The following is a 72,089-nucleotide window of genomic DNA, read 5'->3' as shown; positions in this document are numbered from 1 at the left end:
GATATTTAAGGAATACCGAGCGGGCAGCGATTTCTGAAGAATGTCAAGCAAGCGACGATTTATGAGTGTCAAGCGAGTGACTGTTTATGAGTGTTGAGCGGGCGACGTGTATGGGTGCCGAGCAGGCAACGATTTATAAGGAATGCTAAGCGATCGACGATATGCAAGGGATGTTGGAAATATAAGTTATGGGAGAAGAAAAAAGAATTATAGAAGGAAAAATGTGGAAGAGGAGAAATAACTCTATGTGGAAGAGGAGTAGAAAAAAATAGAAAACTCAACTTGTTCATTCATGAAAAAGAAGTACATATTTATAGGCTTATTGGATAAGCACTAATATGAGATAATCATGATATTTTTTTAAAAAAAATTCTATCTCCACGAACTCTTATCAATTCATCAAGTTCTATCTCTATCATATCTCTAGTCAAGACTTGCCACCTCACAATTCTATCTCCATAAAATTTTATCAACAACTTTTATCTAAAAATCAAGTTTAATTTCCAACACCCCCTCTTAAACTTGATTTTGTGACTCCAAGCAAATATCGCATTTTGATGAAGTCTTCAAATTTGAGTGGCTTGGTAAAAATATCAACAACTTGATTTTGAGACTTTATGTATTCCACTTGCACCTCTTTTCTTGTAATACATTCTCTGATATAGTGAAAGCGCGTATCGATGTGCTTGCTTCTATCATGGAAGACTGGATTTTTTTGCTAGTGCTATTGTAGACTTGTTATCAACTCGTATCTTGGTTGCCTCTTCTTGTGGTAAACTTAACTCATTCAATAAATTTCTGAGCCAAACAGCATGACAAACACATGAAGTCGCAGCCACATACTCTGCTTCACAAGTAGAAAGTGTGACAATAGGCTGTTTTTTTGACATCCAAGTGAAAGTTGTATCTCCCATAAAGAACACAAATCCTGTAGTGCTCTTTCTATCATCTATATCTCCACCCCAATCACTGTCACTATATCCTTCATATTTGAAGTGGTTAGATGTTGAATAAAGTAATCCAAAATCTATCGTACCTTTGATATAGCGCAAAATTCTCTTAGCGATCTTAAGGTGGGTAGTAGTTGGATCTTCCATGTAGCGACTAACAAGTCCAACAGCATAAAGAATATCAGGTCTTGTGCATGTCAAGTGTCGTAAACTTCCAACCAAACTCTTAAAAAATGTTGGATTAACTTTTTCTTCATCATCATGCTTTGATAACTTGACTCCACATTCTACTGGGGGTATTTATAGACTTACTGTTATCCAGCCTGAACTTCTTTAATATCTCTCTTGCATAACCTGTTTGTGAGATGAAGCTTCCATCTTCCCTTTGGTTCACTTCAATGCCCAGATAGTATGCCATGAGCCCAATATCAGTCATTTCAAACTCTTTAGTCATCGCTTCTTTAAATTCTCCAAACATACTTGGATTGCTTCCTGTGAAGATCAAGTCATCGACATATATGCATACAATCAAAACATCTTTATCCTTACTCTGAATGTATAATGCATGATCATAAGGACATTTGATGAAGCCTTTCTCTTGCAGGTGCTTGTCTATTCGGCTATTCCATGCCCTTGGTGCTTGCTTTAGCCCGTAGAGAGCCTTCTTCAATTTTAGAACTCTGTCTACTTGTCCTTTAACTTCATAACCTGATGGTTGCTGAATATAGACTTCTTCTTCAAGAACTCCATTTAAAAAAGCAGATTTTACATCCATTTGATATATTTTCCACTTATTTTGAGCTGCTAAAGCAATGATTAGTCTAATAGTTTCTAATCGAGCAACATGAGCGAATACCTCATCATAATCAATGTCAGATATTTGACTGTAGCCTTTTGCCACCAATCTTGCTTTATATCTTTCAACTTCTCCTTTGGCATTCTTCTTTATTTTGTACACCCACTTCACACCAATCGCCTTATGTCCTTTAGGAAGTGCAGTTAACTCCCATGTGTCATTCTTTTCTATCGCCTTGATTTCTTCATCCATCGCATCTTTCCACCTTTTGCTCTTTATAGCTTCTTGGAAATCTATAGGCTCGCAATCCGCAAAAAGACAAAATAGAGTAATATTATCTTGATTTTCAGTTACCTCATAAATGTCTCGTAAGCTTCTAAAGCGTGGTACTCTCTCACTTGAAGTTGATGCAAATGAATTTCCTCGAATATTTGATGTTGGTGTTACTAGTGGAGTAGTAGGTTCCTCTCTTGTTTGCTCCACCACCCTTGGTTGCTCCACCCTTAGTTGCTCCACATCTTCTTCTTCAAAGCACGGGAAGAAGTTGTAATCTTCATTTCGAGATTCCCAATTCCATTCTTCTTCTTCATTAAATATGACATCTTGGCTGATGATTGTCTTCCCAGTATCTGGATTGTATAGCTTATACCCTTTTGAGTTAGTATCATAACCAATAAAAATAAACTTCTTACTTTTATCATCCAATTTGCTTCTTGATTGATCAGGCACATGAACATGGGCTATACTTCCAAAAACTTTTAGATGAGAAATCCCAGGCTTCCTTCCGCTCCACACTTCTTGTGGTGTCTTGCCCCACACACTCCTTGTTGGTGATCGGTTGGATAAGTATACTGCACATGCAACCGCTTCTGCCCAAAGTTCCTTTGGTAGCCTCTTGCTTTTGAGAATGCTCCTTGTCATGTCAAAGATGGTTCGATTCTTTCTTTCTGCCACTCCATTTTGTTGAGGGGATCTTGGAACTGTCAAGGGTCTTCGTATTCCGTTGGCTTCACAAAATTCTTGAAACTCCTTTGAAGTAAATTCTCCTCCTCGATCAGAACGCATAGCTTTGACCTCGAGACCGCTCTCCTTTTCTATAGTAGCTTTAAATTTCTTGAATATGTCGAAGACCTCCGATTTTTGCTTCAAGAAGTATACCCAAGTTTTTCGAGAAAAATTATCTATGAAAAGAATGAAATAATTGCTCTTACCAAGTGAACTTGGCTTTATCGGACCGCAAACATCTGTATGTATAAGTTCAAGAGGCTTTTGAGCTCTTGAACTTGACTCCTTTGGAAAACCTCTTTTAAATTGCTTTCCACGTAGACATGCTTCACAAACTTGATCAGGATGTTTGATGCAAGGTAGTCCTCTCACCATCTCTTTCTTTGAAAGCAGTTCTAGTCCTCCGAAATTGAGATGTCCAAATCGAAGATGTCATAGCTAAGTGATGTCTTTGTAACAAGCTTTGAGACAGTTGACAACATCATTTTGAATATTAAGTAAGAACATTCTATTTTTTGACATAGGCACCTTAGCAATTAAGCAACCAATATGATCTTTCAAGATGAGCATACCATCTTTTATATGAATATCATATCCTTTTGCCAAAAGTTGTCCTAAGCTTAGGATGTTGCTCTTCATATTTGGTACAAAGAAAACATTTGAGATAAATTCATGTTTTCCATTCTTTAAATGGATGAGAATGTTACCTTTGCCTTTTACCTCAATCTTTGATTCATCTCTGAAGGATACATTACCACCAACTGATTCATCAAACTCTACGAACATGTTTCTTTTGCCGCACATATGATTGCTTGCACCAGTGTCGAGATACCAAATTGTATCTTCTTCTCTTTCATTATCTTTATACGCTAGCAGTAGGATGTCATCTTCTTCTTTTCTTTTTTCCATATAATTTGTTCTTTCATATACTTTATTCTTGGGCAATCTACATTCTTTTGCATAATGCCCAAATTTGTCACAATTATAGCACTTAACTTGAGATTTATCGTACCTCGAGTTTGTGTACCCTCTTCCACGTCCTCTTGTTGAATGTTCTCCTCTTTCATTGTTGTTGTTGGAAACCCATCCTTGCTCATTAGAACGGCCTCGTCCATATCCACGACCTCTTCCACGTTGACTTCTATTGTTACTGGAGCTTTCATCTTTCTTTGTCGGTTGAAGAGTCGTCTTTAGGAGTTGTTGAGTAGTTTCTTCATTTATTTTCTTCTTTTCTTCATGGGCTTGTAATGAACCCAGGAGTTGCTCAATCGTCATGACTTGTAGATCTTTGGTCTCTTCGATGATGGTTGTAATGCTATCAAATTTTGAATCCAATGATCGAAGAATTTTCTCAATAATAGTTACTTCTTCTAGTTTCTCACCATTTCTCTTTAGTTGATTGGAAATGGTAGAGACTCTAGAAAAATAATCTGATACTAACTCACCTTCTTTCATACGAAGAGCATCAAATTGACTTCTTAATGTCTGAAGTCATACCTTTTTTACCTTTTCTTCTCTTTGATATGAGACTTGGAGCTTTTCCCATGCTTGCTTGGTTGAAGTAGCACTTGAAATCTTCTCAAAACCATCCTCATCTAAAGCTTGATAAATGAGGAAGAGAGTCTTCTTGTCTCTCTTTCTTAAATCTCTCAGACTGTCTTTTTCAGTTGGAGATAACGTCGAGTCATCACGAGGCTCAACGTAGCCTTTTTCTATAACTTCCCAAACATCATGAGCTCCAAGAAGCGCCTTCATCTTGATACTCCAATTGTCATAATTACTCGCTTTGAATACTAGAACTTGGAAGGGAACCATACCTCAATTAGCCATGGCTCTGATACCACTTTGTTGGAAACAGAAATTATGGGAAAAGAAAAAAGAATTATAGAAGGAAAAATGTGGAAGAGGAGAAATAACTCTATGTGGAAGAGGAGTAGAAGAAAATAGAAAACTCAACTTGTTCATTCATGAAAAAGAAGTACATATTTATAGGCTTATTGGATAAGCACTAATTTGAGATAATCATGATATATTTTTTTTTTAAATTCTATCTCCATGAACTCTTATCAATTCATCAAGTTCTATCTCTATCCTATCTCTAGTCAGGACTTGCCACCTCACCATTCTATCTCTATAAAATTTTATCAACAACTTTTATCTAAAAATCAAGTTTAATTTCTAACAAGGGATACTGAGTGAGTGGTGATTTGTAAGGAATGTCGGTCGAGTGGGAGTCATGCCCAAGTGAATTGGTGCTGAAAGCCATGCCCAAGTGAATTGGTGTTGGGAATCATGCCCAATTATAATCTACAGTTGTGGCGAGGATCGAGGAAAGCCGACTGGATGGTCCTTGGATGCGTGAGCCATACACACTTATAACTCATAGCTGTGGTGAGAGTCTAGGACAGCCGATCGGATGGTAGTTGGGCACGTGAGCCATACATGCTTATAGCTCGCAGTTCTGATGAGAGCCTGGGATAGCTGACCGAATGGTTATTCGGCGCACGAGTCATGCACGCTTATAACTCACAGTTATAGTGAGAGTCTGGGACAGTCGACGGGATGGTCGTTGGGTGCATGAGTCATGCATGCTTATAACTCACAGTTGTGGCGAGAGTTTGGGTTAGCCTACAGGATGGTCGTTGGGCGTGTGACCCATGCACACTTATAACTCGCAGCTATGGCGAGAGTCTAGGACAACCAACCAGATGGTCATTGGGTGCGTGAGCCATGCGCATTTATAACTCGCAGATATGGTAAGAGTCTGAGACAGCCGACCGATAGTCATTGGGCACGTGAGTCATACATGCTTATAACTCGCAACTGTGGCGAGAATCTGGGATAGTCGTCCGGATGGTCGTTGGGCATGTGAGCCATACATGCTTATAACCCGTAGCTATTGTAAGAGTCTGGGATAGTCGAACGGATGATCGTTGGGCGTGTGAGACATGTACGCTTATAACTCGCAGTTGTGGTGAGAGTCTGGGATAACCTATCTGATGGTCGTTAGGCGCGTGAGTCATGTACTCTTATGACTCGTAGCTATGGCCAGAGTCTGGGATGTCTGACTAGATGGTCGTTGGGTGTATTTGTCATGCACACTTATAACTCGTAGTTGTGGCAAGAGTCTGAGATAACCGATTGGATAGTCATTGAGCACGTGAGCCATGCACACTTATAACTCACAATTGTGGTAAGAGTCTGGGACAACCGACCGGATGGTTGTTGAACACATAAGCCATGTATGCTTATAACTCGCAATTGTGGTGAGAGTCTGAGACATTTTTGTTAGATAGAAGTTGGCACAAGTACAAAATGCTTTCAAGTGTGGTAAGGTTGAAGGTAATTCGCGCTCCATAGGCGATCTAACTCCTTACCATTGGTATTTTGAAGATAGTAGGCACTAGATACAAATTTCTTGATGACTTTGTAAGGTCCATTCCATTGGGGTGCCAGCTTAGTCATGTCTTCAACCAGCTTTGTCCTCTTCCAGACTAAATTACCTTCTTGGAAGAAATGAGGAATTATCCGTCAATTGTAGTTCTGTCGCATTCGTTGTCTATAAGCTGTTAGCCGAGTGGCAATTGTCTCCCTGGTCTTCCTGATAAGGTCCAATTTGAGAAGGCATTGATCGACATTATCTTGGCCATACAGTAATCACCGAGTGGATTCTTCGGCGACTTCAACGGGGACAACTGCTTCACTGCTATAGATTAAGTGGAAAGAAGTCAATCTTGTGTTCTCTCGGGGAGTCATGCAGTAAGTCCATAAGATGCTTGGGAGCTCCTTGGCCTAGATATCTCCCACATGATCAAGTTTAATTTTGAGCCCCTTGATAATCTCTCTGTTTGTAACTTTGGTATGGCCATTACTTTGAGGATATGCTACAAAAGTAAAGGCTTGGTTAATATAAAACCCTTGGCACCATTTTTGAATTTGGCACCCCAAGAATTACTGACCGTTGTCTGAGACTAGCTTATGAGGGATTCTGAATCGACACAAGATATTAGTCCTCAAGAATTTGATCATGATCCGCTCAGTGATTTTAGCCAGGGCCTTAGCCTCCACAACTTGGAGAAATAGTCTTCTACAACAAGTAAGTGTTAGTACAATTAGCTTTCAATGTTTTGATGTTTGATAATATATCTATGTCTGGTCAGTTTGATTAAGGGTTGATCCAAATAAGACTTGATATTTGGAAGAGAGAGGTCTAGTTAGAACTAGATGACTAGCAAGAAAAAATCCTAATTGGAGGTTAGGCAAGGGTAAGTCCTAACTGGAGGTTAGGCAGGTGAGAAGTCTACTGAGTGACTAGTCCGAGATGGAGGTTAGATAAAGGAAAGTTCTGATTGTTGGAGTGTATACTGAAAGCCTAAGCTTTGTAAACATTCATTATGAATAAAGAATCACATTTGGTCAAATTGTCTACATTTAGTTGTAGTTGTTCAATTAATTTATACTGTAGATAACATAGTATGTGGTGCCACATGCAGAAGATGATGTTATCAGTACCTTATAAATTATAAACAGTAGCTCACGACTAAAATGGAAAGGAACAAACCATTAGAAGGTCGTAGTGTAATTAGGTATCAGTTTATCTTGACTGTATAATTACACTAGTACACTTAGAGTGTATTGAGTAGGACCATTTGAGGTCGTTTCTTTTATACTGACTTTATAAAGAAACAAAGACCTCGGTTATTATGGAAGTGTGCGCTCTTAATCCTAATATAATAACAAGCACATATATTTGATATTTATTTCTTTAATTTATCGATGGGTGAGATTTAGTTCGATGAATCAATAAGCCCGATAAGTTGGGAAATGATATCACTTATAGTGTGTGTTGTTGATTATAGAAGGAAGCTGTGTCCTAGAGATATTAGGTTGATAATGTCCCCAAGAGGAGCTCATAAGGATTGTCATGTTAAACCTGCAGGTGGACTTAGTCCGACATGACGATAAGGTTGAGTGGTACTACTCTTGGACTTAGATATTAATTAAATGAGTTGTCAATAACTCACTTAATTAGTGGACATTTGATATCTTAAACACAGGGAGACTAACACACTCATAATAAGAATGAGCCCAAAAATGTAATTTGGGATTGGTGCGGTAGTTCAATAATAGTTCTCTAGTGGAATGAATTATTATTGATAAAATTAAGTTGTGTGTTCGGGGCGAACACGGGATGCTTAATTTTATCAGGAGACCAAAACCAATTCCTCCTCTCGGTCCCTATCGTAGCCTCTTATTTATAGAGTACTATACCCACCTATACCCACCTTCATACCCATGAGAAAGGGGCCGGCCAAGCTAGCTTGTGGTTCAAGCTAGGGCCGGCCAAGCCTTGGTTCATGGGCCTAGCTTGAATCCAAGCTTAGGTGGCCGACCCCATTAAATTAAAAAATTTTAATTTTAATTTTTATTATGTGGAAGATATAATTTATTACAGAGAATTAAAATTAAAATATCTCTCTTAAAAGATCTACAAAAGATTAAAAGAAAGAGATTAGATCTCTTTCCTTATTTGTAGATTGGAAAGATATTTTATTTTTTCTCTCTGAAAAATTATTCACATGTTGAAAATTAAAATTATAGAAATTTCTTTTTATCAACCATGAAGGGATTTTAAAAGGAAATTTTATTTTTTAAAATTTCCAAAGACAAAAAAAGGAAGTTTTAATTGTTGATTAAAATTATCCTATTTGCTCTACATGAGGTGGCCGGCCACATACAATTAATTAGGAAAATTTATTTAATTTTTTCTTAATTAATTGTTAAGGAAATTTTATTATAAATAAATTTCCTTATTTGCCAAAGCCAAGGAATATAAAAGAAGGGGTAGGGGTGCCTTCATGGTTGACAACCTCTATTATTTTTCCTCCCTCTTTTCCTTGGTGTGGTGACCGGCCCTTCTCTTTCTCTCTTCTCCTCTTGTTGGCCGAAACCTATCTTCTTGGTGGAGCTTTTGTTTGTGGCCGGATCAAGGAAGGAGAAGAAGGAGAGAAAGCAAGTCTCATCTCTAGCATCCCTTGGAGCATTGGTGGTTGCCGAAATTATTCATCCTTGAAGAAAATTATTATGGCCGGCCATCCTCTTCCTTTCTTCCTCTTTTGTGGTGGCCGAAACTTATCTCTTGCTTGGAGTTCTTGTGGTGGCCGGATACTACTTGGAGAAGAAGAAGAAGAAGGAGAGAAAGCTTGTATCCCTTGGAGCTTGGTTGGTGTTTTGTTCTTCGTCCTTGGTGAAGCTTCTTTGTGATTGGCCGAACCTAGCTAGGAGAAGAAGAAGGTGCTTGGTGGTTTCTCATCTCGGAAGATCGTTGCCCACACAACGTCCGAGGTTAGAAGAGAAATACGGTAGAAGATCAAGAGGTTTTTCTACAAGGTATAACTAGTAATTTTTCTTTCCGCATCATACTAGTTATTTATGGAAATAATACCAAATACAAGAGGCTTACGTTCTAGAATTTCGAATATGTTTTTTCGATGCTGTGTTCTTTTGTTTTTTCTTTTCCTTGTGATTTGATTGTTCTTTTTGGTTAACCTAAAGTTATTTTAGGAAATTAAATATTAGCTTTCTATAAAAGGTTTTGTCTAGTCGGTGGTGGTTGCTCCCAAATCCAAGAAGGCCATGTGCCTCGCCACGTCAGTACTGGAAACCAATTATGGAAATTAATATTTAATGGAATTAATAACTTAAGGAGACTTGGGTCGAACGTGTAAAGTTTCGCAGGAGATCCAAGTCAAAACCTAAAAGAACAAATAGATTAAGTTTTGGATCAAACGTGTTAAGTTCCGCAGGCGATCCAAAATTTAATTTAAAAGAACACATGGTAGCTAGGAAAAGGTTCAGACCTTTATACAAAATTTTTGTACAGTGGAACCTCTAGGTTTTCCGAGTAGCAACCATCACTGATGAGTTAAGCTAAGCAATAGAAGCCCTAGTGAGTGATAGACACTAGTGAGTGAAGTCCGGAGGGGAAAGTCCTAGTGAGTGAAGCCTGGAGGGGAAAGTCCTAGTGAGTGAAGCTAGGCTCTGGTGAGCGAAGCCAGAAGGTAAAAGTTCTAGTGAGTGAAGCTAGACCATAGTGAATGAAAATAGACGGTAAAGGTCTTAGTAAGTGAAGCTAGACAATGAGAGTCCTAGTGAGTGAAGATAGACAATGGATATCCTAAGGAGTAAGCCTTAGGTAGTAAGTCTTGGATGCAATCTAAGCATGAAGTCTAGAAGGTTAGGTAGACTTACAAGAGTGCGGCTTGATCTTAAGGGATTAACCCTTAGGTGGAAGACTTGGAGGAAGGACCTTCAAGCAAAATATAAGCCTAGTAGGTTAAATAAACGTACAAATATATGCTAGATTGCTTGTTTGTGTTTTGTATGGTTGTTTTACAGGAATTTGGAGTTGAAAGCAAAACAGAGAGCAGACAAACACAAATGGGTAAACCAAACTTGACTCGAATCAAATCGAACCCCAACCAATTTAGTAGACCGAACCAATGGTTTGGTAAATCAATTGGGTTCGATCCAGATTACTGAGTTGTTAGAAATGTTGACATAGAAGATGATGTGATAAAATATCTAGTTCATCTTTATAATTTGGATGAGGATAAGGATAAGCCAGATGATGTTGATAGAGGTAAGACTTGATCCAGATATGACTTCATCCAGATAAGAGTTGATACATATAAGAATATGATCTAATTCTATAAAAGGAGACCAAAGTTCTACATTCAAGATAGCCTCTTCTATCCTACTCTTCATCTCTGCACTCAGACGAACGTACTGCGAAGCTTTGCAACCAGGGAGGCTCTAGGAAAGGTGTACTGTGCTCAGGATTTCCAGATCGGTTGCAACAGTTTCTTTGTATTTTCTATTTACTAGTTGTACTTAATTCTATATCTTATTTATGCTTGTAGTATGAATTGTAAGACGAGTTTCTCCACCTTCGGAATACTCTATAAGGGAGACCACTATTGGATGGGTGTCTCTCGTAATTAAGCCTTAGATGTACTGATCCTGAGGGGGTAGAAAATCAAGTAAATCCCACGAGTGTTATTTCCTTTTTGTTTATTATTATTCCACTGTGTACAACACACTATAGAAAGAATGAACGACAAAAACATAACAAAAATTGATGGTCAATATTCACCTCCTCTATCGGTGCCACGCTCCTCTCCTCTCCTCTTCAATCTTCGGCACACACCTTCTCTCCTTTTCGATCTTCGACATGCATCCCGTCAGTACACTCCTCTCCCCTTACCTCTTCTCTCATCCTGTCACCCCCCGATTTGATCGCGTCTTGGTCGTGATCTCGGCTCGTGCCAAGGTTGTGTGGCAAAGCACGACATCGACTAGGGCGAGCTCGGCCGACCATGACCTCTGACGAAAGCTCGACCAGCTACAACTCGACCACAACCTCAACCCTGGCCACGAGATTTGCCGACCGCGAGCTCGACCATGGCCTCAAATCTAGTTGCGAGCTTGGCCGACCATGTGCCGATCGCGAGCTCGGCCGACCATAGTCATGGTCGTGAGCTTAGCCCGGGGTTTGAACAAAAGATTCAACAAGTCTGAACATATCATTTTCACAGTATAGGAGGGTTATGTTTTCTATATTGAATACTCGACAAAGAGAAGAATATCTAGTGTGTTGGGACCAAATATGTAGCTAGAGGGGGGGGGGGGGGGTGAATAGCTCTTCGTGCTCGTCGTTGCTTGTTTCTTCAAAGATATGCAGCGGAAAACAAACAAGAAACAAAATACAATGCTAACAAGAGGATTTACTTGGTATCCACCTCACAAGAGGTGACTAATCCAAGAATCCATACACTCACACACCCTCCACTAATAAAACACTCATTTACGGTAACTACCGAAGGCGGAGAAGCCCTACAAGTTCACACTACAAGAAGAAAGGGAAAGGAAACAAAATATAAACAAAAGCTTACAGGTTTGCATAAGAAAACCCTAACCCTAGCTTTCTTCTTCTTGCTGTAGATCCACCTCTTGACTTGGAAAAACCTCCAAGAACCTTCAAGATCTGACATGAGAACTATGGAGAAGTAGTTGGAGTCACTGTGAGGATCGGAGATGAAAGCCGTGGAAGATCTATCGAGAGAAGTGCTCGCCAACATCTATATCCTGCGCCAACGGTCAAATCCCAATCGATTGGATTGCTCCTAATCGATCAGGAAGGCTTTGGATCGATCAACCGATCGATTCAGAGCGCCTCTGTGCTCTCGGGATTTTCCTAGATCGATCAGCTGATCGATCCAGGGCTTATCACGCAGAATCGTGACTCCCAATCGATCGACCGATCGATTAGAGGCTCTGAATCGATCAGCCGATCGATCTAGAGTTGTTCTGTGCAATCGTCATTCTCCCAATCGATCAACCGATCTATTGGGCATGAGCCAATCGATCGATTAATCGATCCAGCCCATGTGGACTTGCTCAATCAAGTCCAAAAGTCCCTAAAACCAACATCCGGTCAACCATGACTTGTTGGTACATCATGCCTAGCATCTAGTCACCCTTGACCTGCTAGGACTCCCTCACCAAGTGTCCGGTCAATCCCTTTGATCCACTTGGACTTTTCTCCACCAGGTGTCCGATCAACCTTGATCCACCTGGATTTCCCGTGTCAAGTATCCAGTCAATCCCATTGACCTACTTGGACTTCCCAACACCAGATGTCTGATCAAACTTGATCCATCTGGATTTCCTGTGCCTGACTTCACTCACCAGAACTTCTCTTCTCCCTAGCTGCACTCACTAGGACTTCTCATTTGCCTGGCTTCACTTACTAGGACTTTCCATCTGCCTAGCTTCACTCACTAGGTCTTTCACCTGGCTTCACTCACCAAGATTTTCCATCTGCTCGGCTTCACTCACCGGGACTTTCACTTAGCTTCACTCACTAGGATTTCCCATCTGCCTGACTTCACTCACCAGGACTTTCCTTCTACCTAGCTTCACTCACTAGGATTTTCCAGTCTGCCTAACCTCCCAGTTAGGACTTTCACTTGGCTTCACTCACCAGGATTTCCCAGTCAAGCATCCAGTCAACCTTAATCTACTTGACTCTCCTTCACAATCTCACCACATGAACAATTACACCTGCAATCTCTATGTCTTGTCTCCATGTATTATCAAACATCGAAACCTAAGCATCAAGACTCGAGCTTGAACCAATTCAAGCTCAGTCAACTAGGTCAACCTTGACCTAGGGAATATTGCACCAATAATCTCCCCCTTTTTTATGTTTGACAATACCTCCTTTAAGTTAGACTAATCACATATCCTCAACTTCCTTCATGCCAATATGAGAATGATGGTTTCCTTCATTCTCCTCCTTTCCTAGAGGGCAAATTCCCTCTTTAGGTAATGAAAGTCTAACTTAACCACACATTCTCCCCCTATTGGCACACATCAAAAACTCTCCCCTTGAAGAGTTACCCAATATTGTTGACAACTTCACTCGTTGTTCACAACACAATAACGAAGGTCTCATACCCTTCATTATTCTAAACGCTCATTCTTGAGCATATACCCCATGAATAATGAAGATATCCACTCTCCATTACATTCAAATGTCCAACTTTGAGCATTTTCGCTAAAGAAGGTTAACCACCTTCCAAGGTGTATGAAAAATAGATTTTCATGTCCTTAAAGAGTAACTCCCCCTAATGACATGCACGTAACTTTTGTTATTGTACTAACAATGACTTGGAATCCCTAAACATATAGGAAACCCAAATTTAGAAGTTTTGAGGTTCAAAAATTCAATATTGAAACCAAACCTCAACCTAAACCTCGACTTAGTCTTCCTTAACCAATCCATCCTTGTTTTCATCATGAAAACTCCCCCTAAATATATATAAATGTGTTTTGAGGGGTTAGGAAAGGTTTTATAGACTAAAGGTGGTTCAAAATGCTGAAATCAGACTTTCCCAACCAAAATCAGCATCCCTAATCGATTGGAGTTGGGTCCCAATCGATTGAACCCTTCTGAATCGATCCACTGATCGATTCAGACTGTGTGGATTGATCAGTGGATCAATCCAGCGAGCTTCTACTCGTGAGAGATGCCTTCTCAATCGATCGTCCGATCGATTGAGGCACTTCAATCGATCGGGTGATCGATTGAAGTTATGAAATTGTTGAAATTCACTTTCAGTCAATTTCAGAAACTCCCCAAAAATTCTACAAAATTCAAAAAATTATGAAAATTCATGTAGACATTCCTTAGGTCATATATTATCATGGAAAAAAAATAGTTTTCTAAGAAAGTACTTCATATTTTCCAAGATTGACATAAACTAGAAAACTTGTAAAAACTTTAGTGTTTTCTTCTAGTTTGTGCCTAACTTTTCAATGATGAGTACTATCAAAAGATAGTCTTCATCAAGGTTTTCCAAAAGCATTTTTGAAATCATTTTCAATTGATTTCCAACCATGTTCTTTGGGCTCAATGTACATGACTTGTACATTAGCTTTCCCAATGATTGGAAAACACATAACTATGTGTTTTGATGAACTTAAAACTTAAAAAAATGCACTAAATCAACATCTTGAGTTTTGTTCATCATCCTAACATCTCACTTGTATTTAATGTGTACGAAACCACATACAAGGCACCTTATAGTTCTTTTTGTGAGATGTAAACTTTTGGTTTTGCCCTAATCTAGGGATCATGCATATCTATCTAGGCATTTTGAGGTTATGAACATCCACCAAGGATGTTACTTGTTAATAAATGTCATTTGTCCTTCAGTTGCAAGGAATTAAAATAATGCATGATATGTTATGACATACATCAAAAAGAAATAATTTTCAAAAGAAAATTTCCTATAACTACATGATGTATGTATGACATGACAAGGTATTTTTGTGTTTTTCATAATAAAACATGAATGCAAAAATAAATATGATGTCATGGCATATGATGGGCAAACAAAGCATGGTAAATTAACATAAATGAAATACCTAGATTATCTATCTAAGTATCCTTAATCCTTGGCTAAATTAAAATTTAAACCTAGATTGCCCAATATTTCCCAAGAAAATACCAAAACCCAATTTTGACATTTATTTTATTTTTCCTAATTTGTGTCAATTTAAATTAAAATTTAAATTAAGCATATTCCTCAAATTTTGACACATATTACTTTTTTAAAGAATAACAAATTAAAAATAAGGCTTAGACTTGCCTTTAATTTCCCAATAAAATACCAACAACCCAACTTGGCATTTCTTTAGACTTGATTTCTTGTGCCCATTACAATTATATCCAAATACTCAAATTTTGGCACATCTTACTCTTTCCAAGAGTAAACCATTAATCCTTATCTTTTTCAAAGGTTAACAATAACCTTGAAAATGCTCTTAGAGTGCCAACTTCATCATGATTGGGTTAACTACCCTTTCAATTTGCGTTGACACTCTCTAACCCATCTAAGGGGTAGAGAAAATGCTCCTAGGAACCCAAATCCTATTGGTACTCCTTGGATGCTCTAGGTATTCACTAGGAATAGCCTCCCTAGATACCTTCCTAGTGACCTTGTTAGGCTTCTTAGAAGCCTTGGTCATATTTTCTAGATCAACTCTAGGGATTTCTTCCCTTGTGACCTTCTTTGTGACTTTCTTGGACTTCTTAGAAGTCTTAGTCACTTTTATTGCAAAAATACTCTTAGGAATAACCTTCCTAGTATTTTTGACCTGACCATTTGACCTAGGGTTGATTCCATAATTATATGGGACCATATGATAAGAAGACACATCCTTTTTGGTTTTAGGTTTGTATCTCAAACCCCTATGACCCTTGGATGACCCTTGTTGTGTTAAACCTAGATTTTGCTCATTTTGCCCTTTTAGGATATTTTCCATCCTTTTTAGGGTCTTTTCCATTTTATCAAGATTTGACCTCAAAACTTGATTTTCTTCCCATAACTTCCTAGATTTTGATCTTTCCTTAATGTTGGTTGCTACTCGAAAAACCTAGAGGTTCCATTGTACAAAAATTTTGTACAAAGGTCTGAACCTTTTCCTAGCTACCATGTGTTCTTTTAAATTAAATTTTGGATCGTCTGCGGAACTTAACACGTTTGATCCAAAACTTAATCTATTTGTTCTTTTAGGTTTTGACTTGGGTCTCCTGCGGAACTTAACACGTTCGACCCAAATCACCTTAAGTTATTAATTTCATTAAATATTAATTTCCATAATTAGTTCCCAGTACTGACGTGGCGAGGCACATGGCCTTCTTGGATATGGGAGCAACCACCACCGACTAGACAAAACCTTTTATGGAAAGCTAATATTTAATTTCCTAAAATAACTTTAGGTTAACTGAAAAGAACAATCAAATCACAAGGAAAAAATAAAACAAAAGAACACATCATCGAAAAACATATTCGAAATACTAGAATCGTAAGCCTCTTGTATTTGGTATTATTTCCATAAATAACTAGTATGATGCGGAAAAGGAAAAACTACTAGTTATACCTTCTAGAAAGACCTCTTGATCTTCTATCGTATTTCTCTTCTAACCTCGGACGTTGTGTGGGCAACGATCTTCCGAGATAAGAAACCACCAACCACCTTCTTCTCCTCCTAACTAGGTTCGGCCACAAAGAAAGAAGCTTTATCAAGGAAGAAAATCAAAACACTAACCAAGCTCCAAGAGATGCTCGCTTCCTCTCCTTCTTCTTCTTCTTCTCCAAGTAGTATCCGGCCACCACAAGAGCTCCAAGGAGAGAGAGGGGTTCGGCCACCACAAGAGGAAGAGAGGGAAAGGATGGCCGGCCACACCAATACAAAAGAGGGAGAGAAATAATAAAGGTTGTGCCTCATGAAGGCACCCTCACCCCTTCTTTTATATTCCTTGGCCTAGGCAAATTAGGAAATTTAATTACAATAAAATTTTCTTAATTTTCTTGACATGATCTAATTGAGAAAAATAAAATAAAATTTCCCCAATTAAATTCAAGTGGCCGACCACATCATGAAGAACAAATTGGACAAGTTTCAATCAACAATTAAAACTTCCTAATTTGTTTCCGGAAATTTTAAAATTAAAATTTCTCTTCAAAAATCTCTTCATGGTTGATAAAAAGAAATTTCCATAATTTTAATTTTACAACATGTGAATAATTTTTAAAGAGAAAATAAAATATCTCACCAATCTACAAATAAGGAAAGAGATCTAATCTCTTTCTTTAATCTATTGTAGATCTTTTACAAGAGAGATATTTTAATTTTAATTCTCTTTAATAAATTATATCTTCCACATAATAAAAATTAAAATTAAAATTCTTTTTTAATTTAATTTGGCCGGCCCCCACTAGCTTGGGTTCAAGCTAGGGCCGGCCACCCAATCTTATACCTAGGCCGGCCCTAGCTTGGTTCCCAAGCTAGCTTGGCCGGCCCCCTATTGGTGGGTATAGAAGGTGGGTATAGGTGGGTATAGTACTCTATAAATAAGAGGCTACGATAGGGACCGAGAGAAGGAATTGGTTTTGGTCTCTCGATAAAATTAAGCATCCCGTGTTCGCCCCGAACACACAACTTAATTTTATCAATAATAATTCATTCCACTAGAGAACTATTATTGAACTACCGCACCAATCCCAAATTATATTTTTGGGCTCCTTCTTATTATGAGTGTGTTAGTCTCCCTGTGTTTAAGATATCGAATGTCCACTAATTAAATGAGTTACTGACAACTCATTTAATTAATATCTTAGTCCAAGAGTAGTACCACTCAACCTTATCGTCATGTCGGACTAAGTCCACCTGCAGGGTTTAACATGACAATCCTTATGAGCTCCTCTTGGGGACATTATCAACCTAGTATCTCTAGGACACAGTTTCCTTCTATAATCAACAACACACACTATAAGTGATACAATTTCCCAACTTATCGGGCTTATTGATTCATCGAACTAAATCTCACCCATTGATAAATTAAAGAAATAAATATCAAATATATGTGCTTGTTATTATATCAGGATTAAGAGCACACACCCCGATACAATTTCCATACGATCCTAAGTTTACCATCCTATTGTTACTTTCGTTGGCGGACGGGGATCGTATGTTATTTCTATTTTGGAGTTTTCAATATGGAAATGGGGGTTTGGGATTTGATTCTAAATTTAACAAATAAAAAGCAAAGCAATTAAGAAACTAATCTAATACTGAAATGAAATCTAACTAGGTGCGAAAAATTAATCCACAACGTATTGTCACTCTACGTTATGGGTTAATCATCAGCACGATTAATCTAGGGAATGAAATAATAAAGCATTAAATGAAAACTAATCTAGTAAATGAAGACAATGGAAGTAATAAACTAAACCTAACCTAACTACAATTGCAGAAAATAAAAGACAACATAAGTAAAACATAAAATGAAACTAACATGTAATGAAACATAAGCTAATCTATCCTAATTGCATTAAATCGAAACTAAAACTTAACGGGATTGAAAGAATAAGATAAAGCAAAAAAATAACTGAACTAAAATGCATCAAAATAAACCTACCTATTGGTTGAAGCATTTGATTGAACACGTTGTATGCATAAAACTAATTAAGCAAAGTATGTGCAATTCAAACATGGAAATAACGTTCAATACAAGTATTCAACCACAAAACATCACCAAAAGCAAACATAAGCAATGAATAGGAAATAAACTAAAAATTCCAACCACAATCCACACTTTTTCTTCCGATACCGAAGACTACCCTTCGCCATCACACGAAAGGCTCGGCTCGGAACCCCCAAAGCTGGTGGACAAAGCACTCTACTGGTGGCTGCTTGCGTCGACACGATGATGTGAAACTTCCAACGGAGAACCCCTCTGCTGGAAATGGATGGGAAATGAAAGTGGTGCTGCTGTGGAAGGAAGAACCGCCACCTCTGGAATCTGCCGCCTGAACCCCAGGTGGTGAATCTGCCATAAGGTGATTGGAAGATGGATGTCACACCGAAGAACCCCTCCGGCGAGGTGGAGTTGGTCGGAAACCGCTGCCAAAACCTGTTGCTCCCGCCACTTGAGCTCGCTGCCGTCGCCGCTTGAATCTAAGAAGAAGATGTGTGGGCTGTGGATGGCCGGTCGGCGGCAGTAAAGGTAAGGGGAGAAGTCGAGCCATCAACCGGAGAGAAAAGGAAGAAAGGAACGGCCGGCGGTGGAAGAAATCGCCTGCCCTAGCTCGCTTGGAGAGAAGAAAACATGAGAGAAGAGGGATTGGCACTGTGTCGTGCTAGTGAGAAAGAGGAGTTTCTTAACGGGTTTGGATCTTGGATTTTGAGTTGAGAGTTTGAGTGAGATCCGGATCCGGATCCATTAAGAGGATGAAATTGGACTTTTATAATCGGGCTTGAAGAATGGGTTTGAAAATTGGGTTGAGTTTTTGAATTGGAGCTCCACTTCTTAGATGAACCCTTGGATGTCTTGATCTCGATCAACAGTCCAGATCGCTCTAAATCATGATGAAGGGCTGGATCACTTGATCTGATTGAAGGGGCAGGATCTCATTGGATCTTGATCAACGCTCCACATTAATTCAACTTGATCTCCTTCATTTGACCTTCAAATTAAGCCCAATTCGATCCGGCTCGACCCTAATCCATGGCTCTTTGAATTTCCTACAAAACCACATAAAAATATGAAATTAAATTTCACAATTTGTAAGAAATTTACAATTAAGCCCAAAAATAGATTCTCCTCACAAAATGTAATATAAACACAAAATTAACATGTGAGAAGATAAAAATGCTAAGTAATAAGAGCCAAAATAATACAGAAAATACCCATTATCAACTCCCCCACACTTATTCTTACTCGTCTCGAGCAAATCAAAAAAGCAAGAAAAATAACTAAAAATACATTTCTCTAGCAATTCTCAATCATATATAGAAAATAGTGAAAGAAAGTTACCTAGGATTGTTCAATTTAAATGATCAAAGCAATCATGAATTAAATTCATACACTAATTAACAAACATGATAACTTCAATCCACAACCAATAAATTGAGAATGATAACAAAATAAACCTCACAAGGTAAGTGATGGTGGCTCTCATCTCATGTACATGCAATGGTAGAGCTCACTCAAGCTACTCATGATAAATGCACTACCATATGTTTGCTTTGCTTCTAATCTCCACCATTATATACATAAGAGTGCACAATAAAATAATGAAGGCATTATTTGAAATATAAGGGAAATATGAATTAAAGCAAATGATAGTATAAGAGAAGAAATGAAGAAGATAAAGCAAGTTATTGGTGGAAGACATGGATATAATGAAATGTTACATAGATGAGTACAATAGAACAATGCCCAAAAAGATATCTCATCCAAACTTCCAAGCTATCTCTAAAAACTCAATAAAAATGTGAACAATCTCTACGATAGCTTTTCAATAAACATTCACTCATGATCTACAATAAAATCCAAATTTTGCTACCATAAAGATTGTTACTCACAAAAAATTCTATCACCTTTCATCAATACAATAGAAATGTGAATAACTCCTACTCTAGCATTTCAATAAACATCCACTCATAATATATAATAAAATCTAAATGTTGCTAAAGTAAAGATTATCACTAATAAAAAATTCTACCACATATGAATACAAAAATAACACAACATGTCAAAACTTTTTTCTCTCTCTCTCTCTTTTTCTTTTTCTGTTTTTTTTTCTTTTTTTTTGTTTTTGTTTTTTTTCCATTTCTGTTTTTTTTTCCTTTTTTTTCACATTTTTTTTTTCAACATGTTGTGCATCACTATACAACATCATCAATAGCTCAAATAAAAAGATAAAGCATGGTTTACCTATGGTGATCAAGCATGGTTCACCTATGCCTCTCCTAAATTTCACTAAGCTATTTCTCTCCCCCACACTTAAACTTTTGTCCGTCTCGGGCAAAATACTCATCATGCAACATCCAAGATATATACATCCCAAGAGAGTAAAAGAGTGAAATAAATGGAAGTAAATGGAAGAGAGAAAAGAATGATATGATAAATGATATGGATTTATTCAAGAACATGTGATAACAAAAGGAATGAATAAAAGGAAGTGAGATAGCCTTCATAAAAATCATGCAAACCTATGATAATGTGGTCTCGAAAGAATTAAGCAAGTTCTAGAGTAGCATTAACCACAAGTGCATCACACATTAATAGGAATAATAGGCTCAAAAATATCCTCACTAGGTATATCAAAAATTATCATCTCAATCTACCAACATGAAATCCATAATCAAGTTGTAATCACATGCAATCCAAGAATCTAATCATGACAATAAATCATCAAACTTGACAATAAAATTTAACTAGCTTTCACAATTTCTAAGATGATAAAAAGAATGCATAAAGAATTTATTATGAAAACCGACAAAGCAAACTCAAAATGAACTACTAAGCAAAAGCAAATAAAGCTAACCAAGCAACCAAAGTAAAGAAATATATATAAGAAAAAAGGAAAAGTGAGATGGAACAGACTCCCCTGAAATTCTGGTGGTCTGAGTCGATTCAGTTCCAGAAGCCAATCTGGAAGTGGAATGGTGGTAGGTGAAGTGAGGATCACCCCCTCCACCTTTGACTCCTCAAAAATTTTCTCCGGTGGACGAAGACGATTCAGTTGGAGTGTCCATTCCAGAAGTTTCATTATTGCATAAAATGTTAGGGCTTTCTTCAATCGGTACAATGCATCTTTGCGTGATTGACTGCAAATAAAATATCTAAAAAATTCCTGTGAAATAAAAAGAGGATGCAAATCCTGCACGCATGCTGAGTAAGATGTATCAGAAACAATATCAAAAGTAACAGAGCATGAATCAAAAGATGTATCACATCCACTACAATCAAAATGAACTACCTCCATGGTATTTCCTAAAGATTTAGAAGAAATATCAACCTTACCATCCTGAAAGGTACCTTGAGGGTATAAAACAGTGAATGAGACATTATCTTGGTCAGGTGAAAGAACTGGCTCTGGATCAGGTACAATCAATGAAAGTGATTCTTGAGTTTCCCTTACACTTCCATCATCACTAGGTACAATAAAAGGCTCAACCGGTGGTAGAATAATTGAAGGAAGTGATTCTTGAGTTTCCCTTACACTTCCATCATCATCTCTTATACCTGCAACATCAAGAATATTTGGAACAACAATATCATCAATAACAAAATTATCAGGATCACTACAACATCACAATGTAAAAAGCTAGAAGAATCATGCAGAGAAGCAGAATAAAAGTCAGGAATATCACAAACTCTACAATCCATCTCCTCAGGAATTGATGCGGTAGGTTGATCTGAATGCAATTGTAATTGTGTCGATGAATGTGTTCTTGGCTGGAACTGTGTTTCTTGATGTTGTACAAGTTGTTGTGACTGCTCCCAAAAATCCTGCTCAGGTTGATGGTGCTGAAAGTAAGGCTGGTAATGTTAGGACCAATCAGAATTCCCTTGTTGTGTGTTCCCATACCCGAATCCTGCAACAAAATTATACCTGTCCTGCTGATAAGTCTGATAATACTGAGGATCTGGCTGGTAATACTAGATTCTAGTCGGAAATACACTGGCAAAGGAATGAACATCTTCGGTAATCATCGGTCTAGTCCCATACTGCTGATAATTTGCAACCATAATCTCGATAAGTTCTCTGGCCTAAGTAGATGTCTTGTTAACTAGAGCCCCTCCACTAGCTGCATCAACCATACTCCTGTCCATGGGACACAATCCCTCATAGAAATATACAATTAGTAGCTGATTGCTTATCTGGTGCTGAGGGTAACTAGCAACAAGTCTTTTAAATCTATCCCAATATTCTTGAAATGGTTCTCCTGTGAATTGTTGGATTCCACAAATACTCCTCCGAATAGCTGCAATCCTAGAAGCAGGAAAGAACCTCACCAGAAATAATTTCTTCATCTCGATCTAGCTGGAAATTGAATTGGGTGGTAGACAATACAACCAATCTTTTGCTGAATCTGCTACTGAAAATGGAAATGCTCTAAGTCTAACATCTTCTTCTGATATGCCATGTGGGTTTCATGAAGAACAAACCATCTCCAAATCATGCAGATGTCTGTTGGGATCTTCACTAGAAAGCCCATGAAACTTCGGTAGTAAATGAACAATTTTCCATAACTCGAAGTCTCCTTCCAAATCAGAATAATGAATACAGAATGAATCAACCGACAAATCTGGTGCCCAAAGCTCTCTGAGAGTCTTTTCAGTGTTCTTTATTTTACTCATCAAGTCTGAGGTTCTGAACACACTGAAATTCTAGAACTACAGATATCACACAGAAGATTTCCTGGTTTTACTTGAAACACTCATGCAAATACCATCAAAAGATACAGGAAAATATACAAGATAGCACACATGCATACAATAGATGAAATAATTAAGCCCCTAACAATGTTTTTGAATTTTTGCAAACACAAAAAATAGAAACAAGAAAAGAAAGAAAATAGAGAAACAATCCTAAGATCACCAAACACCGTTACTCTTTCCCTGGCAACGACGCCAATTTGATTACGCCCCAATTTTGTCGTGAATTGGACATCAAACAATGAAGTACCAAATCCCTCCTACACTAATGTAACATAGGAATGACTCGGTTTGTCCGTCAACGAAAGTAACGATAGGATGATAAACTTAGGATCGTATGTTATTTCTATTTTGGAGTTTTCAATATGGAAATGGGGGTTTGGGATTTGATTCTAAATTTAACAAATAAAAAGCAAAGCAATTAAGAAACTAATCTAATACTGAAATGAAATCTAACTAGGTGCAAATAATTAATCCACAACGCATTGTCACTCTACGCTATGGGTTAATCATCAGCACGATTAATCTAGGGAATGAAATAACAAAACATTAAATGAAAACTAATCTAGTAAATGAAAGACAATGGAAGTAATAAACTAAACCTAACCTAACTACAATTGCAGAAAATAAAAGACAACATAAGTAAAGCATAAAATGAAACTAACATGTAATGAAACCTAAGCTAATCTATCCTAATTGCATTAAATCGAAACTAAAACTTAACGGAATTGAAAGAACAAGATAAAGCAAAAATTAACTGAACTAAAATGTATCAAAATAAACCTTCCTATTGGTTGAAGCATTTGACTTAGCTACCTACTTCTTATAGGCATAACTTTCAGCATGAACCCGATAGGCCTCAAAGCCGGTCGAACCTCTGGAGCTTAGCTCCTCACTTCTCATGAGTGTGACTCCCAGTATACACCCGATTAGCCCTAGAGTCGGTTGTGTTGGTTGCTACTCGGAAAGCCTATAGGTTCCACTGTACAAAAATTTTGTACAAAGGTCTGAACCTTTTCCTAGCTACCATGTGTTCTTTTAAATTAAATTTTGGATCTCCTGCGGAACTTAACACGTTTGATCCAAAACTTAATCTATTTGTTCTTTTAGGTTTTGACTTGGATCTCCTGCGGAACTTAACACGTTCGACCCAAGTCTCCTTAAGTTATTAATTTCATTAAATATTAATTTCCATAAAAGGTTCCCAGTACTGACGTGGCGAGGCACATGGCCTTCTTGGATATGGGAGCAACCACCACCGACTAGACAAAACCTTTAATAGAAAGCTAATATTTAATTTCCTAAAATAACTTTAGGTTAACCAAAGAGAACAATCAAATCACAAGGAAAAGAAAGAAACAAAAGAACACAACTTCGAAAAAACATATTCAAAATACTAGAACGTAAGCCTCTTGTATTTGGTATTATTTCCATAAATAACTAGCATGATGCGGAAATAGAAATTACTAGTTATACCTTGTAGAAAAACCTCTTGATCTTCTACCGTATTCCTCTTCTAACCTCGGACGTTGTGTGGGCAACGATCTTCCAAGATGAGAAACCACCAACCACCTTCTTCTCCTCCAAGCAAGGTTCGGCCACAAAAGAAAAGCTTCACCAAGGAGAAAAACCAAAATACTAACCAAGCTCCAAGAGATGCTAGCTTTCTCTCCTTCTTCTTCTTCTTCTCCGAGTAGTATCCGGCCACCACAAGAGCTCCAATAGAAGGGTAGGGTTCGGCCACCACAAGAGGAAGAGAGGGAGAGGTTGGCCGGCCACACCAAGGAACAAAAGAGGGAGAGGAATAATAGATGTTATGTCTTGTGAAGGCACCCTCACCCCTTCTTTTATATTCCTTGGCCCAGGTAAATTAGGAAATTTAATTACAATAAATTTTCCTTAATTTCCTTGACATGATTTAATTAGAGAAATAAAATAAAATTTCCCCAATTAATTTGTGATGGCCGACCACATCATTGGAATACAAAAGAGGACAAGTTTTAATCAACAATTAAAACTTCCTAATTTGTTTCCGGAAATTTTAAAAAATAAAATTTCTCTTTAAAATCTCTTCATGGTTAATAAAAGGAAATATCTATAATTTTAATTTTATTAACATGTGAATAATTTTAAAGATAAAATAAAACATCTCTTCCAATCTACAAATAAGGAAAGAGATCTAATCTCTTTCTTTAATCTTTTGTAGATCTTTTACAAGAGAGATATTTTAATTTTAATTCTCTTTAAAATATATCTTCCACATAATAATAAAAATTAAAATTAAATTTCTTTTTAATTTTATTTGGCCGGCCCTACTAGCTTGGGTTCAAGCTAGGGCCGACCACCCAATAATATACCTAGGTCGGCCCTGCTAGCTTGGCCGGCCCCCTTAGGTGGGTATAGAAGGTGGGTATAGGTGGGTATAGTACTCTATAAATAAGAGGCTACGATAGGGACCGAGAGGAGGAATTAGTTTTGGTCTCCCGATAAAATTAAGCATCCCGTGTTCGCCCCGAACACACAACTTAATTTTATCAACGATAATTCATTCCACTAGAGAACTATCATTGAACTACCGCACCAATCCCAAATTACATTTTTGGGCTCCTTCTTATTATGAGTGTGTTAGTCTCCCTGTGTTTAAGATATCGAATGTCCACTAATTAAGTGAGTTACTGACAACTCATTTAATTAATGTCTAAGTCCAAGAGTAGTACCACTCAACTTTATCGTCATGTCGGACTAAGTCCACCTGCAGGGTTTAACATGACAATCCTTATGAGCTCCTCTTGGGGACATTATCAACCTAGTATCTCTAGGACACAGTTTCCTTCTATAATCAACAACACACACTATAAGTGATAGCATTTCCCAACTTATCGGGTTTATTGATTCATCGAACTAAATCTCACCCATTGATAAATTAAAGAAATAAATATCAAATATATGTGCTTGTTATTATATTAGGATTAAGAGCACACACTTCCATAATAACTGAGGTCTTTGTTCCTTTATAAAGTCAGTATAAAAGGAACGACCTCGAATGGTCCTACTCAATACACTCTGAGTGTACTAGTGTAATTATATAGTCAAGATAAACTAATACCTAATTACACTACGACCTTCTAATGGTTTGTTCCTTTCCATTCTGGTCGTGAGCTACTGTTTATAATTTATAAGGTACTGATAACATCATCTTCTGTATGTGACACCACATACTATGTTATCTACAATATAAATTAAATGAACAACTACAAACAAATGTAGATAATTAGACCAAATGTGATTCTTTATTCATAATGAATGTTTACAAAGCTTAGGCTTTCAGTATACACTCCAACAATCTCCCACTTATACTAATGACTAAGCTGCCATATCTTCTACCATACATCTGATTCCCATTCCCTCAACATGCCGATCGAAAGCTTTCGCCGGAAGGGCCTTAGTGAAAGGATCTGCCAGGTTATCCGCTGATGCAATCTTGGCGATGACAACTTCTCCTCGCTTCACGATATCTCGTATCTGGTGGTACTTGCGCTCTATATGTTTACTCGCCTTATGAGCTCGTGGTTCGTTCGAGTTTGCAACTGCACCGCTATTATCACAATAAATTATGATGATCTTGGGCAAACCAGGAATCACATCTAAGTCCATTAGAAAGTTCCTGAGCCATACTGCTTCTTTAGTCGCCTCGAGGTCGCTACATACTCGACTTCCATGGTTGAGTCGGACATTCGCTTAACACTCCTCCATGAAATGGCTCCACCTCTAAAGTAAACACATAGCTGATGTAGACTTACTGTTATCCCTATCCGATTGGAAATCAAAATCTGTGTGGGAGCAAATCATCCGCTTGGTATACTAGCATATAATCCCTAGTCCTTCTCGGTACTTTAATATATGCTTTACCGCATCAATGTCCTTGTCCAGGTTACTCGATATCTGTGACCATGCCTCACAAGAAAACAAATATCGGTCTCGTACATAGCATTGCATACATTAGGCTTCCTCTGAAGCATAAGGAACTGCTTTCATGTCCTCTATCTCTTTTGATGTCTTTGGAGACATCTCTTTAGATAAAGCTACTCCATGTCTAAAAGGTAAGAAACCTTTCTTGGAATCCTGCATGTTAAAACGAGCAAGGATTGTATCTATATATGAAGCTTGGGATAGACACAACATTCTTTTCTTACGATCCCTTATAACTTTGATCCCAAGAATGTGTGCACATTCTCCTAAGTCCTTCATATCAATTTGTTTGGACAACCATACCCTTACGTCTGATAATACTTTGACATTGTTGCCAATTAACAAAATATCATCTACGTATAGTACAAGAAATACCACCACGTTTTCGTTACACTTCTTATATACACAAGATTCATCCGGACTTTGAATAAATCCATATGACTGGATTACTTCATTAAACCGGATGTTCCAAGACCTTGAAGCTTGCTTCAGTCCATAAATGGACCGATTGAGCTTGCACACTAGATGCTCTTTGCCTTTTTCAATGAACCCTTCTGGTTGCTTCATATGGATGTTCTCTTCAAGACTTCCATTAAGGAAAGCTGTCTTGACATCCATTTGCCAAATCTCATAATCCATATGAGCAGCAATAGATAAGAGTATCCGGATAGACTTAAGCATGACTACCGGTGAAAAGGTCTCCTCATAATCGATTCCCTCTTTCTGAGTGTACCCTTTCGCAACAAGCCTAGCTTTGAAGGTTTCTACCTTCCGTCGTCCCTCTTTTCCTTTTGTAGATCCACTTGCATCCAACGGCTTTTACACCATCGGTGGTTCTACAAGCTCCCAGACTTTATTAGAGTACATAGACTCTATTTCAGAATTCATTGCCTTTTGCCAAGATCTGCATCTATATCTTGGAGTGCTTCGTCGTATGTTCGTGGATCGGGTTCATGTTTACCGGGACCAAGTCCAAGACTCTCCCAAAACATGAATCTTTCAGTGCCTTACAACCCTCCCACTCGACGAGGCATCTGTGGTTGTGTATCATGTGTGACACGTGTTGCGCTCTTGTGGTACTTCATCTTGTATCGTTGTTGAAGTAGACATGTCCTCTCTAAGTTCTTCTAAAACAACTTTACTCGGGCTTGTGATCCATTATATAGTCTTCTTCTAAAAGCGGGCATTGGTGCTAACAATGACCTTCGGTCTTTAGGACTATAAAATAAACCACCTTCGTTCCTTTGGGATATCCTACAAACACGCGAACTTGTACGAGATTCTAACTTATCAAGATCTTGTTTCAGCACATGTGTTGGACTACCCCATATCCGAATATGTCTTAGACGGGTTTCGCCCATTCCACAATTCTATGGGAGTAGAAGGCTGATTTAGAAGGTACTAAGTTCGAGCATACACTGCTGTTTCAGAGCATATCCCGAATTTGGTAATTCTGAATAACTCATCATTGATCTAACCATCTCCATAAGAGTCCTATTCCTTCGCTCTGCTACATTATGTTGGGGTGTTCCAGTGCGAACAATTGGGATTGAATCCCCCTCGATAAGTAATTCCTAAACTCTCCTAAGAGGTGTTCGCCACCACGATCGGATCGTAGTGTCTTGATACTTTTACCTAATCGTTTCTCCACATCACCTTGTATTCTTTGAACTTATCAAAGCACTCGGACTTGCGCATTAGGTAAATATATCCGTATCTTGAATAATCGTCTATGAAAGAGACAAAATATTCAAAACCTCCTCTTGCATGGACGGACATAGGACCACACAAATCAGAGTGAACCAACTCTAACACTTCTTTGGCTCTATACCCTTGGCCTTGAGCGGCCTCTTGGTCATTTTACCTTCTAAGCAAGATTCACAAGTTGGAAAATTTTCCAACTCTAATGAACTCAAAGTCCATCGGCTATAAGCCTCTGAATCCTACTTAAATTAATATGACCAAGTCTTAGATGCCAAAGATATGCTTGGTTCATTTCTGAAGGTTCTTTTCTCTTATTAGAATTAGAAGATGAGTTATAAATTTCCATGTTTTGCTTTGTGGAAGAAATTGGATTTAAAGTATACAAATTGTCAACTAATGCACCAGAACAGATAATCACTTTATTTCTTTTAATAACTACATCGTTACTGAAAGAAACTGAATATCCATCTATAAACAGTTTAGAAACTGAAATTAAATTCTTTCTAAAACTGGGTACATAAAGACAATTTCTTAAAACCAAATTTCTATTTCTACTAAAAGACAAGTAGACGTCTCCCACTGCAACAGCTGCCACCTTAGTAGCATTGCCCATGTAGACGGTAATCTCCCCTTCAGATAGTCGTCGGGTTTCCTGGAACCCCTGCAAGGAATTGCAGACATGATCAGTGGCTCCCGTATCTACACACCAGGTGCTGGTAGATAACACCGCTAAACATGTTTCAACAACCAGAGCATGAGATATACCTTTGTTTTGGTTCCTACGAGGACAGTCCGCCCTGCCCGCTTGCAGATGAAGCATTTGCCCTTGACTTCTTCACTCCTTAAATCCCGTACACTGAGATTTATTCACTTTCTTTCTTGAACCGACTTGTTTCTTCTTCTTCTTTCCTTTCGGTTTAGAAGTAGAACCATTTTCGATAGTGAATTTGAGCATTGTGACGAAATAATCCTTCTGCCGCTTGAAGTTACATAGTAGTTCCGCTAATGAATAAACCCTCTTATTCATATTATAGTTCAAAGGCTTTCAAAACTTCTAGGTAGCGTTGGAGGATCATATCGATCCGGGTTTCCCATCAATTTCTCCTCCAAGGATCGTATCTCGTTCGGATAAGCCATCATCTTTAGGATATGATCCCTTACGGAGTACCCTCTTGCATGGTGGTCATTATCTTTCTCATGGCTTCTTGCCTAGAAGCTCTATCCGATGACCAAAGAGTTCCTTGAGATTGTTCATAATATCATAGGTCGTTGGTAAATCTTGATGTTGCAATACATTTGACATTGAAGCCAAAATGTAACACCGCGCCATCTCATCTGCTTTTACCCATTTCCTATGATATTCAATCTCCTCTTGGGTAGATTCACGAGTAGGTGCATCAGGGCAATACATATTTATAGCTTTCAGAGTAAGAACAATGTCCATGTTTCTTTTCCAATCTATGTAGTTTGGTCCAGTAAGTCTATTCAGTTGAAGTATGATGGACAATGGGTTGAAAGACATCCTAAGAATCACAAATAACTTTTGGTCAGAACTCTAAATTTAGAATAATATTGATTCCTCAAACAATACTATTTTAAATTAACCAACACCTCATAACACCGTGAATCTTGTATGCCACGTTAGTGTGGACGTATACAAATTCAACATTTGTAAAAGGAGGGTTTTAACCCATTAATTTTATTATCTTGTCAACCTATCTTTTTGACAAATAAAAATAATAGTTGGTATCATTTGGTCACACAAATAATAGCAGTGACTCCGTTGGGGAGGATACTATTAGATGTGTCTAAGTGTATACCATTACTTGACACTAAGTCCATTAATAAGATTATGCCCCTTCCGTTGGGGAAGATCGCACGCTCTTAATTAATTTCCTATAGTCATCCAAAAATGGAAGTTTGTTCTAGTGATCCACAAACAAGCTCATCCGTTATGAGGAAGGCACTCAGAGCCAACGCGCAAGCTTGTTTGCATCACTTACAAACCAGTAATGGAGACCATGGGATTTATTAAAAAATCCCTCTCCCACTTAGTTATTTATAAATGAGGAATTTTAACTATGCTAGCCTACTAAACTTGTAAACTAACATTCACACACAGCACAATATAAAAGCAATAATTAGAAAATTTAATTTTCAACTATTATGGCTTTTATCTCTAATTGTCCTCCGTGTGTTGTCATCCCAAGCTGCTGCCATATTTGGCCATCGCCTCCGGGTCTAGCTGTCGCATCCATCTTGCTCCTAGTTCCGCTGCGCCTCTGGTCCTTAGAAGGTTCCACGCTTTGCAAGATTCGATCCGCGACATTAATAGAATTTTACATTTTGATCCTATATTCCATAAAAGGAATGTACATGTATCTAGATCAAAAATAAAATCCTAATAAAACTAAATACAGCCCCGTATTTTAATACAATCATGCACACATTAAATGCCCTTGACATGTCCAAGGGTCCAATCACACACATAATAACTAAAAGCCATAATAGTTGGATCCTGCATCCACAAAGTTAGCACATCCTACTATTATCCTGCCTAAATTATGTATGACATGTGCATAATTAAACTAAATACCAAATACAGAGGCAAAACCCTAGCTCTGATACCAATTGGTTGCTACTCGGAAAGCCTATAGGTTCCACTGTACAAAAATTTTGTACAAAGGTCCGAACCTTTTCCTAGCTACCATGTGTTCTTTTAAATTAAATTTTGGATCTCTGCGGAACTTAACACGCTTGATCCAAAACTTAATCTATTTGTTCTTTTAGGTTTTGACTTGGATCTCTGCGAACTTAACACGTTCGACCCAAGTCTCCTTAAGTTATTAATTCCATTAAATATTAATTTCCATAAAGGTTCCCAAGATCGACGTGGCGAGGCACATGGCCTTCTTGGATATGGGAGCAACCACCACCGACTAGACAAAACCTTTAATAGAAAGCTAATATTTAATTTCCTAAAATAACTTTAGGTTAACCAAAGAGAACAATCAAATCACAAGGAAAAGAAAGAAACAAAAGAACACAACTTCGAAAAAACATATTCGAAATACTAGAACGTAAGCCTCTTGTATTTAGTATTATTTCCATAAATAACTAGCATGATGCGGAAATAGAAATTACTAGTTATACCTTGTAGAAAAACCTCTTGATCTTCTACCGTATTCCTCTTCTAACCTCGGACGTTGTGTGGGCAACGATCTTCCAAGATGAGAAACCACCAACCACCTTCTTCTCCTCCAAGCAAGGTTCGCCACAAAAGAAAAGCTTCACCAAGGAGAAAACCAAAATACTAACCAAGCTCCAAGAGATGCTAGCTTTCTCCTTCTTCTTCTTCTTCTCCGAGTAGTATCCGGCCACCACAAGAGCTCCAATAGAAGGGTAGGGTTCGGCCACCACAAGAGGAAGAGATGGAGAGGTTGGCCGACCACACCAAGGAACAAAAGAGGGAGAGGAATAATAGATGTTATGTCTTGTGAAGGCACCCTCACCCCTTCTTTTATATTCCTTGGCCCAGGTAAATTAGGAAATTTAATTACAATAAATTTTCCTTAATTTCCTTGACATGATTTAATTGAGAGAAATAAAATAAAATTTCCCCAATTAATTTGTGATGGCCGACCACATCATTGGAATACAAAAGAGGACAAGTTTTAATCAACAATTAAAACTTCCTAATTTGTTTCCGGAAATTTTAAAAAATAAAATTTCTCTTTAAAATCTCTTCATGTTTAATAAAAGGAAATATCTATAATTTTAATTTTATTAACATGTGAATAATTTTAAAGATAAAATAAAACATCTCTTCCAATCTACAAATAAGGAAAGAGATCTAATCTCTTTCTTTAATCTTTTGTAGATCTTTTACAAGAGAGATATTTTAATTTTAATTCTCTTAAAATATATCTTCCACATAATAATAAAATTAAAATTAAATTTCTTTTTAATTTTATTTGGCCCTACTAGCTTGGGTTCAAGCTAGGGCCACCCAATAATATACCTAGGCTGGCCCTAGCTTGATTCCCAAGCTAGCTTGGCCCGCCTAGGGTGGGTATAGAAGGTGGGTATAGGTGGGTATAGTACTCTATAAATAAGATGCTACGATAGGGACCGAGAGGAGGAATTGGTTTTGGTCTCCGATAAAATTAAGCATCCCGTGTTCGCCCGAACACACAACTTAATTTTATCAACGATAATTCATTCCACTAGAGAACTATCATTGAACTACCGCACCAATCCCAAATTACATTTTGGGCTCCTTCTTATTATGAGTGTGTTAGTCTCCCTGTGTTTAAGATATCGAATGTCCACTAATTAAGTGAGTTACTGACAACTCATTTAATTAATGTCTAAGTCCAAGAGTAGTACCACTCAACCTTATCGTCATGTCGGACTAAGTCCACCTGCAGGGTTTAACATGACAATCCTTATGAGCTCCTCTTGGGGACATTATCAACCTAGTATCTCTAGGACACAGTTTCCTTCTATAATCAACAACACACACTATAAGTGATAGCATTTCCCAACTTATCGGGTTTATTGATTCATCGAACTAAATCTCACCCATTGATAAATTAAAGAAATAAATATCAAATATATGTGCTTGTTATTATATTAGGATTAAGAGCACACACTTCCATAATAACTGAGGTCTTTGTTCCTTTATAAAGTCAGTATAAAAGGAACGACCTCGAATGGTCCTACTCAATACACTCTGAGTGTACTAGTGTAATTATATAGTCAAGATAAACTAATACCTAATTACACTACGACCTTCTAATGGTTTGTTCCTTTCCATTCTGGTCGTGAGCTACTGTTTATAATTTATAAGGTACTGATAACATCATCTTCTGTATGTGACACCACATACTATGTTATCTACAATATAAATTAAATGAACAACTACAAACAAATGTAGATAATTAGACCAAATGTGATTCTTTATTCATAATGAATGTTTACAAAGCTTAGGCTTTCAGTATACACTCCAACAGGTTGGACTTCTTGGGCTCAACTCTCCACTTCTCATGAGCATGACTCCCAGCATAAACTCGATCGACTCCAGAGTCGGTCGGACCTCCGGGGCTCAGCTCCCCACTTCTCATGGGCATGACTCTCAACATAAATTCGACAGCCCACGACAATTGGACCTCAACATGGCTTAGCTCCCCACCTCACATGGGCATGACTCCCAACCTAAACCCGGTCGACTCCAAACCTATTAGACTCCCTCTAGGAGACAACATTATCAAAGAATTACAACCATCTATCGGAGAATAATGGTTACTCACTAGGGAATATTCTACTACTATGACATACATACGCAACAAAACTTTCCTCTGCCCAGAGGAGGGCTATCATACATCCTCCACTACGTGACATATTCTAAAACTAGAGAACACATCATTATTGTGTAGATTATGAGAAATGATATAAAAAATGTCTTCTCTGTTGTTTAGGTACGTGTACACACATACATCCATATTATTGTTCTACTGCTCATCTTTTTCTCCATTTTTCACCGAGACAACGGTTCTAATTTGAACGTCAGAGTGTCTACGCCAGAGCTCCCTCCCTGGTTCTCACTCTTAGGTGTTAGCAGTCAACTCGCCAAACCAACCAACCCACATATATTGACCCAAACTGAACTGAAAAAACTAAGGGCCGGATATTGCATTATCTGATCTAGTAGGGCCGGATAATTTTTTACCCCAATAACTAAACCAACCCAATCCGCGATCACCCCTGCTTGTAACAGCTACTGCCGATAAGCTGCTACACGTTATAGCAGCTACTACCGATTAGCTACTACAACATGTAATGAGTAATGTCTATTATCATTTTAAAATATTTTATTTTTTTGTTGTATTTATATTTATATTTATATTTTATATTTCATTGGATATACGGTCGGATATCCAAATAACTGACAAATCGTCGGATATCTGATACATAAGAACCGCGTATATAGAGTCGGATGTAGGGTCCTGATATATCTGATTTAGTAGAGTCGGATAATTTTTTACCCCAATAACCGAATCAATCCGATCCACGATCACCCCTACTCACTCTAATATTTCTATTTACTCTCTTGTGGTGTGCGTAAGTCAACGACTTCTAACTTTAGATCCTTTTTCTGTCAACATTTCTATCCTTTTATCGGTCACTCATCTATTTAGTTTCCGGACGGGATAAGATGGGATCACTCATTCTTCCAGAGCTCGAATGGGTAATAAGCAAGCAACTCATGAAGCGATCGATGGTCAACCATCCAGGCCATTAGTTGGATTGCACGTTGCAGAATGGAAGTGTCTTCATAGGAGGAGTTTGGGAGGAATCTTGCACTTTGTCATAATTAGCCTTAAGCCATTGAGCCATAATACATACTGCCCGAGGAAGGTGGCAAGAATGAAGAGCTTCTCGTAGCTATCGCAACAAGGCCCACCAAGGAAGAGAGCATTAAATATATCGGATTCAAAATTTTTTGAGCAATGACTAGGAGGGACATCAAAACTCCCTAGCCAGGTCTCAAGTCACCTCAATTAGTGGCTGAGATGATGACAATTATGAAAGTTTTCATAATCAACTCTATATCATTAAGGTTTTTTCCCCCCACATGCTCATAAAATTCTAACAAGCCATGGATATCACAAGCTTTCATGGTAATATATATCTTAGTCTACAAAGAAAACCAACAGACTCCACAACAGACTCACGACAGACAACCTTACCCACTAGATCAAACAAGGAAACACGAAATCAAACTGTAAGACACAGTCATTCTATGTCTATGGATCATATAATTAAAAAGTTACATGAGAGCCAGTGCATCGCAACCTTCACATAGCCGCCACTGCTTCAAATCTGGGCTCCTTGGCTTGGAACTTCTGCTTCACGTACACATCCATGTAGTCTCCGAACACAAACTTGGGATAGGAGGAGGGCGCAGCAGGGGCGGCCACCTGTGTGTGGCTCGCCACCAGTTCCGCCGCCGGCGCAATGGTGGCCTTGAGCGAGGGGTTGTAGAAGGAAGCGACGGAGCGGCGGTTGCCACGGCGGGTGGCGAGCACGCGGTGCCAAGTGCTCTTGTACCGCCCGTTGCTCAACACCTCGATCTGGTCTCCGGTGTTGATAACAATCGAGCCCTTCACGGGCTGCACGTCCAGCCACTCGCCGTCCTTGAGGATCTGCAGCCCGCCCACCTGGTCGTCCTGGAAGAGCAGGATGACTCCGCCGGCGTCGGTGTGCGAGCGGAGGCCGTCGACGAGGTCCGGCCGCGAGCATGGCGGGTAGTGGCTCACCTTGGTCCCGAAGAACGCCTCGTGCTGCCCGTTCCCGGAGAAGGCCTTCTTGATGTAGCCCTTCTCGAGGCCCAGGTTCTCGTCCATCACCTCCATTACCTTCTCCGCCAGCTTCCTCAGCTCCTCCCTGTACTCCTTCATCGTCTCCCTACACATGTTTAAAGCTAATTAGTTGATCATCGGTACGAATCATTCATTTATCCTAAAAGTGAAAGGCTTTTAGAAGATCAAATTAAATGATCTACCTGAAGGCAGGGGGATTCGACGGCCAGGGCTTGTCATCTTGGAGCACGAACACATCCTCCCAATCGACGTCCTTCAGTTTCTTGACGGCCTCCCCTTCGCTCTCTCGATCCACCAGCTCATTCAACAGCCGGACAGGGTTGGACGCGTTGAAGCCTTCCTCTCGCAGTTGGTAGCTCTCGGAGCAAACCTTCTTCACGCGTTCCAGCAGCTCCTCCGGAATCCCATGGTTCACCAGCTGCACACAAACACACAAGCAAGCACATCAAGCTCCGGAATCGAATCGCCATTCGAGCTCTGATTACGCACGATATATACCTGAAAAAATCCCCATTCTTCGCATCCATTGGCAATCTCTGCCAAGGTCTGGACCCTCTCATCGCCGTGCAGCCTTGAGAAGTCAATGACTGGAATCATCTTTGCCTCGATGGATCACACGAGAACAGGCTACAAGCTTAATTATGAAAGAAACTCTCTTGCAGTGGATGCCGGAGCTGCAGGGCCTCCGGTGGCCTTTTATAGCACAAATTTGTTGTATGTCAACTGCTAATTTAATGCCCGATTAAGAAACCAGTCATCATGGCCGGTGTAATTAGCTTAATTTAATATCCAGATAAGGTTAAATAAAAGCTGATCAAGTCAATGGGGGCGAGGCGATGCCAGGACGAAGAAGAACGCCTCCAGATAATTATATATATATTCATCAAAATTGAACCCTAGACCTGTAAAAGCATGGATTAGTACCCAAGTTAACGTACAGAGGTGTCGTGTCGGCAGGGCATTATTGCAGTGGACGCACACAGCTGGTCTGCTCGTGTCTGATGCTTCATGGCTCCATAACTCAGCCATGCTTTTTTCGTCTTCCACCCGTATGAGTCGCTTTCTCCGTTGACCGAATCTCAGTCTTCTCTTTAAGCCGATTACTAGCAGTGCTTCCCAGACGTTAATGGCAATAAAGCACTACTGCCAATGATTCAAAGCAAATTTAGGTTGCTAGATTCGCTGATCATGCTGGGAGCAATCTGAGAATGCAATTCTCTGCCGACTTCATTTTCATTCTAATTGAAAGCACTTCTTTCTTGTGGTCAAATGCATTCCTGATTGCTTCTGAAATGAAGTCCCCACATGGAACGTGGCATGCTTCTTATCGACTGTTCGACTTGCAGAAAGAATATCCCGTGACCTATGGCGTTGTCCAAGAACAATGTACCAAGGAGGGAGAAGACTTCGGTGATGCAGTGAAGGACAAGGCACTCGATTGAGTATCATGACTCAGAGGAGTATTAAGGAATCAAAATTTGAATCTCAAATAACATGAATATTTTAAAAATTAACTTTGAATGTGTACTTCAACTCGCTGTTCCACCTTTAAATTAGTATTTAGATTATCAAAGAAAAAAATAGATAGATAATTTGCATTATTGGTATAAGTAGCTTTCATTTTCTGTTGAGTCGACTTTGAACAAATCTAGTGCTGACTTAGAATTAGAATGAGAAGAGTACAAAATTAATTGCGTGGTGGGACATTAATTGTTGAAGAGATTGAAAGAAAGCCACATTTATAGCAAGTGGTTCAGTTTACCTGCCAATTTGAATGTTGAATGCTTTGTTCTGAGCACGTCGTATTATCCTTAGAAATATTTCAGAGCATTTCTTTCAATCAACCAACCATTTCAATGGTTTATTAGTTCAATCAATTCAAATACAAAATTGGTATAAACCTAATATTTTTAAAAATAAATAAATAAAACGACACTCAGCTAATCCAAATGTCTCGTTTGTTTTTTACTACAAATATTCTCTTTCTCTTTTTTTTTTAATTTTTATTTTTAAGTATTTGATTAAGAAAATAAGGATCAATAAAAAAACTTTTTATTCAATCAAAAATATGAGCCTTTCAAAAAGAAAACTTAAAAAAAAAATAATTATATATATTTTTCATAAGCCTTCTAGTTTATTAGTGAACTTTCTCTATTGGTCTAGGCAAATTCAATTCGTCGAATGGTCTTTGTCAGTCAACCAAATTGAACATTTATATGGATGGGCCAATTGAGACGAGCAATTCAGCATAGATACAATTGGTTAGACCGATTAATTAGACCAGTTAGATTGATTGAGCTCGTCTGACAATTTTTTTTTTTCTTTTTCCATCTCACTCTGTTTTAAAACCTTTTTAAAAATAATTTTAGACTGAAAATTTTGAATAGTCTAATAATCATGAATCCAACACTTACACTCCTATGAATGCTAAGATTGAAAGGCCAAAAGAAAATAAATGTTACAGGAATGAAGTAAATAATTAATTTTTTTATTACTTTTTAATTTATTCTAATGACTAATGAGAAATTTCTATGGAGCTAAGTTAGTCATCCAAGATTAATAAGCATAAGTGATATATGGTACAACGAAAAAAAACTTAGCTCTTTCTCGTTTTTCCAAAATGAAAAAAAAGGGTTTGAATACTAAGTTCCCTTTACAGCCTCATTGAGGAAGAGTAACGATCTAGAAGTTGGTTCATTGTCTTCCTTCCAGATTTCCAGATTCATTCAAAAACGCCATGATTCTGTAAGAACTTGAAACAATGTTTATTGGTGCAAGGGTAATGCTCCACTGCATCAAGTTCTTGCTTTTCAACTTACCAATTGCATTATCTTGAGGCAATACGAGATTAAAAAATTACATCCTTCCTCGTGAAAAAAGTATAGTCGTATAAATTTGCTGTTACATTTTTTTTCCCACTAATGCACAACTTCTCTCCTTTTGTTTATGTTGTTTTCAGGTCAACCATGAAGCTTCTACCAGCAATGAGGGCGGCATACCTCCATCTGGCTCATGTCCTGTTGAATTATGAGTTATAGTTAGAGGTTTAATTAAGAAATGGATTTAATCGAGCGCAACTCTTAATTACTATTTGACTTCAAAAAGTCAAAGAATGATTAAAGAAGTATGTCACAACCTTGCTGATCTGAAATTATAAAAACTGCCTCTGTTGTTGCTTCATAACTGATTGAGTCATGCCAATTGATTGGCACACGTAGAATTTATTAATTAGATGCATATTAGTCAATTACTCTTCAAGCTTTCAGTTCAAGTTGTATTATTGGCCTCATTTTCATGTGCTGAATTAACAATAACTCTAATGTCCACCATGATGCTTGACTAGCACCTCTGCTAGGTATTAACAACTCCATCTGCTACTCTGTTTCATCAGGTATGATAAGAAAGGTGGAGTTGTTAGGGACACAGCATGTTATGAATACTTTGGTTGGTAGTAGTCTCCATCTCATGTTTTTGGGCTCCATGATGATAGGAGCTGTGTGAGGCATGCACAATGGTTGCCTCATCCAAACTCTAGTAGCTTCTACTGGTTTAGTAAGCTTTGTCCATCAGAGAGGAGATCAGATTGACAACTGAATCATGTGGTAAAAGATGAATACGTTCGTCTCGGTACCCTCGTCAGTTCGTCTCAGGATTAACATGGAGGAGATAAATCACGGTGACTGAGAAGACAAGTGGTAGATGGGATGAGTTTACGCAAGTTACAGGGATTTATATCTCGTCAATCTCAAAATTCGACCCCAAAATCTCATGTGATAGTCAACCTACTACTTACAAGTGAATCATGGTGGCAAAAAGGCGAATACGCTCGTCCCCAGCGTCCCCGCCAACCTGTCCCAGGGTCAACACAGAGGAGGTAAATCACGGACGACTACTAGCCTTTGGAATAGTGACTAACACATAAAAGAGACATTTACCTCAATTTTATTGAGATTCGAACCCCAGATCTCATGATGATAACATCTCATATGCTAACCACTAGACCCATCCAAAGGACAACTTACAAGTAAATCATGCATGTTGGCCAACTGCTCTCCACCATCACAATGATGACCTACAAATTAGAATCAGAAGGGGAAATGACAATGTGACGTTAGTACGTCTTGCCCCCTTCATGTTCAGCTCTTTATCACAAGCAGCAAAGGCATGTGGAACAGTTGTTTCTCCTAGGGAATTCAAAGACAATGTGATGATCCTCTTCAGGTTCATATCCATACTGAATAGCTTTGTTTCCAACAGAACGATTTGGTAATTTACTTCCCAGATGAATTATATATACATATAAATAACATGATCCATATTGTATTTATTTTATTACGATATTATTATAGTAAAAAATGATTATGTTCACACATCTTCTAAAATCCGTTCTAATTTATGTGAAAAAAATAAATCACGAAGTCAGCTTATAATCGACCGTTAAATAATTAAGGGATGAAAGAATTTTTTTTCTAAAAGGCATGTGTCTATAGAAAATGGATGGATGTCTACCCCTTTAATTGTATTATCGAGCATTGTTGATCATATAGTAAAATATAGGTAAGTAAATTAGATACATAATAGGCCAATTTGAACCTATATCTAAGAAAATAATTTTATCTCATAGTAATAAACTGCGCTACGGCCTAGGTGCAATAACTGACGTAAATCTGATTTATTGATGGGAAATGGAATCGCTATGCCAAAGTATTAGTCTAGTAACATACAAAGCATCGCTGAAATGTCTTTAATGAAAGCTGAAATGTCCTTTCATTCAACTCAAGGTGGTTCCTTTCATTCACGTTAAGGTGTTGATCGGTTCTATGAAATTTTTTAATCTATCAGAATAAAATCAAAAAGTATAGATGAGGTATCGAGACAACCCAGCACTATGAGTGATTCCAACGTTACATACGTTTATTTATGCTGCGTGAGAATTTAAAAAACTTCGTTTACTATGCATGATTATTAAATAACATAGTTAATTTAATCACCGTGTTATATAATTATATTATTATATTAATAATTAGGTGGCAACTTTTTTAATGTGCTTAATTTAAAATAAAATTTGCAACGGCAGGACATCCAGGTTATCACCCAGATACTCACGATTCGAGCCCCAACTATGATGAATATGTAGGAACTTTTCCTCCAAATGTGGCATGCAACTAAAGGATGTTGGGCTCTTGAGCTACTTGCTACGAGTACTTCCCGATTTACCCTGGTGGCCTGTGGGAAATTTTCGTGGGGTCGGGCTGATCACCCCAGGCTCGACGTTACCCAGTCTGGTTAATCATTTTTTTAATTTAAAATAAAATTATATATTATATTAGCTATTAATAGGGTTGTAAATAAATTAAACGATCATAAACAAACTTAGCATTCAACTTGATAAGAGTTTATTTATGTTTGTTCAATACATACAAGATTAATTAAATGAACAAATTTGAGCAACTCGTAAATAAATAAATTTAAACACATATTGTTGGTGCAGCAGGCCGACAAGAGGGGAGGGATGAATTGCCTGAAACAAAAAAAAGTACCCTCCTCGTTCTTTCAACTCTTAAGGTGCAACAATAATAAATAAAAATAAAAGAACAGAATTAAAGAAGAGACTCAGAGATTGATTTGGTTACAATCTAGGTGGTTGTTAATCCAAGGCGGTTGAAAAGCTCAGTCAGAATTTCCTTCTCTGAAGATGGAGAAGCCTTTTACACAATAAAAACTTAAGTAGTTGCTAGAAAGTTAGTACAAGAGTTGATGATCAATTCCCTAGCTCCAGGGCCCTTTTTATAGGGTCTAAAAACTCTATCTTCGGCTTAAGGACGCCTCCCATAAGCATGGAGGGCGCCTCCAGCGTGGCATTTGGATAAAGTTTTATCCAAATGCGAAACAGTCACTTTGACTGGTTTTAGGGCGCCCTCAACACTATGGAGGGCACCCTCAATGCTGCAGCGTATAAATAGCTTTAACTTCTTTTCACTCCTTTTCTTCTTTCGAAGCTCCAATTGCTTGGGTGATTGCGACCAACCGAAATATGACTCACTCGAACCCAATTTCTGGCCTTCTCCTCGAACAGGCTTCCGCTCTAACTTCTCGTCCCTCGAACATTGCGTACGTTCTTCTCGTCCACCGGTGCACTCTTCCGTAGCTCTTTCGTCTCTCGGACGCACCGAGCCCGCCGACTCTCTTCTCGTACCGTTCTTCTCGCCAGTTGCGTTTTCCGCTCGACTTCCTACGTTCCTAAGCTCCTGCACACTTAGACACAGGGATTAAAACAAAATAGGACCGAACCTAACTTAGTTGATCACATCAAAACAACCACGGGGTCAAACAATCTCCCCCTTTTTGATATGCGTCAACCCAAGTTCAAATTAGGCTAAAACAAACAAGTAATAATTTAAATAAATTACCATACTAATAATTTAAGCATAAAAATTGTAATAAAAGAAATTACAACATTTAAATTAAAAATTTTCTAAGCTAAAATAAAAATATTCTCCCAAATTATAATAATTTTCTCCTCCAAAACTTGTAGCTATTTCTCCCCCTTTGATCACATAAAAAAAATCAATGTAAATTTTTTTTAAAAAAAATCTGAATAAAAATTTTCAAGCTACAAATTTTCAAATTAAACAAAACTTGAAACAATTTCCAAGTTAAAAATTTCCAAAAAAAATGGAACGTTTAAATAGTTGATAAGAATTTAAAAGCATTATCTTAATTACTTATCATTTTGTCAATTAAACATTTAATTCGATAATCGGCATTTAGGTTGTGACGAGACACTAAGCCTTCTTGATTATTGGATCATCAACCACTTCTAGACAAAACCTTTTAAGGAATTTAAACATTTAATTTCTTCTGAAAGTCTTGATTAGCAGAAGGTTTAATCTAGATATGATTTTGGAACCCAATAGAGGTTTCTTCCTACTGAGTTAGTTAGATATCTGGGGGGTACATATCCTTTAGGTATTTTTCTAAGTTGTCCTTAATGTTTTCTAATGTACCAGTTTAATTTTCCATAAATCTTAAGTTTTGACTTTTGAAAATTATTTGATTTTTGACAACATGTATCTGTTTTCAAATTTTCAATTTGTAATTTTAATTTTTTATTTTCTGATTTCAAGTTATCTAACATTCTGGTTAACTCATCATTCTTTTTTCTATTTTTACTAAATCTTTTGAAAGTACTTTAATGAAGTTAAAAGAGTGCTTAGGTGAAAGAGTACGTACCTCACTTACCGTAAGTGCTAATGCTCCCTCTTCATTGTTACTTTCTTCCGATGATCCTCCCCCTTCATCTATGCTCATCTATGAGTTGGTCTCATCTTCTTCTTGATGGATTGTCATTAGGGCTAGTCCGGCGTATGCGTCGACTTCAGATTCGGAGGATGATGAATCATCCCTCATGGCTTTGAGGTTATGTTTGGACCGAGCTGGTTTATTGTTCTTTTCCTTATCTTTGCTCTTTAATTTTGGACAGTCGTCTTTGATATGCCCTTTTTCATTGCAGTTGTAGCAATGGACCATCCTTTTGTTTCGTTGATGCCTTCTTGACTGCGATTTAAACATATTAGATTTAAGAAATTTATTGAACTTTTTTTACCAGTAGTCATTTCGTCTTCATCGATAGATATCTCGGACTCTTGATCTTTCGTTCTTGTCTTTAGGGCAATGTTGAGGTTTGTCTTTTCTATGTCTTTTGAATATGTGATTCGAGATTCGTAAAGTTCGAAAGTAGAAAATAGATTTTCTAGTGTACTTACTTCAAAGTCCTTAGAGATGTAGTATGCATCTATTAAGGATGCTCATTCTGAAGTTCTCGGGAAGGCGTTGAGCGCATACCGGATCGAACCTCGGTTTGTTACCGATTCTCCAAGATTGTTTAGCTGAGTTATTAGCTCCTTGATTTGTGCTTGGAGTTGTGCTACCATTTCACCATTGTTCATCCGGAGATTTGTTAGCTGAGTTCGGAGGATGTCCCACCTTGCTAACTTCGCTTCTAAAGTACCTTCGTGGAGCTCTAGGAACTTATCCCAGATATCTTTGGCGGAGATGTAGCTGCCGATTCAGTTGACCTCCTGGGGCAGTAGGACGCTGAACAGATGGAACTCTGCTTTACCGTTCGCCACGAAATCGGCTTGCTCTTTCTTCGTCCACTGATGTTCTTCTTTCTCGGCTCCTTGCTGATCTATAGGTGCAACAAAATCATATTTCATTGTTAATAGAATATCGAAATCTGTTTTAAAAAATACCTCCATTCGGCATTTCCATATTGCGAAGTCTCCGTCGAATTTTGAGGGGTGAATACTTGCACCGGCCATTGTCTTGATCTTTGTTGCTTCAGATAGCGATTAGTCCTTTTGAGGCTTTTGGACTCTGATACCACTTATTGGTACAGCGGGTTGGCAAGAGGGGAGGGGTGAATGTTGGAGTGTATACTAAAAACCTAGCTTTTGTATAAACATTTATAAAAATTACATTGGTCAAGTGTCTACATTTATATATACCAAATGTAGATGTTCAATTAATTTATATTGTAGATAACATGGTGTGTGGTGTCATACACAGAAGATTGTGTTATCGGTTCTTTATAAATTATAAACAGTAGCTTACGACCAAGATGGAAAAGAACAAACCATTGGTAGGTCGTAGTGTAATTAGGTATTAGTTTATCTTAACTATATAATTACACTAGTACACTTAGAGTGTATTGAGTAGAACTATTAGAGGTCATTTTTTTTATACTGACTTTATAAAGGAACAAAGACCTCAGTTATTATGGAAGTGTGCGCTCTTAATCCTAATATAATAACAAATACATATATTTGATATTTATTTCTTTAAATTATCAATGGGTGAGATTTAGTTCGATAAATCAATAAGCCCGATAAGTTTTGAAATGATATTACTTATAGTGTGTGTTGTTGATTATAGAAGGAAACTGTGTCCTAGTGATCTAGGTTGATAATGTCCCCAAGAGGAGCTCATAAGGATTGTCATGTTAAACCCTGCAGGTGGACTTAGTCCAACATGACGATAAGGTTGAGTGGTACTACTCTTGGACTAAGATATTAATTAAATGAGTTGTCAGTAAATCACTTAATTAGTGGACATCCGACATCTTAAACACAGGGAGACTAACACACTCATAATAAGAAGGAGCCCAAAAATGTAATTTGGAATTGGTGCGGTAGTTCAATAATAGTTCTTTAGTGGAATGAATTATTATTGATGGAATTAAGTTGTGTGTTCGGGGCGAACACGGGAAGCTTAATTTCATCAGGAGACCAAAACTAATTCCTCCTCTCGGTCCCTATCATAGCCTCTTGTATATAGAGATTTATACCCACCACATACCCACCTTCTTACCCAACCTATAGGGGCCGACCAAGCTAAGCTTGAAGCTCAAGCTTAGGGCCGGCCAAGCCTAAAGGTTGAGTCTTAAGGTGGTCGGCCAATAGCTTGGAGCCCAAGCTTAGGTGGCCGGCCACATCATATTAAAAAGGGATTTTTTGTTAAAATTATTTCTTATGTGGATTTCATGTTTTTAAAAGAGAGTTTAAAATTTTAATCTTTCCTTTTATAGCTTTCTACAAAAGATTAAGAAAAGATTTGAAATCTTTCCTTATTTGTAGATTGAAAGGTAGATTTTAATTTTGAGGAAACTTTCCTTTTTTAACCATGTTCATGATTTAAAAGAGAGTTTAAAAATTAAATATTCTCTTTTATAAGTTTCTACAAAAGATTAAGAAAAGATTTGACATCTTTCCTTATTTGTATATTAAAAGAGATTTTAATTTTTAGAGATAACTTTCTTTTTATCCACATGTTTAAAAAAAAGATTTTAATTTATAAAATTTCCTTTTTACAAACCACCATGAAGGGAAAAATTATTGGAAAAATTTTTTATAAATTTCTGGAAACAAATTAGGAAGTTTTAATTTTTTGTTTTAATTAAAACTCTCCTTGTTTTGGGGAAAGAGGTGGCCGATCATTGTAAATTGAGAAGAGAAAATTATTTTTAATTAAATAAAATTTTCTTTTCATGGCAAAAGAATTAAGGAAGTTTTTATTTAAATTTCCTTATTTGCCAAGACCAAGAATTATAAAAGAGGAGGTAGAGGTGCCTTCATGGGTGAACGACTCTATTATTCTTCTCCTCTCTTTTCCTCCTTGGTGGCCGACCCTAGCTTCTCCCTCTTCTCTTCTTCTTGTGGCCGGCGGCAACCCCTCTTAGAGCTCTTGATGGTGGCCGGTTCTAGCTAGGAGAAGAAGGAGAGAAAGGAGGTTTTGTTTCTTGCATCCCTTGGAGCTTGGTGGTGGTGACTGGACCTTTACTTCTCTTGGAGAATTGTGGTGGTCGAAACCTAGAAGGAAGAAGAAGGTGCTTGGTGGTTCTCGTCTCGGAAGATCGTTGCCCACACAACGGCCGAAGTTAGAAGAGGAATACGGTAGAAGATCAAGAGATTATTTTGCTTACAAAGAAAGATATAACTAGTAATTGTTTTCCGCATCATACTAGTTTCTTTGTATAGTTATTTATGGAAATACCAAACACAAGAGGCATATGATTCTAGAGTTTACGAAATAGTTTTTTTTTCGAGTTTGTGTTTTCTTCTTTTTCGAATTTGTGATTCGATTGTTCTTTTTGGTTAACCTAGAGTTATTTAAGGAAATAAATATTAGCTTTTCTTAAAAGGCTTTGCCTAGGCGGTGGTGGTTGCTCCCATATCCAAGAAGGTCATGTGCCTCGCCATGCAGTGCTGGAAGCCAATTTTGGAAATTAATATTTATGGAATTAATAACTTAGGTAGATTTGAATGAATAGTGTTAAGTTCCGCTTGCGATTCAAATCTAAACCATTAAGAACAGATAAGTTAAATTTAGAATCAATGATGTTAAGTTCCGTCTGTGATTCCTAATTTAACTTCTAAAGAACACATTATGTTATTTAAGGAAAGGTTCGACACTTATATAAAATTTTTTTGTACAGTGGAACCGGTACGTTTTCCTAGGACTAACCAACAGTGAATTGCCTGAAACAAAAAAAATACTCTTCTCGTTCTTTCAACTCTTAAGGTGCAATAATAATAAATAAAAATAAAAGAATAAAATTAAAGAAGAGACTCAGGGATTGACTTGGTTACAGCGTAGGTGGTTGTTAATCCAAGGCGGTTGAAAAGCTCAGTCAGAATCTCCTTCTCTAAAGGCGAAGAAACCTTTTATACGATAAAAGCTTAAGTAGTTGCTAGGAAGTTAGTACAAGAGTTGATGATCAATTCCCTAGCTCCAAGGCTCTTTTTATAGGGTCTGGAAACTCTATCTTCGGCTTGAGGGCGCCTCTAGCGTGGCATTTGGATAAAGTTTTATCCAAATGCGAAACAATCACTTTGACTGATTTTAGGGCACCCTCAATGCTATGGAGGGCGCCCTCAATGTGGAGGGTGCCCTCAATGCTGCAGCGTATAAATAGCTCCAGCTTATTTTCACTCCTTTTCTTCTTCCAAAGCTCCGATCGCTTGGGTGATTGCGGCCAACCGAAATAGGACTCACCCGAACCCAATTTCCAGTGTTCTCCTCGAGCAGGCTTCCGCTCCGGCTTCTCGTCCCTCGAACATCGCATACGTTCTTCTCGTCCATCGGTGTACTCTTCCATAACTCTTTCATTCCTCGAACGCACCGAGCCCGTCGACTCCCTTCTCGTGTCGTCCTTCTCGCCAGTTGTGTATTCCGCTCGACTTCCTACATTCCTAAGCTCCTGCACACTTAGACACAGTGATTAAAACAAAACAGGACACATCCTAACTTGGTTGATCATATCAAAACAACCACGGGGTCCAACACATATGTTCAACTCATTAATATTCATGAATAATATTTGTGAATAATATTTATGAACTATATTCGTGAATACATTTGTGAACCATGCTCATTAATAAAACTCTTATCAACATACTAAATAAATAAATAAATTTTTTAAAATGAACAAACAAGTTTGAATTATCAAGTTCAATAATAAATCAGACAAGTAAAAAGTTTTAAACAATCAAAGAAACTAATTTGAATTTAGAGTTTGATAATATCTAAACTAACCAAACTCAAACCAAACTTGAATTGAGAGTTCGATAACATCTAAATGAATTAAACTCAAGCCAAGCTTGAACTAAGCTTAAACTCATAAAAAATAAACCACACCAAACTTGAACAATTATTTCAAAGGCTTGATTCATTTTAGACTCAACTCGATTTGGCTTGGTTACCTTAGCAAATGAACTTGAATATTCAAAAGCTTAGCTTGTTTATGTTGGACGTTGCATTAGTTGCAACGTTAGAAAAATGAAAGGATGCCCATTTACCTTCATCTTCCTCCATTATATGACATCAACGCATTGGATCGATGCTTTCTTATTTTATATTGAAGCATCCAAGAGCAATCCAAAAAAGAGGAAGAGAGTGATCAGTGTGTGCACAGTGGAGGCAACGGTGGGAAAAGGAGAACATCTGAATGAAAGGGATTTGGTCGTGAAACGTGAAGGGCTTTCCAGTTTCATTCGTGATCGCTCTTTTGACATTAAGCAGTGACCAAGTTCGTCTCGAAAGATTACTGTGAGTTGTTACATATTTTAATCTTATGTTTCATGCAAATTAGAAGCTACAATGGTATCAGAGCGATGCCTAAGCATTCAACTTATCTCTTCATCGAAATGAAAATATCTCTGCTACCGTCACTAGGCAAGATTGCGACTGGGTCGCAATATGCCGTAGTTGTCGAGCCCTGAGAGGTTGCTGACTATTAGCTTCTATGGCCGGAGAGTGTCGGCGACCACGTCGAGAGGCCGACAATCGACAGTCACAGCAACCGTGTTCGTCGCGACAGAAGAAGAGAGTGTCGCGATCATGACAGAGAAGAGAAGAGAAGAAGAAGTTTAATCGATTAAAATAGATCTTAATCTATTTAAAATCTATGTAATCGATTAAATTAACGAAGTATAGTAAATCTATGTAGGTGATTGGTGTAATCTATTCAAATACCGTTATAATCGATTAAATAGATTTTTAATCGATCTAAGTAATCGATTAATGATTATGAACAATATTAATTATTATTGATCCATAAAAACATAATTATGTGTTCTGAGAAATTTTAAATTTTATTAAATAAAAAGAAAAAAACTTTCTCAAAATACATAAAAATATTTTATTCGATTGATTCAATTGATTAAAAGTAAAAAAAAACATGAACAAACCATACGTGAACAGTACCTTTCAGGTTTAAAATTTAATTAAATATATTAATTAATTAATTAAATATATATATAAATGTATTATTAATTAATAAATACATATTTAATTAATTTATGGTTCAATTAATTGAAAATTGAACTAGATCAGCTTGTCCAATCAAACCCAGGTCTGGTTCAAACTATTGGTTAGTTTAATCAGACCAGTTTGATTCAATAATATCTAGATCTGGTTCAAACCATTGGTTAGTTTAACCAGATCAGTTTATTGTTGAATTAATTGGGGTAATTTGATTTCACAAGTTGGGTTGATCAAAGATGACCAAATTAGTTCTATTGTGTCAGATTTGATCAAAAAGATTAATTAGATTTATTCTAATGGGTCAGATTTAACCTAATATGCATTGGATTGATCAAACAAACCTAAGTTTGATTAATAAGTTTGAGATTAACTTAAATCAGTTTAAATAATAACAGAACATAAGTTAGAAATCCCTGTCCAAATTATATTAGTTCTAACAAGGACAATCGACTAAGCTTAAGATCTGAATTTCTGATCGACAGATCCAATGTGTCAGTCAATCGAGACTTCCCAAATAAAGAAAATTAATTTTTCATATTTACTTATGTATTCTGTATATATTTGTTCCATGTATATGTGGGAATTGAATTTGACTGATTTTGTTACTGGTTTGTCAATTTTGTACTAACATCATTATTTTCAATTCTATATATCACGAACAATATACAAGATGACTGATCGCTATGAATGACAACATGAGCTTTAGGAAGAGATCAAAGAGTTGGAATATGACCCGTATTGCGGAGTTGGTTGGCTTATTAATCGGCTCGATCGGATATTCTAGAAACTCAAGTGAGAAGAATACCCAGTCTAGGACAAAGACAAACGATGGACTATTGTTCAGTTATTGCTAGAACATCTCAGTGATATATCACACCAAATATAGGATTATTCTGAAGGGCACATCTCATATTCAGAGATGTGACGACAGTTACTTCAATTGGAATGGAATTCTGAAGAATCTGAAGAGAATCTAGATCCCGAAGAAATGGATCCTACAGAGTATGAAGAGGATCCAAATCTTGTGGAAATAGACCTCAAAGAATTTGAGGAGGATCCAAAAATGGATCTCGTCGAGGATTTAGAGATGGATCTCATGGAATCAGAAGAAGATCCAGAAGAGTGTATAGTAGATCCAGAAATGAATCTAAACATGGATCTAAATGATGATTCTGAAGTTGATCATGCCATCGTTGAGTCTGGGATGAATGGGATACAATTACCCACTACAGTAGCATTTATCCTAGTAGGAGTGATGCTAGCTTATCTATGTTATTAATGTTTTGTTTATTATCGATATGTACAAACAATATTAGCTCATTTGAGTCATGTAATAATTTCTGTCGTTATATACGAACAGAGTTATGTTATGTGTTAACAAACTTGAAAATGATTAGTTCATTTTAATATATGATTCGTTCATATTCAATGATTAGTTCATGTGAAAATGATTAGTTCATTTTAATATATGATTAGTTCATTTGATGGGATGTGTATAATATAATTGATCAATGTTGATTAGATTGACACATACAAATGATGAGTGGAAACATAGTTATCACATGATTTTGTAAACTAATTCTAATTTACAGTGAGTCAATAATTAATTACATGCATATGAATTACATCGAAATAATAAATAATGTGCTTATTTATTGTAGATTATGACAACTAAGAACATCATAACTAAACTCAATAAAGGAGAAAAATTATATAGGAAAAACTACAAAATATGACATCTCAAGATATAATACGTTCTTGAGGAACAAGAAGTTCTAGAGACTATAAATCAATTTATGGATGAACCGATGAACAATAGGTTTAGGCAGTTATTGTTAGGACCTTGACGCCACTAGGGGGGTGAATAATGACTCACCCAACGTTTGCTTCCTACAATGGTTAGTATGCACAGCGGAACACAAAAATAAATACTGACAAGAGAAAGCAAACCAAACACGTTGATTTAACTTGGTTCAGAGATAAAACTCCTACTCCACAGTTGTCCATAAGGTGGAAGATCTCAATCCATCGGTGGATGACTCCCGGAAAAACCTCTGGCTTGCTCGAGTAGCTCCTTGTGGGTGGAGAAACCAACCACAAACTCGCACAAGCTCTTGATCACTTAAAAAGACCTTGGAGACTCTAATAGGGGTTAACCACTTCTATTTTCGTCAACCTTGGCCAAGCACCCCGAGCTCTATTAAATAGAGCTCGGGAGGAAACACCTAGCTATGTTTCCCGCCACCAGTCGACTGGTCATAAGTGAAATTTGACCATTACAAGCGAACAATCAGCTACCAGTCGACTGATGAAAACACCAGTCGACTGTTATAGTAATGCTACAGTACTGTTACAATAACACTATAGTAAAACCCTAATCCTAGGTTTAACCCCCGAGTACATTCACTCAGCACTCGTCCTCGCCTGACCAACCTAGACCTAGCCTTCTAGCCCCCTCCATCAACCTTGTATCCCTCGGATGACTCTCCATCATTCACGTCTTGCCTTCTGAAGCTTCCATCGGCCTTGTCATTATTGTCAGATCTTCCTTTGCCAAGAGGTCGTGCCTCCAGGACTTCATCCATTGTCAAGTCCCACTTAGACTTACGTTGTCAATATTACATGCTTAGACTTACACCGCCAAGACTCATCCTTTGACTTTCCTCCTTTGCTAAGATCACACTTGGAATTTCCTTATTATACTTGTATCCTGTACACTCATAATGCATATTAAATATAATAATAAACCTAACTTAAACCTTTACCCAAACATCAAAACCTAGGGTCACTAGATTGCTCCAACAGTTATCCGTTCCTTTCTTAATTCTTGGGAAATGATGAAACAGAATCTGACTCATAGTGAAAGTATCAAGACTTTCATGATGTCTCATGCCACATTGAACTTGAGGCGGAGAGGATTGAATCTACAAAGATTTCTGGTCAAGCTTTTGTAGATGAAGGTTCTGGTTCCAAGAATAAGAAAAAATGATTTAAGAAAGGAAAGGGGGCTAGTGCTGTTGCTGCGAAAAACCAAATTAAGAAGAAAGAAAAGAAATATGGACAAAGACCTAAGAACAAGTTGACTTACTATAACTGTGGCAAAAAGGGTCATTTTGCTTGGGATTATACTGAGCTAGATTCTTTCCATGAGCATTATGTTGCAAGTACAGTGTTGTTAACTGATTCTTATCCTTTGTTGATTGTAGATTCAGGAGCAACGAACCATATAGCTCATGATCAAGCTACATATGTGCAGTACCGTCAGATACCAACTGACAATAAATGGATATATGTGGGAAACAATGCAAGAATTGAAGTAAAATGAATTGACATTTGCAAGCTCAACCTACGTGGTAGACGAACCTTATTTATATATGATGTCTTATATGCTCCTGAGATTCGACGGAATCTGGTTTCCATCATTTGTCTTCTTGATTTAGGTTATTGTGTAAATTTTTATAGTCGTTGTGTGGAACTTTGAATTAACTCTGTGTTAATTATGCATGATTATGTAACAAATAGTTTTATGGTTCTTGATATAGAACCAAATAATAATGAGAATTATTTTTCAAATATTACTCTTACTAGTAATGCTGATGTTAATGATGAAATTTGGCATGCTAGACTAGGACATATATGACAAGAACGAATGAATAGATTAGCTAAGGAGAGCCTTTTAGGCACTAATGCTAAGATTATCTTGTCTATATGTGAGCATTGTCTTGCTAGAAAGATAACTAGGAAACTATTTGGTAAGGCTATTACAGTTGAATCACCATTACAATTAATTCATTTGGATATTTGTGGTCTAATGAATTTGAAGGCTAGAAATGGGAGTTCTTATTTCATTACATTTATTGATGACTAAACATGTTTTGGTCATGTGTATTTGATTTCTAACAAATATGAAGCATTAGATTGCTTCATTCGTTACTTGAATGAAGTTGAGAAACAATTGGAACGTAAGGTTAAAACCTTGCACACTGATAATGGAGATGAATATTTGTATGATCAGTTCAAGATAATGTATAATGAGAAAGGGATTATTAGATAGCTAACTATCTCTAGAACTCCACAGTAAAATGAGATTGCTGAAAGAAGAAATAAGACTCTTCTTGAAATGGTTAGGCATATGATGACATAAGCTAATTTATCAATCTCCTATTGGGGAGATGCATTATTAGTTGCGGTCTATATACTTAACAAAGTACCTTCAAAGTCAGTTCCATTTATCCCACATGAACGTTGGACAGGTAGAAAATCGGATTTGAGTAATTTGAGATCTTGGGGGTTAGCTGCCTATGTTCATGATAAGACTCACGAATATGAAAAATTATGAGCCAAAGATAAGAAGTGTATTTTTATAAGAAATTCTGAGACTTCTAAGGGTTATGTCTTCATTGGAGAGCGACAAAGATGGAACTATCTCTGAAATAGAGTCAAGAGATGCTATTTTTCTTGAAACTAAATTTTCAACATAAGGTGAAGTTGATAAGACCATTCTACTATATGAGATAGAGAAGGAGAATAATGTTTCTTTATCAACAAATCAGGAGATGCCTGAATCTAGTTAATATAGTGAGAGTAATTTGCCACTAAATGAGTTAGTTTCTCAACAGTCTAACCTACGAAGAAATAGTTGTCAGATTATTCCTCGGAGAAGGTTTGACATTGAGAATGAGGTATTGATGATTCTCCAGTTGACGATGAGGAACCTCGGATAGTTGAGGAAGCTTTGAGAAGCTCAGTAAGAAAAAAGATGGAAAATTGCAATGGATGAGGAGATGAAGTCAATGAGAAAGAATTGAGTTTGAGATTTAGTCAATCTTCCTTCAAGCCGAAGGGCTATTGGGAATAAGTGGATTCTCAAGATAAAGAGGAAAGTAGATAGTTTGATTAATCGATACAAGGCTCGTTTAGTTGCAAAAGGATATATCCGTCCGGAGGGTATTGATTTTGAAGAGACATTCTCCCCAGTTGTGAAGTTTGTGTCAATATATGTCATCCTAACTATAGTAGCAAATTTTGACATGGAATTACATCAGATGGATGTAAAAATAATTTTCCTTAATGGTAGTCTTGATGAAAAAATCTATATGACACAACTATAAGGTTATATTGCTGAAATCCAAGAAAATAAAGTATATATAGACTTAAGAAGTTTATATATAAGCTGAAGAAAGTATCAAAACAATGTAACATAAGATTTAATGAAGTCATTTTGTCTTATGATTTTGAAATGATCAATGAGGATCATTGTGTTTACCTAAGAAAGGAAAAAAGGAAAGTTTATTATTATATCATTATATATTGATGATATGTTAATAGCTGGAAGTGACATAAAGTATGTGATAGAAGTCAAATCCTAGCTTTCATCATAATTTAACATAATAGATATGAGAGAAGCAAAGTACATCTTAAGAGTGAAGATCATTAGAGATCGATCTAAAAGGTTTTTGGGTTCATCTCAAGAAACTTAAATCACTAAGATGCTATAACATCTCAATATGTCAGATTGCAACATTGAACAGACACCTATAGCAAGAGATACTATTTTGAGCAAAAGTATATACCCCAAGACTTCTAAGAAAATAGTCGAAATGAAGAAAAAAACTATATGCCAGTGTTATTGGTAGTTTAATGTACACTATGTTGTGTACTCGTCCTGATATAAACTATGTTATTGGCTTAATTAGTCGTTTCCAATCAAATCCAGGATCAAGACATTGGAAAGCGATGAATAGGATATTAAAATACCTTAAAAGGATAACAGATTGTGTATCTATTTTTAAATATCTAAGATGAGCCTGAGTGACTACATAGATACAGATTGAGTTAGGGACCTTGTTGACAAAAATCCACATCTGGCTATACCTTCTTGTTGAATGGTGGCGCCATCTCATGGAATAGCAACAAGCATGCTTATGTAGCATTGTTGACAATAAAAGTTGTGTGGCTTGTCTTTTGTAGCATTGTCGATAATAGAAGCTATATGACTGCGCTTGTGTAGCCTTGTCGACAATGGAAGTTGTGTGACTTGTGCATCAGTTGTACAATAAGCTGTCTGGTCAAAAAGGTTTCTGAAGCATCTAAAATTTCTGAGCACAGTGGGAGTTATGTTACACTGTACTATGACAGTTAAGCTACTATAGCCTTTTCCAAAGATCTCAGATATCACAGCAAAGGCAAGCATATAGAAATTAAGTATAATTTTGTAAGGGATATTAATGACAAGAAAAAGATAGTTCTTGAGTATATCCCTACATGTGTTAGAGTGTATACTAAAAGCCTAGCTTTTGGTATAAATATTTATCTAGAAATAAGAATCACATTAGTCAAATGTCTACATTTATGATAAATGTAGTTGCTCAATTAATTTATATTGTAGATAACATGGTGTGTGGTGTCACACACAGAAGATCATGTTATCGGTTCCTTATAAATTATAAACAGTAGCTCACGACTAAGATGGAAAGGAACAAACCATTGGAAGGTCGTAGTGTAATTAGGTGTTAGTTTATCTTAACTATATAATTACACTAGTACACTTAGAGTGTATTGAGTAGGACCATATGAGGTCGTTCTTTTTATACTGACTTTATAAAGGACAAAGACCTCAGTTATTATGGAAGTGTGTGCTCTTAATCCTAATATAATAACAAGCACATATATATGATATTTATTTCTTTAATTTATCAATGGGTGAGATTTAGTTCGATGAATCAATAAGCCCGATAAGTTGGGAAATGATATCACTTATAGTGTGTGTTGTTGATTATAGAAGGAAACTGTGTCCTAGTGATACTAGGTTGATAATGTCCTCAAGAGGAGCTCATAAGGATTGTCATGTTAAACCCTGCAGGTGGACTTAGTCCGACATGATAATAAGGTTGAGTGGTACTACTCTTGGACTAAGAAATTAATTAAATGAGTTGTCAGTAACTCACTTAATTAGTGGACATTCGATATCTTAAACACAGGGAGACTAACACACTCATAATAAGAAGGAGCCCAAAAATATAATTTGGGATTGGTGCGGTAGTTCAATAATGATTCTCTAGTGGAATGAATTATTATTGATAAAATTAAGTTGTGTGTTCGGGGCGAACACGGGATGCTTAATTTTATCGGGAGACCAAAACCAATTCCTCCTCTCGGTCCCTATCGTAGCCTCTTATTTATAGAGTTCTATACCCACCTATACCCACCTTCTATACCCACACAATAGGGGCCGGCCAAGCTAGCTTGGGAACAAGCTAGGGCCGGCCTAGGTATAAAATTGGGTGGCCGGCCCTAGCTTGAACCCAAGCTAGTGGGGGCCGGCCAAATTAAATTTAAAAGGGATTTTAATTTTAGTTTTTATTATGTGGAAGAATTAATTTATTAAAGAGAATTAAAATTAAAATATCTCTCTTGTAAAAGATCTACAAAAGATTAAAGAAAGAGATTAGATCTCTTTCCTTATTTGTAGATTGGAGAGTTATTTTATTTTCTCTTTAAAAATTATCCACATGTTGATAAAATTAAAATTATAGAAATTTCCTTTTATCAACCATGAAGAGATTTTTAAAGAGAAATTTTATTTTTAAAATTTCCGGAAACAAATTAGGAAGTTTTAATTGTTGATTAAAACTTGTCCAATTTGCTCTCCAATGATGTGGCCGGCCATTGAAGTTTAATTTGGAAAATTTGTTTTATTTTTCTAAATTAAATTATGTCAAGGAAATTGAGGAAATTTTATTGTAATTAAATTTCCTAATTTGCCTAGGCCAAGGAATATAAAAGAAGGGGTGAGGGTGCCTTCATGAGATACAACCTCTATTGTTTTCTCTCCCTCTTTTCCTTGGTGTTGTGGCCGGCCATCATCTCTTCTCTTCTTCCTCTTTGTGGTGGCCGAAACTCTCTATTGCTTGGAGGTCTTGTGGAGGCCGGATACTACTTGGAGAAGAAGAAGAAGAAGGAGAGGAAGCTTGCATCTCTTAGAGCTTGGTTGGTGTTTTTCTTCTTCCTTGGTGGAGCTTTCTTGTTTTGGCCGAACCTAGCTAGGAGGAGAAGAAGGTGCTTGGTGGTTTCTCATCTCGGAAGATCGTTGCCCACACAACGTCTGAGGTTAGAAGAGGAATACGGTAGAAGATCAAGAGGTTTTTCTACAAGGTATAACTAGTAATTTTTCTTTCCGCATCATGCTAGTTATTTATGGAAATAATACCAAATACAAGAGGCTTACGTTCTAGTATTTCGAATATGTTTTTCGAAGTTGTGTTCTTTTGTTTTCTTTCTTTTCCTTGTGATTTGATTGTTCTCTTTGGTTAACCTAAAGTTATTTTAGGAAATTAAATATTAGCTTTCTATTAAAGGTTTTGTCTAGTCGGTGGTGGTTGCTCTCATATCCAAGAAGGTCATGTGCCTCGCCACGTCAGTACTGGGAACCTTTTATGGAAATTAATATTTAATGGAATTAATAACTTAAGGAGACTTGGGTCGAACGTGTTAAGTTCCGCAGGAGATCCAAGTCAAAACCTAAAAGAACAAATAGATTAAGTTTTGGATCAAACGTGTTAAGTTCCGCAGGCGATCCAAAATTTAATTTAAAAGAACACATGGTAGCTAGGAAAAGGTTCAGACCTTTGTACAAAATTTTTGTACAGTGGAACCTCTAGGTTTTCCGAGTAGCAACCAACAACATGTTATATGCTTGTAAATCCTTTTACTAAGTCATTGCCTAAAGAGTTATTTTAAGGACATATGAAATCTTTGGGACTTCGAAGAATGTAACTTATTATAAAGATATTTTAATAAATGAAAAATGTCATAATCTATTCAGTGTATATGTCTTTGGTATATTCGAATAAAAGTCTTGATAAACATGTTGGCAGATTGAGATTGGTCCACTCACATGGGCAATCATCTCTGTTTGTTAAGTATAAATAGAGGTAAGATCATTGCTTATAAGACAACTTATGTAGTTGTGAATAGAGATATATCCATAAGTTAAGGTCGCCTTGATAATTGTGTCAAGATGAGATCATTTATGTAATAATCAGAGTAAATGAACACACCATTTATTGATTCTGCTTAAGGCCAGATTGGAATTCATATGTTGAATTCAGGATTAGACATTACGTATGTGTAGATCGAAATCTATACGATGCTAAATTTTGGAAAAAACATGCGCTCTTTTTAGTAAAGAGAGTAACATCGTAGCATGTGATTCATACCACATGTGCTATGGCGACAAGAAGGGTAGTAGGAGAATAAATCTCTGCTTCTCTACTGTGTGAGACCCTTGAGATTATAAGTTAATCTCAATCTTATCCTAAGTGACTATTCAGTTGTCTACTTGAAGTTCTGATCAGTATCTGTTACTTTAGCATGTTTTCTATTGGCTATGGGTGATTCGGTCTATGGAGCATAACTAGGAAAATGACTGATGAGAATGAATAGATTCTAGCTAAAAAAGAAGATTAAAATTGATTTACATCTGTGATATTTATTCATTGGTACCAGTTATATTTTTAGTTCAGTACATAAAATGTAATTATGAATAATTATATTAATTGGAGATGTTGAATATGCATTTGACATAATAGTTATTATGAGGGATTAGAGGTATTCATATTGATATAAATAATTTAATCTCGGGTAAAGGAAAGTTTTGATGTCTCTGATTCATTTTATAGAGCATCTATGTAAGTTGTAACAATTTTCTTAGTAATGAATGCTCAATGTGTTTGCTGTCGTACGAACTATTTTCCCTAATGTATGGAATGAATGTTCTTATTTAGTCTTTGTGACTAATTAATTGATGCTCTGGTATTTGTGACCTGATCGTCATATAGTGTATGTGACTTATTTGGTCTTTGTAACTAATTAATGTTTGACTTTGACCTTGTAACATGATTATCTTATAGTCTATGTGACTGACATGATCTATGTGATTAGATAACCTTTATGGATTGACTTGGACGAGCGGGAGATGTTGGACATTGCATTAGTTGCAAATGTTGGATGTTGCATTAGTTGCAAAGTTAGGAAGATGAAGGGGTGTTCATTCACCTTCATCTTCCTCCATTATATGGCATCAAAGCATCGGTTACAAACCGATGCTTTCTTCTTATATATTGAAGCGTCCAAGAGCAATCCAGAAAAGATGAAGAGGGTGATCAGTGTGTGCATAGTGGAGGCGACAGTGGCAATGGCGGAGCTAGGAACTATAATCTATCCGGGCTAAAAATTTTTAACGAAAAATAAAATTATATATATGCATTAGACATGAACAAATAATTATTAGAAACTAATATGTCATAAAATTTTTGATCGCTAATGAATTTTGTAAAGAAAATTTGATTTCATCATTAAATTTAGTTGTAAAATTTAATATTCGTTGTTTAGCGATGAAATTTAATATTCGTCATTAAATTTCTTAATATTTTTTAAAAAATATTAAGAAAAATATATAATATTATCCCACAAAAATATTTTAGAAACTAATTTTTACAAGACAAATAGAACAACTATAACTTGTATCTATTACTTTAACCCAAATCTATACAAACACTCATTGTCTCATTCATCAACTAGATAGGAAAATGATAGATACTAAAAATATAAAAAAATATAAATTATTAAAAGATTTATAGAAGTCTAAATTTGAGTAGAATCATAAAACTTATGGACTAGACAAGCACATCAAATAGGCAACTAAAATTCTGAGTTGAAATCACATCAAATTCTAGACAAAAGGTAACTATAAAAGCAACTTGGTAACTCTGGAGTTAATCCTTGAATCATTGCGGATAATGATACTATGAGCTGCATCAACAGTAATGATCTCGAAGTATTTGTAGGTCGAATCCTGCAAAACACAAGAGGACAAGTATAAAATGTTAGCGGTATAAAGTTCAATAACATAAAAAGGAAAACTAATCTCACCTCATTAATCCAAAATATTAGGTGTAGCAAACACAAACAAATAAAAAGTCTTGAAAGGTTGAGTGGCCAATGAAATATATAGCAGGTAATGGGACAAACATGAAAATGTATCTAATCAACCAACCACTTGAATTGCGCTCCAGCTGTAGTTTTCAGTTGAACTTTCACACCATTAACTTCTTAAATAACAATAGAAAAAAATTAATTAGCACAGATAACTCACAAAGTAAAAAAAATTATTTTATGATCCATATATACATACACATTATCGAAGTTGTGATCTACGATTCTTCAAAGTATAATATTCATCAATGATATAATTTGAATCAATACTTGAAGTAAACTCTCTTTCAATGTAGATAATCATAGAATCTGTTAGAAAATCTTCTCCCATTCTATTACAAAGAACTGTTTTAACATGCATTATAACTGAAAATGCACGCTTTGTAGTTGCCGTAGAAACGGGCAAAGTTAAAATTAGACGAATCAACTTGTCGATCAAATTATAGTACTGTATTTTTTTTTGTTTCAAATAACCCTTGACACAATTCTGAGATAGTGGACATTTTTTGAAAATTTTCATGACAAACCACATTGAGCTCATAATGTTGTAGCTGACATCTCAAATTATGGATTTCTTGTTCAGTGAAGTCCTTAGGATAATACTTCTCAGCGAGATTACAAATCTTATCAATGTTGAACCGATTAAAATTATCTTTTGGATCCAAAGCAGAGCTAAGCATAAGAAGTTCTACTGTCTCATCACTGAATCTAGAGTTTAACTCTTCCAATTGAAAATCTATTGCAACATTAAATATATCATAATGAAAGTGATGCTCAACTGTGATGGCATCCTTTTGCTGGCATGAACGACTAGAATGCTTATAACGAGCACTCATCTCTGGTATATCAACATCCAATCTTGTGCAAAATGATTTGACATATGAAAGAAGAATATCAAAACCATCATTTCTCAATGTCAGAAGAAGTGCTTTAGTTGTAGAGACCAAATCCATTGCATTTACGATATCAAGAGATTTTTATTGCAAGACACGACAAAGTAAATCTATGATCGCCATAATTTTATGCATCAAATGCAAAATAAAAATAAAATCAAAAGATTTAATCACTATTAAGGAACCACCTGCTTCCCCACGCATCGAAGTAGTGGAACCATTAGTGATAATATTTTCAAGTACATTAATAGTTGCATTATACTTATCTATTAAGTCGCAAATAGAATCAAAATGGGAGCTCCAACGAGTAGTTCCTAGTCGATGCAAAGTACCAATCTGATTAGCTCCTCGTCTAGTCTCGCGTTCACCAGCAACAACAGAACGTGCAATTTCATTTACTTGAACAGATTGTAACTCGGCATTGCGTTTGGACGAAGATGTAACAAGTTTAACAATAGTCGTCAAATTTGAAAAGAAAAGCCATATAGAGATCTCATTTTCAGCAGCTGCAACTAACGCTAGTTGGAGTCGATGGACAAAACAATGTACATAATATGCATAGGGGCAATCTTTAAGAAATAAAGCTTGCAATCCATTAAAAGCATCACACATGTTGCTAGCACCATCATACCCTTGACCCTGAATATTGTGTATTTTTAGATTATATCTGGTGAGGGCATCACATATTTCTTTCTTAAGTGTTGCAGCTGTGGTGTCATGAACATGCACAATTTGGAAAAAACGCTCCCGTAAAAACCATGAGCATCAAAAAATCTCAAAATTATAGACATCTGTTCTTTGTTAGATATATCCTTCGCTTCATCCACCAAAATACAAAACTTAGAATCTCCAATTTCAGCACGAATTTTGTTTCTGACTCTATTACCAATAATATGCAAGATTTCTTTTTGGACTTCTGGTGAGGTATATTTTGCATTTCCCAGTGCTTTCTCTAAGATTACATCGCCAATACTAGCATTTGATTTTCCCAAAAGTTTTAGCTTCTCAATGAAATTACCACAATTTTGGGAAGATGAAGATTCATCATGACCTCTTAATCCACATGCTTGCAAACTAAGCCAACGGACACTCTCAATTGTTGCCGCAAGTCTTAATCGATTCTTTTGAATCTGTTCAGAAAATTCTCGATTCATAACTTTATTTATATGTTGAGTTACATTCGTCACATCAACAACAGATTTTGCAGATTTATTATGCACTGAGTTATAACTTCCCACATGCGACAAAAAATCACACTTGGCTCTATCATTAACGCGTTTCCAACTTTTAAACCCTTCTATTGTAAATGCAGATTGTTGTGCTTCACTTAATTCAAAAAGATAGCATGGAAAACAAAATGCTGCATCCTTTGAAGGAGAGTACTCTGACCATGGAAAGTTTTTAAACCATGTATATTGAAATCAACGATGTTGCTTTCCTGATTCAGACCGTGGGTACTCCTGCAATTTGGGTTGATATGACCCCATTTTGATATAAGCTCATCTAATTTCATCACGATGATTAACAAGATGTCTCCACATGGGAATACGCAATCTAAGATCTCGTTCAAGTGAAGTTTCATCAAACTCAACTCTTTGAGATTTAGAAGGAGGTTCGAACTCTTCATTAGAAATGGATGTATTAGTCTTGGTCCTCTTAGATCGAATAGGTATAAGTACGAGTACCGTATGGCAGAATTGAGAAATTCTATGGGTCGAATCATTAGTATTCTCTTATTTATCACCTGTGTCTACTATTTAGGCAGAATGCCGTCACCTATTGTTACTAATAAAATAAACGAAATGGAAGAAAGGAGAGAAAGTGAGGAAGAAAGCGATGTAGAAACTACTTTCGAAAGGAAGGAGACTAAACAGGAACAAGCGGGATCCACAAAAAAAAACCCTTCCCTTTATTGGGAAGAAAAGGAGGATCCGGACAAAATAGATCAAACGGAAGAGATCCGAGTGGAAAAAACGTATCCTTTTGAAAAATCTCTTGTAACTTTTCTTTTCAATTATAAGCGGTGGAATCGTCCATCACGGTATATACAAAATAATCGACTTGCACGTTCTATACGAAATGAAATGTCACAATATTTTTTTTATACATGTGGAGGATGAAGGATTATCAATTCTTGGCTTAAAGAATGATAGAATATTATTTCCCCCTTTTCTCTCTTGATTTGACATTAAAATAACCTAGGATAAACCCATTTTGACATGATAAAATCTTATGAATTTTAAATAATGATTTCTAATATAATTCTCACTTTCTCTTAAATAGATTCAATATCAACTGCAATAGCTAAAAATTCAACATTATTTAAAGTAAAAAATAATTAAGAAATCAACTGGTTTAATTCTATATAAGAAAAAGATTAATAAAAAAATAGAAATATGTTGTCCCTTTCTTAAGCGTAATCACATATTAAAAATTAATGTTTGGTGTATATCTAGTAAAAGAATCTTTAATTAATTTCGACATTGTATTAAAAACTTTGATTAAGCATTTAATCATGCATATTTATGCATTTCATTACTAGTATTTCTTGCCATAGTAGATAATAAATAATTAATAGAATAAAAGTTAAAAAGTGAAACTAAGCAAACAAATAAAAGCAAACCATTTTGCGTTTATTGTAACATTTCAAACTAGTTGTTTGATTCGGTTAAACATTTAACTGTGATGGATTTAAGAATGCATTTTAATCTTATAATTAGGTTATTGATTAGGCATGCATTTCAATTAGCTGTGATAAAAAAAACTTGGGAATTTAGAATCAGCTATCAAAGTAAAATAAAAAACATTTTAATTGAAGATTAAAACAGAGATAACAGTTATTTATACTTACAGAAATTGTAGAGCAGTAGTAATCACGAAGCAACAACGGAAGAGAAAAGGAGGGGTAAGGATCGGTGGAGCAATTGCAACGTCGTATTTATGCAGGCGTGCAACAATCAAGAGAGAGAGAGCAATAAGAATCACGAAGCAAACTAGCAATCACCGAAGAGGAAAAAAGAGGGATCAGCGGAACTCTAAAGAAATCGGAGTCACGGAGGAGCAATCATGAGAATCTTAGGAGTAATGAGTCGGCGACAAGAAACACACAGGGAGGAAAAAAATAGACAAAGAGTAAAAAGGAATTAGGGATATTAATTACAATTTATTTTTTTAAAGTTTCCTTTTAAATTTGTTAAAAAATAAAATGTCATGGAAATAAACTGTTTTAAGTTTCGTTTTAAATTTGTTAAAAAATAAAATGTCATGGAAATAAATTGGGCGGACAAAACATGATTGCAAATCTTGTTTTGCCCAATGATAGAATCAAGAGGGCAAAAGAATTAGGTTAGAAATTGAACAGGACATGAGCTGGGTTGGACATGGGCTACCGGGCTAAAAATTCAATGATACACAAAATAAAAGAAAAGTAAAACTTAAATTATATATATATAATTAAATAATAAATTGGGACCCGGGCTACATCCCGGGTCCCTTAGTATGTGCCTCCTTCTTGGACGGTGGGCAAAGAAGAACATTTGGACAAAAGAAATTTGACTCATGAAACTCGAAGGACTTTAATTCAAGAGGGCAAAAGAATTAGGTTAGAAATTAAACAGGACATGAGCTGGGTTGGGCATGGGCTACCGGGCTAAAAATTCAATGATACACAAAATAAAAGAAAAGTAAAACTTAAATTATATATATATAATTAGATAATAAATTGGGACTCGGGCTACAGCCCGGGTCCCTTAGTATATGCCTCCGCCCTTGGACGGTGGGCAAAGAAGAACATTTGGACAAAAGAGATTTGACTCGTGAAACTCGAAGGACTTTTCAATTTCATTTGTGATTGTTCTTCCGACGTCAAGTAGCGATCAACTTTATCTGGAGAGATCACTACGAATTATTATATGTTTTAATCTTGTGTTTTTATGTATATTAGAGGTTACAGTTGCAACTCTAGCTATTAAACATCTTAAATGTTATGATATAAAGGCAACAATGGGTCGTTCATCTTGAGACAATAGTTCAACGGTAAGATATATTTTCAGTTTTTCTAACATCAAGTATTAGGGGGTGTTTGGTTGATGAGTTTAAGAATGAGGAAATGGAATGATAGTAAAAGATAGTGTTTGGATTGTGAGTTTGGGAATAATATTTTGGGAATGATTACTAGATTTATGGTAATCAACCAAACTCATATAACTTAATGAGTTTCATTTCTATTCCTATTCCCATTCCACCCTACTATCAAATCTATACCCATAGTCATTCTCATCATTTAATCAAATACCCTCTTAAGTCTTAGGTTCAATAAATTAACGAATAAATTTATTTTAACAGACAGATTAAAAATACTTAATTGATAAATTATTTACTGTGAACATTTTCTGTTTTATCTTAATATTAAATTAATGGACTCTGATTTATCGACCTATATAAATTTTACCGAATCAGTCGTCACAATACACGATAGATTAATTAAGTAACTTTAAAATTTGGAATAAAATATACTTGACGGGCCTCTGCCGAACCCAAAACTGACGTTGTGGGTATCCGTGTCTCTTCTTCGCTTTCCTCTCTGTTTAGATTTAGCGTCAGGAACAATATTCGATCAATTTTTGGTGCAAGAACGCAGGTCAGCTTCTTTCGCTTCTCCGATCTCTACTAGATCTCTTCTGTCTCTTGTTTATTTGTTCGTATTTTTAGAAGTAAACTGTGGATCGACCACCTGTAGTTTGCAGCGCTTTTTGTTTCTCATTCTTCGTTGAACTGTCCAGGTCTGAGTTTGCTGTCTTTGTCTCTTTAGGGTTTTGAGTTATCTGAATGTTCTTTTCGACGTTGCCTTTCTTTTCCTTGGGTAGTTGACGTGATGTTTCAAATTTCTCTCTTCGCCGTTCTCAAGTTGATTTTCTGTTCGTATATTGTGTCCGTGATATGGTTGTCTTTATTCGTTGCGTAAAGACTTCTCAGAAATGGTTGCCTTTCGTGATGCAGGTTGATCTGTGTAGGCACCTTCACCGATGGCGCTTCGACGGCTCGTTGAGAGGACTTCTATTAACCAGATTCCGAATCAGCTTTTTCCTGCTTTGAGACAATCGTTTTTAACTGCTGCTTCTCCTAGCGAATCTATCCGTGCTACCCTCTTTCCTGGTGATGGAATTGGACCTGAGATTGCTGAATCTGTTAAGCAGGTAGTTTCAGTGGATCTTACTTAGGTCATTCTGTATAGTACTTACTCTTGCTTTGTTGCTTTCTATCTAAATTATTTAAGAATTGATGGATTTTAGATTGTTCATGTCTACCTTAGCAAATTAATTTATTTATTGCTTGAAAGTTGATTTCATTTTACGCCTAATTGAGAGTTTTCTTTTCTTTCCGCTCTTCACCTTTGCTGGAGAGAAGAAAAGAAAAAAAAATTGCAATAAGGTTATTTAGATGCTATTCTTAATTTAGCTTGATTGTCCATAAAATTGCTTGCGGCATAGTTGTAAAACCATTGGCCTCCAGCAGTAAACTTAATTTTGTATGTAATGGAATTATATCACTCATGTCATTTGTGATCTGTGTTCTTTGATATGCAGGCATTAATGGAATTATATCACTATATGTTGGTCCCTTTATGCTTGTGCCTGCCTTTTATTTCTTTTGAAGTGAACGACCTTTAATCCATCCAATACGACATACATCGTAATTATATATAAATGACTTAATTTTCATCTTGGAGTCAATTTTTGGACTCCTTTATGATTATATACGAGCAGGATACTATAAGGGTTTGATTAAACTAAACTACATTAACTACATTTGAAAATCATAGGAAAAATGCTCTTGACAATTTTATCATACTAGTAATTATATATATCTTCCAAGTAGACTATCTAGTATGATTGAGTCAAATGCAAGTATAACTATCTCATAGCATATTTAGAGTTTCAGATTGATGACAAGAAATGTTCATGTTTTCCAATTTTCATACTTGCCATATATTTCGTATTGCCATTTGTTGATTCCACTTCAAGATAAATAGCTAGAATTTTGTTGTCAAATATAAATCATCCAAGTTGTGACCATTGATTATGCTTTTGATTTAAATTCATCATTGTGTTGATAATTTCATCCATTCTTCTGGAGATCTTCTTTCATTTGTGACTTCCTGGTGTTAAGATGATAATATGGAAATAATTAAAAAAATACAGAAAGCAAAAGGATTAAATATAAAAGAAAATTAAGAAGATATGAACTTTACACCATTCTTTAATATCATGACCACTGAAAGCATGGCATGATTGTTCAGACCTAACTTTGCTTATTTAACTGGTTATGTTACTCCAGGTGTTCAATGCAGCACAAATTCCAATAGAATGGGAGGAACATTTTGTGGGTGACAAAGTAGATCCAAGAACAGAGAGCTTTCTCACATGGGAAAGTCTGGAATCAGTTCGAAGAAATAGGGTTGGATTGAAAGGTCCTATGGCTACCCCTATTGGAAAAGGTCACCGCTCATTGAATCTCACCTTAAGGAAAGAACTTGGCCTCTATGCCAATGTTAGACCTTGCTATAGCCTTCCAGGCTATAAAACACGATATGATGGTGTGAATCTTGTGACCATCCGTGAAAATACAGAAGGAGAGTATAGTGGCCTTGAACACCAGGTACGCCTTCGAGCTGAAATATAGATTAGCATTTCTCTTATTTGTGGTATGATTTATAGATGATATTACTCTTACGTATGATATGATTAATTGATGGTTCATGATGTAGTTTTCTACACAATTCTAGGTTGTAAGAGGTGTTGTTGAAAGTCTGAAGATTATTACTCGACAAGCAAGCTTAAGGGTGGCAGAGTATGCTTTTCATTATGCAAAAGTAAATGGCCGCCAGCGAGTGTCTGCTATACACAAAGCCAATATTATGAGGAAGACTGATGGTCTTTTTCTCAAGGTACTTTAGATACACAGATTTGTACATAGAATTTCCAGGCCCTAAATTGGGTCACAGATCTTAGGCTTCTCAGTTGATACTTGCAGTGTTGCCGAGAGGTTGCAGAAAAGTACCCAGAAATAACTTATGAGGAAGTTATAATTGACAACTGCTGTATGATGGTATGTGTTGATGAGGGATCAGAACCTTTCACTATAATATTATTGTGATCCTTTTCATCATATGGTTCTGCCATCATCATCTCTTTTACTATGTTTGGTTAGCTAAAGAATTACAAACGACATTGTATGGAATCCTTGATTAGGCCATGACAAATTGGCTCATTGACATTAACCATAGTAGCACTCAATCTTAGCAGGGTGTCTGGAATAAATTTTTCCCAGAACCTGAACTTCTCATGGAACTAGAAATCTCTTTTAAATATAAATAATCTTCATTAATTCAATAGTCTCTGTTAATCCTATAGGTTCTGAAGGAGGAAATGATGTAGCTATATGAAATCATGAGTTAGCCAAAACCTGTTGGCTGAGATACCCGCATAATCCATAATGAAATCTTTGTTTCACTAGTTAATAAACTAGAAGGATAGTTAACACATGAAACTCTGGGATTTCTAATGTTGTTTAGTCTACTTAAACGTGACAGCTTGTGAAAAATCCCTCTCTCTTTGATGTACTGGTGATGCCCAATCTATACGGAGATATAATCAGTGACCTCTGTGCAGGCCTAATTGGAGGTCTGGGCTTAACCCCTAGGTGAGTGTGATTTGCTTTTACAGGTCAATGTTTTCAGTGTGAACTAATATCTTAATGGCTGTGTTCTAGTTGCAACATTGGTGAAGGTGGCATTGCCCTAGCAGAAGCTGTTCATGGTTCAGCCCCTGATATTGCTGGCAAGGTATCAATTTCTTATATCTATTATTCAGTATCTTATCTGCGAATTAATTAATCAAAATTCTGAACTGGACACCATGTATGGGTAGTCGGAAGGCTTTTTCTTCAACTTAACTGTCTATGATACTTGTTTTTATTCACTTATAATCCATTGTACCTTAGCTGTCATTTCAGCCACCTTGTTCAATGACATCTTTATTAATTTAATTTGATGATAGATCTGTCTTGTAATCCATTATTCCAGAATCTTGCAAATCCAACGGCCCTCCTGCTGAGTTCTGTTATGATGCTACGACACTTGAATTTAAATGACAAAGCTGACCAAATTCATAATGCTATACTTAGTACTATTGCGGAAGGAAAGTATCGGACTGTTGATCTTGGTGGAAGTTCATCGACGACAGACTTTACCAAAGCAGTATGTGATCATCTCTAAGGATTGCATGATTCCCATTTTTCTCAGGCAATTCTTCTAAAGTTTGGTTGGAGGCAGTCATGAGGTGCACCCCCACCCTATTATTATTAGTATTATTAGTATTATTATTATTATTATTATTATATCAATAATACTCTTTGAGATTTTTCCTCGTTTACATTCCACTTTCCTCCGGTGAGGTAACACTTTCATAATCAACTTAAAAATATGCACGAGATTTCCCTTCATGTTCAACTTTATTGTTTCAAATGATGTTTGGATGAATCTTTCCAGTTCCCTGGGTTGCATATATTAACATTTCAAAGCATTTATCACTAGCTCGTTGCAATATTTTAAGAGTGTTGCAATTACTCATGCCAATCATGAGAGGATTTGTTATGAAATCTTCAGTCTTCCAAAAAAATGGCCTTATTGAGTATTCTTAAAAGGGTTAATTGCTTGTTTTTTCACATACTTCCATCTTTAAACTAATCTATCATATATTTCCTTTGTTGTTGTATTTGAACTGTCATTTTTCTTTCAGAAGTGTTCACGTATTTATCATATGTTTATTATTTCATTCTACTTGTGTTAAGTGGTGATGTGCCATGAACATTTCAAATAAACAAAAAGTTATTTGCAAATGTCATTAATGTCTCATTTTTCAGTAATGCTCCATTAGTTCCCATTGTAAATGCCCAATTTTTTTTTTATTTAAAAAATAGCCTTGATTTCACTGTAAAATTTACTGCAAAGTCAACTAGAACCCTTGGAACTAGTCAACTAGGGGTGTAAATTCAAGTTTATTCATTTGTTTTAAATCAAATTTATTTAAATGTATTAAAAATAAAGCGGGGCTATGGGTTCAAGTTTATTCATTATTATCAATTTTATTTAAATTTGTCATTCAATTTAAGCGTTTTTTATTGAGTTCAATCAATAACATTGTTTTTTTTTCCGTATTTAGACAAAATATTGATTAAATTTTTATTATTTAAATTATTATGTTTTTATATATTTAAATAAAAAATTAATAATTAAGATTTTAAAAACATTAATTAATAAATTTATTTATTAATTATTGATGAATATTAACAAATTGAGTTTTACTAGTTTTTAGAATTTATTTTACTGTAAAATGAACATAAATAAGACTATTGTCGTGTTTGTTTGTCTTTTTTATTTACCATCTTAGTTGTCACTACTCAATTACGGTAAATGTTATTTTTAGTTTTTTTTTAGTGGTATGAAATATTGAAGTTTTGACGTAATGGTAAAATAATTATTTTGTGATAAAAAAAATCATAGTAAACAATCTTTTACAAAAAAAAGTAGAGTAAGATTATTTATAATGAATCTTTTTTCAGGACCTCGCATAATGAGAGCTTAGTATATCGCGAGAGCTTAGTATATTGGATTGTCTTTGTAGGCAAAAAAAAAAAAAAAAAAAAAAAAAAAAAACTCAAAAGAGGATCTTTAATTATCTACATTATACAAAAGGTAACACTCTTTAAAAATTATTATAATATTATTTTATTCGTAATTTATTATTTAAAATATTACTTTTTATTATACCTTAGAACAGAGTTGATTAAATTATATTACTTTAAAAAGTTGCAAATGGATTTACACTTAACATATTTACTCAACCACGGACAAAGGAAATTTGTTGAATTGTAATTATAAATTCAACTTCAACTTCTCACTAGTTGGCATTTGCCAAATAGTCATGTACAAGTTAATTTAGTTCAGTGAGAGAGTCTTTATTCATGAATTTTTTCACAACATACATATTTGTGCAACAATATAAACAAAAAACCTTGTGTTGAAAATTCTAATATGGGTTCATAATGAAATTTACCTTTTATTTTTATTTACATTTTCAATATTTCTGGGACTCTCCTTGATAATGTTTAAAATTTCTTGACACTTGGGCTTATTAAATTTGATCAAAATCGACATGTATTCTTCAGAATCTCTTGAGTGTAAACCTACTTATCGTTTGCACCCTATTTAATTTATTATAAGTATTTGAAATAAATTTAAACTTATATAGTTTTGACATAAAGTTATTTCTGAACTTAGGCTCATCATATGTACTTAACAATAACACTAAGCATATGTCATCGGAGAAAAACTTTTATCACTCTTTAGCTATTTGACGATCAATTATAAACTGATCTCATGATTTATCTCTTTTTACATAATCTGGAGACAGACTGTAAATGACGTCTGGGATAAACGTAATCATCTTTTGTTATAATTGAAACTCTCATGATCTAATCATGTTAAAAATAGTGAATTTTGATTAAAATTTATTGATAGCATGAGGTTTATTAGATTCAATCTAAATCAAAATTAATATACTCTTAAAATTATTTTGGGTGAAATCATATCCTTCGATCTTAGTTTCTCATCCTAGTCAGTGCAATCCTTCGATCTTAGTT

General features: G+C 36.3%; 3 protein-coding genes across 4 annotated transcripts; 1 reads left to right on the top strand and 2 right to left on the bottom strand.

Annotated features, from left to right (window-relative positions):
* Nucleotides 1-35,455: 35,455 nt before the first annotated feature.
* LOC122021399 (1-aminocyclopropane-1-carboxylate oxidase-like) lies at nt 35,456-36,990 on the bottom strand. The gene is made up of 3 exons (XM_042579520.1): nt 36,673-36,990; nt 36,357-36,592; nt 35,456-36,259 (listed from the first exon to the last, which is right to left on the bottom strand). Exons 1-3 carry the CDS (start codon nt 36,769-36,771, stop codon nt 35,650-35,652), a joined length of 945 nt encoding a protein of 314 aa, XP_042435454.1. The 5' UTR covers nt 36,772-36,990; the 3' UTR covers nt 35,456-35,649.
* A 23,257-nt stretch (nt 36,991-60,247) lies between these two features.
* Nucleotides 60,248-62,542, bottom strand: LOC122019018 (zinc finger MYM-type protein 1-like). Its single transcript, XM_042576529.1, has 4 exons — nt 62,146-62,542; nt 61,577-62,095; nt 61,023-61,333; nt 60,248-60,355 (listed from the first exon to the last, which is right to left on the bottom strand). Exons 1-4 carry the CDS (start codon nt 62,540-62,542, stop codon nt 60,248-60,250), a joined length of 1,335 nt encoding a protein of 444 aa, XP_042432463.1.
* Nucleotides 62,543-65,880: 3,338 nt separating this feature from the next.
* Nucleotides 65,881-69,980, top strand: LOC122020964 (isocitrate dehydrogenase [NAD] catalytic subunit 5, mitochondrial-like). 2 transcript variants are annotated; one of them, XM_042579026.1, is made up of 8 exons: nt 65,881-66,027; nt 66,387-66,583; nt 67,725-68,045; nt 68,173-68,334; nt 68,421-68,495; nt 68,980-69,089; nt 69,159-69,231; nt 69,472-69,980. In XM_042579026.1, the coding sequence occupies exons 2-8, from the start codon at nt 66,413-66,415 to the stop codon at nt 69,661-69,663; spliced, it is 1,104 nt and encodes a 367-aa protein (XP_042434960.1). In that variant the 5' UTR covers nt 65,881-66,027; nt 66,387-66,412; the 3' UTR covers nt 69,664-69,980. The 2 variants fall into 2 exon arrangements, with proteins under 2 accessions (XP_042434960.1, XP_042434961.1); XM_042579027.1 differs by lacking the exon at nt 65,881-66,027 and adding an exon at nt 66,047-66,169.
* Nucleotides 69,981-72,089: the final 2,109 nt, after the last annotated feature.

Source organism: Zingiber officinale, chromosome 9A, assembly GCF_018446385.1.
Source record: "Zingiber officinale cultivar Zhangliang chromosome 9A, Zo_v1.1, whole genome shotgun sequence".
NCBI lineage: Eukaryota > Viridiplantae > Streptophyta > Magnoliopsida > Zingiberales > Zingiberaceae > Zingiber > Zingiber officinale.
This window is presented reverse-complemented; position numbering and strand designations above follow the sequence as displayed.

What these genes read in the sequence shown, in the direction of transcription:
- LOC122021399 (XM_042579520.1), bottom strand. Translation starts at nt 36,771, where the DNA reads ATGATTCCAGTCATTGACTTCTCAAGGCTGCACGGCGATGAGAGGGTC. An exon ending in AAGAATGGGGATTTTTTCAG is followed by an intron (nt 36,593 to 36,672) that starts GTATATATCGTG and finishes GTTTGTGTGCAG; the next exon opens with CTGGTGAACCATGGGATTCC. An exon ending in TCGAATCCCCCTGCCTTCAG is followed by an intron (nt 36,260 to 36,356) that starts GTAGATCATTTA and finishes AAACATGTGTAG; the next exon opens with GGAGACGATGAAGGAGTACA.
- LOC122019018 (XM_042576529.1), bottom strand. Translation starts at nt 62,542, where the DNA reads ATGAATCGAGAATTTTCTGAACAGATTCAAAAGAATCGATTAAGACTT. An exon ending in GAGATTTTTTGATGCTCATG is followed by an intron (nt 62,096 to 62,145) that starts GTTTTTACGGGA and finishes ATGACACCACAG; the next exon opens with CTGCAACACTTAAGAAAGAA. An exon ending in AACATTATGAGCTCAATGTG is followed by an intron (nt 60,356 to 61,022) that starts GTTTGTCATGAA and finishes TGTGTTTTGCAG; the next exon opens with GATTCGACCTACAAATACTT.
- LOC122020964 (XM_042579026.1), top strand. Translation starts at nt 66,413, where the DNA reads ATGGCGCTTCGACGGCTCGTTGAGAGGACTTCTATTAACCAGATTCCG. An exon ending in ATAGTGGCCTTGAACACCAG is followed by an intron (nt 68,046 to 68,172) that starts GTACGCCTTCGA and finishes ACACAATTCTAG; the next exon opens with GTTGTAAGAGGTGTTGTTGA. An exon ending in CTGATGGTCTTTTTCTCAAG is followed by an intron (nt 68,335 to 68,420) that starts GTACTTTAGATA and finishes TGATACTTGCAG; the next exon opens with TGTTGCCGAGAGGTTGCAGA.